Genomic DNA, 72,089 nt, shown 5'->3' on the forward strand with positions numbered 1-72,089 from the left:
ATTATTTTGCACGTAAGTACAATACTGGCTGTTTTTTCACATAGCACACAAATACTTGATGACTTTATTTTTACACTGAAATTTAAAGTTGATCTAGGACATGCCCTACCCCAACTATAAATCTGTCCCCACATTTTAAATTTACCTCCCCCTCCAATGCAACATGATTTTGCCCAGGTGCAAATTTACTCCTTTTTTTATGCTTTGCTCTCCTTAATGCCTTAGGCCCCGAAATCTGCAGTTGAACAAGGAATGTTTGTTTTGAGAGTATCTCTGTTTTACTTAGCAGACAAAACTGTTGTAAAAAAAAAAGTGATTATTTATTTTGCTTTTCCAATGAAAGGCGTGAGCAATACTCTCTCATTTGGGAGTTACGTGGTATTATATCCTGCTGAAAAATAATTGTCATATACAGTTTGATTGTCTACTTCTTTAGGTACCTAAAGATAAAATGTACTGCGGATTAAAACAAAAAGAACCCTGTATTTTAATCTCTGACGCCACTATTGTCTACATTTGTGCTAAGTGCTGTTATATAGAAAACAACAAACTTGAATGTACTACTTCTAATTTAGCAATGGGTGGCCTCGGTTCTATCAGTTTGTACTATGGCATTTTTTTGTCTCCATTGAACACTTTTTTTTTGTCATTCAGCTGCGTAATCACCTTCTTTTGTCGGATAATCACACATAATTAACTTTCCAACTGCTTTTGTCCTTTAGATTGTTAATTACCTGTCTGTGGATCTCATATCTCTACAGCTTCAAGAGAAAAAAAAAAAGGGAAGATAATCTGAACAATTCAAATGCATTCAGGACTGTAACTGATTATGATTGTCAATTGTTTTAAATGTATTACACATTTTTACACCTTTAGTTCATATTGTGTATGACCAGCTCACCGACTGCATCTAGTACACAAGCTTGAAACCCCCCCCCCCCCTTTGCATTTTAATTGTGTGATGAGTTTTTAATTAAGGATTTGAAAATGTGTGTTAAAATATATTTGTTTACTCTACAAATTTATAAAATCGATAACACAACTATTGGGTGTTAGGTCAGGAATTTTTCCATAATCATTTTTGGTTACACAAAGATTCCGGATACATTAATGAAATTAATCTCTTATAGGAGACTTTCATGTCTGAGAAAATGAATATTGTATAGTAAATGCTATAGGCTAAATCTACATGAGCAATTCAATTCATCATCAGCATCGTCATTTATTTCTATAGCGCCAGCAAATTCTGTAGCGCTTTACAATTGGGAACAAACACTGTAATAAAACAATTCTGGGTAATACAAACAGACAGAGAGGTTAGAAGGCTCTGTTCGCAAGCTTACAATCTATGGGACAATATGTGACTGTACGCAACTTTACAAACAAAAACAATGCTCCCTTTGTTCTCTATTTCAATAATCATTTCCTAGAATCGCCTAAATTCTCCTAATGATCGATTCATTGCTCATCCCAATAAACTCCATGGAAGAGATTCATCTCTTCATGTCAAGCTATTGAATTGCGGCATTGCACGAGTGAAGGAGATCATGGCACTATAAAGCAATTAAAATCACTTGTGCAGAAAAGCATAGAGCAAATGAGTTACAAAACGAGCAATCTCGGTGATGGGATTACTCTCTCCAGATTGTTCAATTACAAATTCCATGTGTAGCTTATGACTACGTGACTCTACCGTTTATTTTAAATAAAAATACCCAATGTCATCACCTGCTCTTAATTAATATGCAATTCCACACGTATTTGACTTCTGTAGTACATAGCTTATCTATGCAATGTATACACAGTATAATGCAAATCCTGCTAAACAATGAAACGTGTCATAAAATATGCACCCCCCCAAAAAATAACAAAAAATAAAATAAAATTGCAAACTCTAGAAGCTTACTTAATATTTACATATGAAAAAATTTAAACGGACTCACTGTACTCAAGCAGAGTAGCAATTAAAGTGTGTTTATTGCAAAAAATGCAACACACGAATCAGGGATCAGTGTCAGAGTCTATCTGGTACCCTCGCATGTTTCACATGTATGTCACTTATTCATAGTCAACATTTGCTATAAGTCATACTTGCCTACTTTTGAAGGCAGCTATCCGGGAGGGGGTTCGTTGAGGGGGGCGTGGCCACGCGTGGTGCGCCGTTAGGCTCCGCCCTGTCAATCATAGGCAATTTTAGCCAATCGCAGCAAGGGGTGGGGCCACAATGGCACGTTTAGCTCTGCCCCCACCATCTTCAACAACGGCGACAGCTGGATCTGTGATTTTTGCCTGCTCTCTCGGGAGTCCGGGGGAACTCCCAAAAATTTGTGAGTCTCCCGGACATTCCGGGAGAGTAGGCAACTATGCTATAAGTTGAATAATTGCACACTCCTTTTTCATACCTACATCCATACAGTACGTGAAAAGCAATGTGCCACATGGATTGGTATTATATCAGACAGGGCATGCATTTGTGCGGCAAGGTGGCCGTTCTTATGCAATGAGCAAATCTTGCGTCTGTTGATAGGTGGGGGGATAAACGTCCCACACTGGTATGGGCTACATGGATGATACACCTTAAGATTTCTTAGATAAGAAAAAAAATGTTGTTTTACCGAATTAGCTTTTTAAATAGATGGCTGTGGAGGAGATTCTAAATATGTGAATACATGCATGACTTGAGAATATGAGTGTATTTTTTGACAAAACAAAATTCCAAAATGAGCATAAAAAGTGTAGGTAATACAGCATCCACACTAAAAGCCACAAGCACACAATGAAGTAAAATACTTGCAGTACTTACTGGGCATGAGTCATTAGAGAGAGCAAAGAAAAAAAAAAAAGGAGTAACTTTGCACCTCGGCAAAACCATGTTGGGGGAGGGGAGGTAAATTTAAAATGTGGGGACAGATATATAGTTGGGATAGGGCATGTCCTAGATCAAATTTAAATTTCAGTGTAAAAACAAAATTATCAAGTATTTGTGTGTTACATGACAAAAAAAGTCAGTATTTTCTTTATGTGCAAAATACTAAAACTAATTTGCACCCCTTGCATTGTTACATGGTTTTGTCCAGGATCAAATTTACTTCATTTTTTGCCTTGCACTCCTTAATGACTCAGACCCCCTGTATCTGTCATATCAAATAAAGGCAGCCCTTATTTCCCCAGACTTTTATGAGGTAAATTATAAAAAAGGAGTGAAGTAGTTTATAAGGAAATCATAGCTGCAAAAAACTAGTGAGACGTGGACTTAATAGTGTTGATAGGCAGTACTGCTGGATATTTTCACTTCTGCAGACTAGTTGTAATTGGCCCTACAGCCTTTTTGATTACAGAAACTTTTTTTGTATTACACTGAGGTCCTCCCTTAGTCTGGATTCTGATATTTTGCCGGCCAAGTAGGTTGTTCTATGCATAACTGGCTACAAATTTAAGCTTGTATTGGCCCAAAAATATCACCAAAGATCCCATTCAGATGTTGAATGGGATCTTTCAGATGTTGATGGCGTTCGCTAAGCTATTCGGGCAACCACCGACCACCTCTGACCATTAACCCAGTTACACAGGTTCTGATTGTTGTACCTGAGTTCTGAATGGACAGATCTTCCTCATTTGGCCAAATATCAGTGTGACCTGATCAGACATAAATTCGGCCCCTCTGTGCTCGAGCGGAGTGCTTTGACTGTAACCTAAAATATAGCTATGTAGGCTCATCTTCTTAAATATGTAAGGACTTCATGTAAATAGCAGTGTTTTCTGAAGGTTTAATAGGCTACTAAGTTACTGCTGAGGATATTAAAGGTTATTAATTATAATTACATGTTCCTGCTGGAGTAAATCCCTTTTTATTAATAATGATTAGTAGTGGTTAGGTGAAACATGTTCTTTTATATATTTAATGTGTGTTCTGTACATTGCATTTTTGTGGTTAACTCTCAATTATTACAGCTTTTATGGTCACATCTAATGTATTGTATTTCAGCAGCTCATGTTCTGGGTGTTGGAAAAACTCTCAGCTGTATCCGTAATTTACTTATTTCATTATTTTCAATAAAATGTGCATTTTTCTAATTGTTTTAGTTGTGGACTAAATTTGATATCTCTTACCCGTGAGCTCTCTATGAATATTGGGTTTGATACACATAATAATAACCTGATATACATAATATATAAATGACAAGGTGATATATATATATATATATATATATATATATATATATATATATATATATCTATAGGGCTTTTTTGTCATAGAACGCTCGGAACAGCGTTCCGGCACCTTTTTTCCATGGGTTTTCAAAGTTTAATTAACTTTTTAACTTTTTCCTTTGCGGTATTGCTGCACTGCAGCAGCGAATCTTAGTGTGTGTCCTGCTTCTGGCTCCAGCAGCGTCATGACGTCACAACGCTGCCAGTGAGAGGAGCCACGTTTAAGCAAAGAAGCGAGAAAAGAAACATAGAAGGTAAGTACAGACTACAGAAAGCGGGGGAGGGGGTGCAGAAAGAGAGGGCTACAGAAAAACGAGGGGGGCAGAAAGGAAAGAGAGGGTTACAGAAAAACGAGGGGGGCAGAAAGAGGGCTACACAAAAATGAGGGGGCAGAATGAGAGGGCTACAGAAAAACGAGGGGGGCAGAAAGGAAAGAGAGGGTTACAGAAAAACGAGGGGGGGCAGAAAGAGAGCGCTACAAAAAGGAGGGGAGCAGAAAGGAAAGAGAGGGCTGCAGAAAAATGAGGGGGCAGAAAGAGGTGAATTCCGGGACCTTTTTTCTTTAAAAAAAAGCACTATCTATATATATATATATATATATATATATATATATATATATATAAATATATATATATGTAGTGCTATAAAAAAAGTGTTCAGCCTCTACTTCTTTCTTCACAGTTTAGATTCTCATAGCCTGAAATTATTATTGTTTTGATTGGGAATTTCTACTTTTGATTCAGACATTTATATGAAAAGAGCCCCCTCCTCCACAAAGATAGTGAACAGCAACATGTAAATATGATAATTTAATTATTAGTGCTAAGCTGAATCATTATATCAGCCACTACAGCCAGTAGTAGTTCTGGAAAAGTCTCTATTCATTTTGAATGCAGAGATGGAGTAATATTTGTCCATTGCACTTTGCACAATTTCTCCAGCTGGGTTAGTTAGGGAGCGGCGATAGACAAGTTTCAAGGTCTTGGCACAGATTTTTAAGGTCAGGACTTTAACTGAGCCACTCGAGGACATCTATTTTCTTTAACCCACTCCAGTGATGCTCTTGCATATTGGCATAACCTATTAGCAGATGTCTGTAACTGGTGTCAACAGAATGTGAGTGTGGGTGTTAGTCCACACGTTGTCAACTTAACCAGGTTGTTGGTTTATTGTATACACAGGATGCGGGTATTGCAGCGAACTGCAGGCAAACAGTCTTGTGGATACAGTCCCTTGTCACAGCAGTATATACCTATATATATATATATATATATATATATATATATATATATATATATATATAAATAAATATAGTCTCAGGAGACCGTCTGTGCAGTAACATTTTCTCACAGCGTACGCGGTACGTTACACAAAGAACAGAAGACATACACCTAGCACAGGGAGCAGAAGCCTCTACGCATGCGCTATAGGACCTGGCAACACCTCACTTCCGCCACACTGACCTCCAGACCACTGCAGATAGCCGCATTGCTGGTCTCCCAACATTGCAGAGGATAACAGAATTTTATCCAGAATTTGTTTGTAATGGGCCCCATTGATTTTCTGACAAGATTGCCGGTTCCTGCCACTGATAATCATCCCAAAACATGAGGCCACCTACTCATACTTAATGGTGGGGATGGTGTTGCCTGGCTGGTTTGTGGTGTTGGATCCCCTCTATGCCCTGCTTGGCGTTAATACCAAAAAGTTCCACTTTAGTCTCATCAGACCACACAACTCTATATCTTTGAGAGGGTGTTTTGCAAACTCTAAGGCGAGTATTTTCAGCCTGGTCTTCTTCTTGAAACTCTCCCATAAAGCCTCTATGACACATGTACATTATCTCCCATCACAGCCACCGACACCTGTAGATCATGCAATATCACAGCAGCTCCTCTGATAAATACCCTTTATGTCAGGAAGATAAGTGTAGAGGGGTAGTCCGATCGTGTGCAATATACTGCACTTAGCATCAAGGGGATGGTCAATGTCTTCACAATCATCTTGCACCTTTCTAAGCTTTGTGCCTCTATAATCACATTTCTGACTAGTTTGGAATACTGATTCATCTTCATTTATAATTATATCTTACTTTGGATGTTCCTACCGTGTTGTAGGACCTTACAGAGAGAAGGGAATTTATAGTTACAGAACAGGTGATCCACTCATTCCTTATGCAGGTGGAGTCAATTAACAAATTGGGTGACAAGAGTTATGAATACTGCTAAAATTAAATCATTTCTATTTTGAATTTGTAGAAAGGTGTCAGATTATTTATTTTAATATGACACTCAAAACTTTGTGGCTGAATGCCCAAAAAAAAAAAAAATCCCACTTCAATCTCTTTCAGATTCAAAATCTGTGTCAACAAGATGTGAATATTTTTTCAAGCCACTTTGTATGTTTAGATCTCAGTTTTGCATGAACACTGTCATTGCTGATATCGTTTTTAATGGATGTAAATCATGCAATTTGAACCCTGCAAAAATATTTCTTCCTTTGAACTTAAACCGCCATTATGATTGGCCACGAAATCAATAATCTGCAATCAAAGTATGTTCCCATAATCATATAAATAACCTATCACAAATGCAAATTTATGTTCAATATTTTCCAGTTCTCCCTGATATATTTTCTTTATATCCCAGAAGTGACTGATAAACCTCTCTTTGTATTGACTAACCGCTAAACCGTCCGGTGATTTATAATTTGAAGATAGCTAATTACAATGTTCAAATTGAGAAACACAGCATGTCAGAGGACACAATCTATATGAAGGTGTTGTGATTGATGATGTCCCGAATATACTGATCCCTCCTTGCAGGGAGCCAGGCGGTATTATTAAATTCATACAACGTATGGTACCTCCACTTTAGCAGAGTGCACCAAAACAGTTACATGGAAGGAAATTGACGACCATCTCTGATTGTATGATAATGCAATTAGACTCGGTCTCTCTTGAGCTTCTCATAATCCACAAAGCTCACTCCAGTCGGCAGGTCATAAATATATGATAATTTTTCACACTTGGAAATGTAATGATGCTCAAATACGAATCAATAAATCTTACTAAATTCATTTATGCTTTCTTCTTGCACTCTGCGTCATTCTCTAAACTCCTATATTAAATCTTATCTTCTCAATTTGTACAGGCAGCACAGTTAACAGAAAATAATGTGATTCTGCCATGGTGACAGAATGGGTAAAAGCTGCACAGCAAACCTTTCTCAAATAGAATTAGGATGTCGTATGAGAGGCTTTAGAGCATTTAATATAAGCTTGTAATAAGTGCACATAGCATACTGTATATAGTGAAGGTACAAAAATATATACTTTATCACTAAGAATTAGACTGTAAAAGGGCAGCAAAATATTTTAAGAACATTAAGCCCACAATTTATATTACTCAACACAACCATCATTACTTAACACAATCTGCAGAAAAGTAGAATGTGATTTGCATTTATTCAAGTAGGGGATAGCCCACGCCATGGTAAGAGGGTAGTTATATAGGTCAATCATAAAACAGGACAGTAGCACAGCGGCTGCTGTGTGGCTTTGCATTGAGGGGGTGACAGTGACACTAGTCTGCCACTCTGCACGTCTGAGCATGTGCGGGGGTCAACATGTGTGCAGTGTGTTGGCGCATGTCAGCAAGTTCTGTGTTATTTGCTTGCTCTGTTGTTATTGGTATGGTTCAGTGTTACCTACTTTGAATTTGCTACAAGCCGCTTTCGGATTGTATCATTGTTGCGCCATTTTTGGATTTTGTATACTTTGAGTTGCTATTTGTTATTTGCTTAGTCAAGATTAGGCTGTCGGATCCAGAACTCTCTGGAGAAGATGATAACATATTGATGGGTCCCCACAAATTTTGCTATGGAGTCTGCTGGTGAACCCTTACCCACTAAAACTGGATTACTTATTTCGGTTTAGAAATCAGTTTAAATATATTTTTGTCCCTTACTTAAATGCAGTTTAAAAGAACTGCTGTCTGTCTCATGCAGATCGTAAGGTGTGTTTACAAGTCAACTTACAGCCCTTCAGTCTTCAGCATTGACTGTAGGGGATCAACAATGAATGGGGATATTGCTATGAAAACCCATGAAAAGAGAGAGACTATTACTTCTTACTAACTAGAAATGAACATTGTCCAACTACCTAAATACTGTATATTAGCTGGACAGCGACTTGAGCAACAAAGACATTATTTAATATATTATTAAGTATTATTATTATATATAATTATATCATTATATAACTAATATATTAAATTACAGCTTCCTGCCGGGTCTTCCTTGTACAGAGAAAACCTAGAGAGGATGGTGGGGGTGAGGGGAGGGGGTTTGGGGCAGTGTAGTGAAATATTCTGCCCAAACTAACCGTATGCACATGACCCTTGGCACCCTGTGTACTAGCCCCACCGTTTACACAGAACATTAAATAGAATTTCATTTTCTGTATCAGAGCAGAATATAGTGACTCTATCCCCTCCCCAGATAGCACTACCTTAGTTTCCTTTTATCATCTCCCAAGTTGATTTTTATTTGCTGAAGACAAATAAAAGTTTCAGTCATGTCCTGTGTGGCGTCAGAGCCAGCTCTCAGCCTCTGGTCTTACTGAGCCTAATGCTACATCCAGCCTCAGAAATGTAGCATGTAGTGTATTCTGTAATCAACGGAACGCTATGCAGGTATAGTTAGTGTAATTAGTCCTATGGTAAAGTAGCATGACTTATAGGACCATAAATGGAGCGTTTTGAAAAGCCTATTGCTAAAATCTCTGGTGATCCTCACCTGTTAATCAGTAAAATTTTACTGGTTAACACGATATTACTTTCCATATTTCAGCCCAAGGGTTTCTAATGGATTCAAATTTAGCGTTTTACACTGATTACATATTTTAATTAGAGATGCTTACTGACCCCCGTGAACTGGTTTTGGTTGTGGATCTGGATTAGCTTTGTGTTTTGGTTTTGGTTTAGGCAAAAACACCCATGTGTGTTTTGGTTTTGGATTTTTTAGAAAAAATGCTAAAATATGCTAAAATCACATAATTTTGCTCTTTTTTTCCCTACATTATTATTAACCTCAATAACACTAATTTCAAGTCATTTGTAGTCAATTTTGACCACCTCACAGATCACAATATTATTTTCATACATTTTCGGACAAAAACTGCATCAACCTGGCTGGATGGTAAGCGCCAGAGCAATGACACAAACACACAGCAGTGGCAGAAATGAAAAATGTTGGTCTGCCCTCCCTCCCACCCACCATTATGTTGGATCTTAAAACGGAATCCAAAAATCGTGAGATCCGACGTTTTGCCTCGTTTTCAAATCTGAAAAAGTGCAAAGGTACCGAGCCGGCTGAGCTCAGTACTCGGATCTGCTAAGTTTGGGTATATTCGGTTCTCGGGAAAATGAGCCCGAGCATCTTTCATTTTAATGGGTATGAAATAAAACTTAATTTTTAAGTTAATATTTTTTTGTCTGGGTTGGTCACTTAATTTGTTGAACTGATTCAGTATATGATCACTGAACCTTACAATAAAAACCCTAGGAGTGCCCCACATAAAAGCTATTTTTCTTTTCTTTACTGTAGATATAAGATAAATTGTCAGATATTAGGCTGGGTACACACCATACAAAATTTCTCTCGGTGCGATATTAATTTTACTGACGATTAAAATAAAGAAAAAAATTCACATTCAGCATCTGGATTCCTGTGTACACACTAAACACATTTTACACAATTTACCTTCAGATCTGAAAATATGGTGAATCTGCACACTCCATAGAGATCTATGGACACTGTCGGTCCTGAGTGCATGCACACTGCAGAATTGGAACTACATTGTTCCATCGTTGAACGAGATTATTAGTCTGGTTTAAAAATCAAATGAAACGATACGATGTGCTTTGGAATGATAATCGTTTATTATTGCAGCCTACACACTAATGCGATATCAGGCCAAACGGTTGTTTATCGTGTGATTGACCTGATAATATGCTTAAAACCCTGTAATGTGTACCCAGCCTAACTCATACAAACAGCAGATTTCCTGTCAGAAAACCCGATACTACTACAGCCTCACCTCAAAGCATTTGGATAAAAGAGAACAACAGATCACACTCTCAACTGCATATATATATATATATATATATATATATATATATATATATATATATATATATATATATATATATCTGTCAATGTTAACAGCAGCTTCTTTACGTAGTTCAATTTGTCATTTAGTTTTAGTGTCCCTTTGAAAATATATTTGTGCACAACCACAGTTCATGTTACCTATAGATACTGTCTTCTTCACTCCATGAGACGTTTGGTTGCTGCGGACTGACATTTTCATAGAAGCTTACTCAAATTATCTCCGCCAGTCATGCAGCTTGCACCTGTCTCTTTCATTCCCTTTCGACTGTAAACTCTTATGATCATAGCAGTATTGGGACAATATTTCTCACTTTTCACAAGACAGTTGTTTTATTTCAGATTAATCCACAGATGTCATGCTCTTTGGGCTGTAAATCTATTTTCTGCAATAAATTGCCATTTCTGAAGTTCTTGCATGGTAGAATCCACAGATATACTGTACATTGTGATATGTTAGGTGTCTTCAAGCTTTCTTTCCACTGAGTTCCTTGTGTCTCAGTGGTAATTTAAACTGACGAAAAGGAAAAGTTTGTGGTGTGTTCTTCTGAAGTAACAGAACACTGTCTTCTAGGAGGTTATAACCGTTTAACTATCAAGTGTATCACTGATATTGGGGAGTAATAGTCAACAGCTTCACATGGTAGAAGATGCTTCTCCTTCACATCAGCGGCTGGAGCTCTGTGTGTGGACAGTGTGGGGACATGTCACTCATCCAGTGTTCTAAGCGATCCTATTCATAAGAGCATAACGGTGGCTTAGTGGTTAGCACTTCTGCCTCACAGCTCTGGGGTCATGAGTTTGATTCCCAACCATGGCCTTATCTGTGTGGAGTTTGCGTGGGTTTCCTCCAGGTGCTCCGGTTTCCTCCCACACTCCAAAAACCTACTAGTCGGTTAATTGGCAGCTACCAAATTGACCCTAATCAATTAATTAGAATCATCATCATCATTAGTTATAAATTAATGATGATGATGATTAATGATGATGATGAGGGATGACCGAGCCACAGAACAAAATGCTGTGAAAAGGTGCAGTTACAGGCTGCAAGAAATTTACTTCTTGACAGGAAAATATGTGGGGCTACATTTAGTGATAGGCTGGAAGAAAAGAATAACTTTTTTTTCAGTAAAACCACTTGTAAGAAAATGTTATGTCTGTCCAATTCCAAAAGCTCAATGCAATTTCAAAATTAAAATAGAGATTTAGGCTGACATACCTACTACTAGAGAAGAGCACAGCCAAACATGCTAAGGTCCTCCTTACCAGGAGGGGTCAGCTAACAAGCTGCAGAAATACCATTATACCACAAACTCTGCCACGTGCCGGAAATCATATATAGATAGCAGAACCAGATTAGTTAGGAGAAAGAGTGAAGACAGCTGCATAATAGAGGATGAATACTGATTTGTACCATTTTCTTCCTCAACATCCCAATTAGATTGTAAGCTCCTTTCAGTAGGGCCCTCATCAGGGAAGGGCTGGCAAATTTTAGCCCGGGGGGCAAGTCTCAAATCAGCAGCCTATTAGGAACATTTTATAGGGTAAAAAATGCAGGTGGCTCACTGACCCAGCCCAAGGTAGCCCCCCGACCCCCCAGCCTACTCTGCCCCTGGCTCTGAATACCTTTATTCATTAGTACATAGTTAGATATTAGACATCTATTGTATAGGTGATACCATTTTGTTGTAGCCCTGCGGTGGCGGGAGTGTAACGTATGTGAATCCTTTGTTTTGACCAGGGTGTCTTGGTGTAGTGTACATCTGACTATAGATGTAGAAAGGCTATAGGTCTCAGGGTGTCTGGATGCATTCCACTGCAAATGATAGAGTATTTTAAAAGAACTGGACACCACTCAAAATGTTCTGTTTGAGACAGTAGAGAACATCTCAGTGAGTTTGTGCTCCAATGTAGTGGCACTGTCTATCAGCTGATATCACTGTGTATCAGTTGATATCAGGAGGCTGTTTCTGGTGGGAGAAGATGATGAGCTCTCTAGCAATCTCAAAGCTGGTGTGGATGCTTCCCTGGATCTCATCCAGGGGCTCCAGGGGCAGCAGGTTACAGAGCAACTAGTCAGGTCTTCATCACACTCCCCTAGCAGAACAGCAGACCGGCTATTTATGGCATTTGCTCAGTGCCAACCTCTCTTTAGCACCACTGCACAGGATTGGATGAACAGACTTCAGTCAACAATATGAACAAACAGGATATATACAGCTCCTACCAATCAGAGCCCTGGACTGCCTCATGGTCAAAGCACAAAATATGACACTTTCTGGCTATGACAGATGCTTCCTTCTCAAGGAAATATCTGCCCACAAACAAGCACAAAATAAACATGTATTTAGGTTAAGCAGTTGCATATTATAATATAAAAGAATAGACAGGTATTACTCACTCCCATCACAATTAAAATACAACAATGATAAATAGTAATGGTAAGGACTTGGAAATATGAGTGTCATACACAATATCTGAACCAGAGTGACCCAGTGTGATTGGCAGCCTCTGAGTGCATAATACATTGCTTTCTCTATGTATCAAGTTGCTAATTTACACCTCAGTAAAAGCTTTGAAAAAGAATGAGTCACACAACACCAGCAAATTATATAATCAATGTTTTACTTAGGTTTGTGTATAAAAATTAGCATACAGGATTTGTAGCCAGTAGTATCAGAGCCAGGGAAAATCCCTTAGCTGAACAAGATTTCCTACAGAACCAGGCACATAGACCAAGTCATATTTTTAATGGACATAGACGTACACAAACGTAGCAGTTAGCAAACAGATAAAATTTAGATTTTTACCAAAATAGTGTGGAGAAGGTTAACCAGGTCCAATGTCACAGTTACTTATTTTGAGAACCTCTTTTTCAACAGGCTTTGTGATGATGGTGAAACGCGTAGTGGAGACACTGGATATAGCTATTTTTTATGTGGACTCTTTTGATAGCACAAAATAACACTATTATCAAAATGAAAATGTTATCAGCACAAAAGTATTGGACATTTCAATATTTAAAGCTTAAAGACAATGCTAAGGTTCTAACTAGATAGTGACACCAGATAGAGAGGGGAAGATGGTTGTTGCAGTGGAGAAAACTAGCTGAATAAGTACTCCTGTACTTTAATTAACGATTAGCAAATTTCCCAATTTTTCGCTCAAATTCGGCCAATGAGTTGTGATTTTTAATTTGAAAGATTGGCTCATCTCTGTTAATTAACTATATATGGTAGACATGATGCTATATATGCCATCCACATATTTATATATTTATTAAATGTGTCTATATTTTCTTTATATACACTTCCAATAACATTTGTGAAAATCTTTATTACTAGTAATTTGTTTTATCCTTCAATCTCAATTAATGATCCTTGAAATGACAAGCTCATCTGCAAGAAGCTCATGATAATCTTGGGTGTGGGCATTAATACTCCTCTGTTCAGACAGTCTCATACCCCCAAAATGATGTTCATTATCATTAAAAAGTAGTTAATGCAGGATCAGCTGTTCAACTCTAAATAGATCCCTGTGGACCCATTTTCTGAAGTGACCAATCTTTATATGGACTTTCTATTCTATTTTATGTATGGCGTGGCAATTACTTTAATGGAAGATGTTTATATTACTTCTCCTGAACACAATACATGTTTAGATTAATTTGTTTCATGTACAACATATTTAAACGTAAAGTAGATTATTGAAAAGAATTATAAATCTTATTTTTAAAACCATATGCAGTATATGAAAAGTTAGAATGCCTCAGGATGTCTCACAAAGTTAGTAGTAAATACAGCTAACAAAATACTATGCTAGTGGAAATAATGGGCCTGATTCATTAAGGATAGTAAGGGAAAAAAAAAGTTTTCTCTTGGACAAAACCATGTTACAATGCAAGGGGTGCAAATTAGTTTATTATTTTGCACATAAGATAAATACTGGCTGTTTTTTCATGTAGCACACAAATACTTGATAGGTTTATTTGTACACTGAAATGTAAAGTTGATCTAGGACATGCCTTACTCCAACTATAAATGTGCCATCACATTTTACATTTGCCTTCCCCTCCAATGCAACATGGTTTTGCCCAGGTGCAAAGTTACTCATTTTTTTCCTTAATGAATCAGGACCACTATGTTTACCAATTGTTCACTTTGATTTAGCGTTAGGAGCAAATCCAGGTAAAGCGTGCCCATTCGTACATGGACAAACCATTTTGTGATGCAAATACATGCTTTTTGCATGTAGCATTTGTGCAGTTTCAATTTAACACTCCAATTTACAGCTGCTCTCCATGCAAACTCTAAATGTGTCCACACAATTTTAATTTGCTACTTTGCAATGGAACATGGGTATTCCAGGTGTAAATTTGCACTTTAGCTGGATTTGCCACTAATCGGCTGTAAAATACATTGCTGCCAATAGTACAATGTATTTTTGATGCAGATCAGTGTCTAGGAATGTGGAATGGGCATTCAAATAATTATTGCAGCTTGTATAAACAAGTTCTGATTTATTTCCTAAGTAAATACAATTATTCTGGAATTCTATGTAAAGCCATGCAATACAGTTTATTCTACTGTACAACATAACAAAATACTTCCCCATGTTTATTTTCTCATTATTACAAGACCTGACATATGTTCACAACATATATAAGAAAAGACAGCATTCACAATTGAACATTAGAGTTACAAATCTTTATAAAGCTGAGCAGAGATGAACTTACCATAGAGGCCAACTTGGCTCTTGTCTAGGGCAGTAGTGTTCATGGGGCAGCATAGAAATGGTTTGTTTATTTTTCTCCATTTTACTTTTATTTTTTCCGCTTTTCTTTATTTTTCCATATAAATTTCTGCTTTTACAAGTTGGTCTTTACAAACCACTAGACATGAGCAACTAAATATTCCTCTTGTTTTACATTCAAATGCATAATTTCCCACATTTCACCAGCCAGAATTTGCTCTTAAATGTTCCTAGTCCTTCAACAACCCCAGCACAACATGCATAGTAACAGTTGATGAGGTTGAAAAAAACCACCAGTCCATCAAGTTCAACCTATTTTGGATCTCCTGCGTCCCCTCTCTCTTTTATTTGTAATTGATCCAGATAAAGCAACTGCCAATCTGTTTCAATCGGAAAAAATCCCTACTGACTCAATAGTTCAGTCCTATTTCTCCCTGGATCCACGACTGTCCTTCATTTTAATTAACGGTCATAACCCTGGATACCCTTTTCTGCTAATAATTTGTCTAATCCTTTCTTAAACATATCAATTGAATCTGCCATCGCAACCTTCCCTGGCAATGAATTCCATATCTTGACTGCCCTTACTGTAAAGAACCCTTTCCTTTGCTGGTTTTGAAACTTCCTCTCCTCTAACCTTAGGGAGTGACTGCATGTCCTGTGTACAGTCCTTGGGGTAAAAAGTTTCCATGAAAGTTCTCTGTATTGACCCTTAATATATTTGTACATAGTAATCATATCCCCTTTTAGAGGCCTCTTTTTTAAAGTAAACATGCCTAAACTGGCTAACCTTTTTTCATAACTTAATGACTCCATACCCTTTATCAATTTTGTTGCCTTTCTCTGAACACTTTCTGGTTCTGAAATGTCATTTTTATAGAGTGATACCCAGAACTGTACTGCATATTGAAGATGAGGTCTTACCAATGATTTATATAGTAGCAAAATTACACTGTCTTCCCTTGCATCGATGCCCCCTTTTATTCATGCCAATACATTATTGGCCCTTGCAGCTGCTACTTGACATTGAGCACTATTGCTAAGTCTGCTCTCTATGAGCACTCCCAAATTCTTTTCCATTTTAGGTTCCCCTATATTTAGTCCATTAAATTTATAGATTGCGTACTTGCTTTTCTAAGAGTCCTAAGTGCATAACCTTACATTTATCTATGTTAAACTTCAACTTCTATTTGGGTGCCCAATCCTCCAGTTTATTCAAGTCCGTCTGCAGAGAAACTACATCTTGCTCTGATTTCATTATCTTAAAAATTTTAGTGTCATCTGCAAAAGTGGAAACTTTGCTTTCGAAACAGTCACCGAGGTCATTAATAAATATATTAAAAAGGAGTGGCCCCAGCACGGAACCTTGAGGTACTCCACTTAAAACTTTTGACCAATTAGAAAATGTTCCATTTATCACAACTCTCTGTTCCCTATTCTCCAACCAGGTTGCGACCCAAGTACAAATGTTGTTTCCTAGACCCAGTTCCCTTATTTTGTAAACCAACCTCTTGTGTGGCACTGTATCAAAGGCCTTTGCAAAATCTAAGTAGACCACATCCACAGAGCTGCCCTGGTCTAAGTTCTCACTAACTCCTTGTAGAAACTAATTAGATTAGTTTTACATGACCTATCCCTCACAAATACATGTTGATTCCAAATAATAATCTTATTGCGTACCAAGTAATCCTGAATACTATCCCTTAATATACCTTCCAGTAGTTTCCCTACTATTTATGTCAGGATTACAGGTCAATAATTCCCTGGTTGTGATCTCATTCCCTTTGTAAACAACGGAACCACATCAGCTATTCACCAATCTCTCGGTACTGAGACAGATGAAATTGAATTTATGAAAGTTAAGAATAGCGGTCTAGCTATTTCTGAATTTAGCTCCATAAGAACCCTTGGGTGTTTACCATCTGGACCGGAAGCTTTATTTATCTTAATTTTATTCAGTCGCCTTTGGACTTCAAGAGACTAAACTGACTGTCATTGTCCCAGGTCTATTTATTGACTCATGCAGTGCAATATGAAATTACACACACAGGATTCATGTTTGGACATACATCTGTTTATGTAGCATATTCTGCATTAAAGATCTCTGTGCATGCTCAGAAACAGACATTATACTATAAAGAGTATTGCCATATAGTTTCCAAGATTTTTTGAGACACCTTCATTCTGGACACCCTAGATGCAGCTAATGCATACCGAAAGCAGCTGGTTGATTTCTCATTCTGTCCAACATTGCTGACCAGGGATGGATTCAGAATCCTCAGAAATGTAAGTTTGGTGGCTTTCAGATTACAGCACCCACTCTGGACAAACTTAGAGGAGTGGTGTTTGGAGCTCTACTGCCCAGAGAATATGCCATCATTTCTGCAGAAATAGATCTATTACAGCAGTATTGTGAAGCAGTTGCCACAGCTCAGTCCATATCTGAAGACCTTAAGAAGTACATGGAGACATTGAACTCTTTGGATATCCGGGAGAAGTCGAGAGGTTGAGACAAAACTGGCTACAACTCCAGATAGAGGAGTGGAAGATGTGTTCATTGATCATAAAGTATCTGACTGTCCTGTTCCATCTAAATGTACAAAAAAGAGACAACACAAAGAGAACATCCACAAGATTCAAAGTGGAGAAACTGGTATAAGGAAAAGACAGATGTCCCACCTCACAGGACAATGGAAGAACATCAAAATAAATCCTGGGTTGTTTTCAATATCACTTCCATTGCTTCTATGTTTCTGTATTATATTATCTAATGGAACAGCCTAGAATTCAGTAATGGATCACTTTACAAACTTATTTTTTTGGTAATGTAAATATGAGGGGTATTTTGTAATTACACATCCTGGTACAGTAACATCCGCACCAGTTATTTTAAACAAGTTAGTGTCAGGCAGATACAACTTAGGCATTGGGTTGATTACATGTAATTAAATAAAAAAACAAGTCCACAAAGGTAGTCTAATCCTTTAAACTCAACTAAAAATACACCCACATGTTATTATAGACATCATCTTGCAGGAGGGTTGTAAAACACTTGAAAGTTTCTTTTATCCTGTATAATGAACACACCAATTCATTGTAGAATTGTTTTAACTAAGAGTTAATTGTTGATTCCAGTACTTAATACTGTTCTGTTAAGAATGCTCACATTTTGTTCACAATCATTATGGTGTCTGGAATACTCTGCATTATACTGAAAGCTGTTTCTCAGCAGGTAACATATTGGTAAATATGTGCTATTTCATACAAATGTTACTTAGTCTTTGTATAATAATAAATATCCAGGTACAGAAAAATTAGTAAAATAAAAACAATGGTTGTTATTAATGACGGTTCACCCGGAGGTGAGTTACTTCTAATATGGACATCTTTGGCTGTTTAAAATGTTGTAAGATGTGTAGTGGAGACAGTAATGCCTCTGCCCCCTGCCCATGTGTGCCTCTGTCCTCCTTCCATGTGTGCCTCTGTCCTCCTTCCATGTGTGCCTCTGTCCTCCTTCCATGTGTGCCTCTGTCCTCCTTCCATGTGTGCCTCTGCCCCCTGCCCATGTGTGCCTCTGCCCCCTGCCCATGCGTGCCTCTGTCCTCCTTCCATATGTGCCTCTGTCGCCTGCCCATGTGTGCCTCTGTCCTCTTTCCATGTGTGCCTCTGTCCTCTTTCCATGTGTGCCTCTGTCCTCCTTCCATGTGTGCCTCTGCCCCCTGCCCATGTGTGCCTCTGTCCTCCTTCCATGTGTGCCTCTGTCCTCTTTCCATGTGTGCCTCTGTCCTCTTTCCATGTCTGCCTCTGCCCCCTGCCCATGTGTGCCTCTGTCCTCCTTACATATGTGCCTCTGTCGCCTGCCCATGTGTGCCTCAGTCCTCCTTTCATGTGTGCCTCTACCCCCCTTGGCCATGTGTGCCTCTGCCCCCTGCCCATGTTTGCCTCTGTCCTCTTCCATGTGTGCCCCTGCCCCCTGCACATGTGTGCCTCTGTCCTCCTTCCATGTGTGCCTCTACCCCCCTTGGCCATGTGTGCCTCTGCCCCCTGCCCATGTGTGCCTCTGTCCTCTTCCATGTATGCCTCTGCCCCCTGCCCATGTGTGCCTCTGTACTCTTCCATGTGTGCCTTTGCCCCCTGCCCATGTGTGCCTCTGTCCTCTTCCATGTGTGTCTCTGCCCCCTGCCCATGTGTGCCTCTGTCCTCTTCCATGTGTGCCTCTGCCCCCTGCCCATGTGTGTCTCTGTCCTCCTTCCATGTGTGCCTCTGCTCCCAGCCCATGTGTGCCTTTGCTCCCCTTCCATGTGAGCCTCTGCCCACTGCCCATGTGTGCCCCTGCCCCCTGCTCATGATTGTTATTACTGACGATTCAACTGGAGGTGAGTTATTTCTAATATGGACCTCTGTGGCTGTTTAAAATGTTGTAGGATGTGCAGTGGAGACAGTAATTTTGGAGGCTGAACCAATATTTAGGTTATCTGTTTACTAGGGATTTCTGTAATGTGTAATCAGGAGGGGAAGCTGCAATCCCCTTTTCTTCCAGCACACTGAAGACATTGGGGGTTATAATACCGTGTGTCAAAATTGAAACTGGGCCCTCAATAAAGGGTCCTGTAAGTTTCTATGTTCCTAACTTCAGTTGAATGAAAACATAATTTTAGGGTTCTAATTACTTTCAAAAACTTTCCCTCTCTCAGCAACATCTTCACTCCCCAATTTCTACCTTCTCTGCCCCTGATCTAACAGTACCACGCCTTAACCATACCCTAGCAACAACACTCGATCAAAGCTACCATGATCTCAGTCAAGTAAAGAAACAAGTTGCCTACAAGAACTTTCTCACAAAGTAAACTGACATTGGCGAAAGTCTTGTACGTCTAAGAACCTCCTCCATATACTGCTATCTACCACTCCTATAAAAATGCTTTGAATACTACCAAACAAACATACTTCTAATGTCTTATCGCCACTCAGGATTCATACCCCAAATGCCCGATTAATACATTTAAATCTCTTCTCAACCCTCCCAAACCAACCACTTCGACCACCATTACTGCCCAAGATATTGTGTTTCCTACTTCAAGGAGAAAATTAACAAGATTTGATATGAAATCAAATGGCGTCCTCTTCACTGGGCAGCATTATCTTCATTTGATCACACAAATAAAGATGAAGTATCTTCTTCTTCTACCACTCTATTGCCTGTCTACTTGACATCCCCTATCCCTATCCCCTCACAAATCATTCAATCACTGCATTCTGTGCTCATTCCATTATTATTTAGTCATGCAGTTATTACTGCTTCCAATCTTTCAACTCCTTGCCCTGCCAAGCTTTAGAGAGGTTCATCTACACTTGTCCTACATGCATTCTTTCCTTACTTTATCTATTGGACCCTCTTTAGTCAGGCTTTTGTTCACAACCTTCTACGGAGACTGCACTTAATAAGGTGGTCAATAATTTCATCAATGCTAAATCTAAGGTCAACACATATTTCTAATTCTGTGATGCATTTGACACTGTTGATCACTCTCATACAAAAGCAACATTTCCAGGGTCTTCGGAACACCGTCCTATCATGGTCCTCATCCTAAATATCATCATTATCATCACCATTTATTTATATAGCGTCACTCTTTCTGCAGCGCTGTACAGAGAACTCACGTACATCAGTCCCTGCCCCATTGGAGCTTACAGTCTAAATTCCCTAACACACACACACACAGACAGACACAGACACAGACTAGGGTCAATTTGTTAGCAGCCAATTAACCTACTAGTATGTTTTTGGAGTGTGGGAGGAAACCGGAGCACCCGGAGAAGACCCACGCAAACACAGGGAGAACATACAAACTACTCACAGATAAGGCCATGGTTGAAAATTGAACTCATGACCCCAGTACTGTAAGGCAGAAGTGCTAACCACTTAACCACCGTACTGCCCATACTTATCAACTAGCTCCATCAGTGTTCCACCTCCTATCTGCTTCTTCTATCAGTTGGAGTACCACCAGGCTCGTTCACAAGCTCTCTGCTCTTCTCTATCTATACCACTTCTCTTGGAGACTAATAAGCACCTTTGAATTTCAATAGCATTTCTATGCAGATGGTACCCAAATTTATCTATCCTCTTCTGATCTGTCACCATCTGCATTGGCTTGCATTACAGAATATCTTTCTGTCATTTCATTATGGATATCACCTCGCAACCTCAGACTCAATCTTTCAAAAACTAAACTAATAATATTCCCACCAGCTAGTAGAACTGCCTCAATTTCTGTCACAACAAGTTTGTCCACCCCTCAGGCTCACTGTCTGCAGTGAGTAGACTAATTTTCCTTGCTAAACGTCCTTCTATTGCCGCTCAGTCCCAACATTGGTTGCCTGTACTTCAATACAGAGCCATTAGCAGAACTGCACCAACATATCTCTTTACTTGTCTCAAATTACCTCCCAACTTCATTCATCAACAAATGTTATGACATATTGGAATGTGGAAATACTTCACTAACTGATTGATGGACTTGTAAACTAAAGTGCTGCTACTATTTCCCCACTCTCTGTTCTCTGTTCCAAGAAGCCTCCTTCCTCCTTATTGATAGAATAATCGCTAGTTGCTACATAGGGTCCTCACTTTCCTTGCCGTCTCACCTACATACATTTGACTTTTAAGGGCATAGACTACATTTTTGGAGGAACAATTGAACCAAAAATGTAATCTTACATCTCTTTCCCGAATAGTGGCACTTTTGACCAGAATAATAGCATTGTGCGCAGTGTCTATATGAAGACATACCCTCTGGTTGGTAGGAATCAAGTAACCATGTTGTACCTGTGTTTATTTTATTCAGTTTGCTGTCAAGTAGAGAAGAAACTAATTAATTATTCAAAGTTTTTGTTCAAAGTCGTAAGGGGGGGGGGGGGGGGGGGGAATACTTAAATATTGTGGAAAGAGCTGTGCCACTATTCAAACCCAGCTAATATTTTCTAACATTTTTGCACCTCTTGTTATTTGGAACAAAAAGTTAGGGGAACAAAAAAAAGTAGAAATAATTAGCGTGCTGGGATTAGAGACTCTAGGCTTACATCTATTGTATGTGGAGCATTTCTACAGGCCAGTAGTAGCAGAGGATGCTTATTGACTTCCCCAGGTCCACGAGATTTGCACATTTGTCTCAACACGTAATCCATGCATGGTATCTTACATCCATACGTAGGCCAGTAATTGCTGTTGGCTTCACCATATTTGTTTTATGTCTATATATAGCTTTATGTCTGAGCTTTATATACATTTATAAAGGTCAGACATACTGGGTTCATTTATAAACCATTTTTATATTTGCTTTTCTAATAGTCCTTGAACAGCAATAGTCATACATCAAGTTCTATACTGTGTCTTGCATAGTGCAATATTAAATTTATATCACACCCTTTCTTTCTGTGATGCACTTGCAAGGTATTTGTTTTTTACATATAACATAGTATTATGATATTTTAGTTAAAGTGCCGCTCATCTGTCAATGGGATTGAGACAATAGATCAGAGGAAATACCTGATTGTGGCTGTTGGACTGGCATGAGGGAATCACTGGTTGGCATTGTCACTTTCCCCATTCATCAAGCGATGGCAGACTTCCCGAATCATGTACCAGATGGGGCAGCCTGTCAGTTCAAACACCTGATATGAAGCCATTCGTCATCTGATAACATGATGGTTCAGCAGCAGCTGGCTCACAGCTCTGCAGCCTAAGTACACATGTGATGGACTGAAGCCAGCAAAACAAGCCACCCTGCAGTCCTTTGATACCATACACAGTCCTCTCCTGGACCAAAGAACAGGTGGGAGCTGATAGAATGAAAAAATGCCATGTGTTGCAAGGATCAGAAAAGAGATGGCACAAAAAGCATCACTTTATATAGTAACTGAACAAATAACATCACTTTATACAGTAACTGAACATGTCAAATATTGAAAAAGTAAATTTGTGTCCTGCTACAGTGGGGCTTATTTAATACCATGGTCCACCCATGTGCTGCAGCCAGTTAGATTACAAAGCCTGTGTTTAGAACAGTTGACAAAATGAAAGCACATGTCTGATTGGTTGCTAAGAGTCACATTATATTTTTATGTCCCAGGGACAAGTGCAGGGGGTTGTAGCAACACAATTTGCATAATCACTGCATCGCCATTGATCCAAAACACAATGTTGTACAGTGGGGGCGGTGCCATGATGGCGCGACTCGCTTCGAATTACGTTGTGAAGGCCCTGCCCACTCCCGTAGTGAGGTAGGTAGGATCCGTCAGGGTGGCCTAGTCTTCTGGTAGTTTGAGAGAATACCCCAAAATTCTGGATTTTTCCGGACATTCCTGGAAGGTACGTTTGGTTTTTGTGTTATGTGAATATATAATTATTCTGTGTACAATTTTACAACATTTATCATCACCACCATCTATTTATATAGCGCCACTGATTCCGCAGCGCTGTACAGAGAACTCATTCACATCAATCCCTGCCCCATTGGAGCTTGCAGTCTAAATTCCCTAACATAAACAGACAGACAGACAGAGAGAGAGACTAGGGTAAATTTTGATAGCAGCCAATTAATCTACTAGTATGTTACATTGTGTAATATGTTGGGTCTATATAAAGAATAATTCCAATAATATATGCACATAGCCCCATTTTATTTAATAAATCCCAATGTTTCACTAACACATAAAATTAATATTATTCGTCAGTCTAATATGGCAATATTACTTACATGCTTACGCCTGCTGCAAACATAACTTCTATTATTATGACTAAATAAATGCAGATAGTTGCATAAAATGAACATGTCATAATGCTGTACTTGTGCTTGATTTTCCCTGTGCCTGGGTGGTCCTAAATAATACTCACTACATGGCCTCTTAATACACAAACACCCTGGACTTTAACATGTGTTCATGACACTGTCCAGGCACTATTCTCTCTTGACACTTTCATTACATACTTATATTGTGCAGAAATGAGGTAATGCAACTTGTACATCTACAGGTACCACTGTCACGTCACATCACTCTACGCTACACTTGTTGCTCCTGTCATAAACCTGGTTCATGCACCGGTGTTGTAGAGCTGGACGCATGGTGAGATGAGTATATGCATGTAATTGCGCACAGTTGGGAGGTATGAAATAGAGCCCACAGATCGCTGAGTGGATACTCTGAGAAGTCTTGCAGAGAGTACCCTGAGAGCAAAAGCTATTAAATAATATTGTGTGGCCACATTCTGTAGTTCCATACCTCACTGTGCATCCACATGGAGTGGTGGCAGCTACAACGGAATATTGTTTGTCATTTGATTTGTTTTGCAGTGACGCTGCAGTGCTCCACTTTCCTGCTGTTGTCATTTTATCAATCTAATGAGCAGGAGCATCTCAGAACTAGTAAAAGTCTTATAAGAAGAAAGTCTCAGAGAGGGCCCTGTATAAAACGCTTGCTGATCTCTCCCAGAACAACAGCTCTTTCAAGCGTTAAGAGAAAACAAATAAGAAAAATGATTATGATGCATTTCGTAAAAAAAAACCTCACACACCTCAACTTTATCATGATGACGATGACTGCTGTATCTCTTGTGCGTTGTAAAACAATGATAAATGATAATTAATAATAAATAAACAAATTTGTGTGCCCTCCTTTAAAACAAGTAACCAGTATATACCCTGTGCTGCTTGAAGCAGGGGCGACAACAATTGTGAGACCACCTTCAAAAGTGATAACCAGTTCCAGGCTCTGCCAGGCTGAGCTGGGCAAACTATATAAAGGAGACCCACAGTGTGGGGTCCCCCTGTGACTCTAGGGCAGTGATAGGCAAACAGATATAGTTCCGGGGACGCATGGGCGGCCCTCTCACCTTCAACAGGGCCGCACGTTGCCCCTAATGCCCATCACTGCTCTACAGACAACCAGACTGCTTGTCCCCAGGAACAAGCACATTTGCTTTGTTATTGTTTTTATTTTAAATTTTGGATTAGAATAAAAAGGTAAATGATGAGTTTGGGGGGAGTTAATTAAAATGATTTTAAAGTTGGGGTTTGTGGTTTACTTTTATCGTGGAACTACAGGTTCCAGTGGGTTCTCTCTGCCAGTGCATGTAGTTCCACAAGCATCAGCATGGAGATACAGTCAATGGCCACCAGGCCTTGCTGGGATTTGTAGTTCTAATTTTGGTGCCAGGATGAGCCACAGTGCTATTCGGCACAGGACCAGCTGTCCCCGGTAGAAGTATGTCTATGGGGCATGATTTTCACAGGGATTTCAGACCTGTGCTGACCCATAACTCTCAACTGTCCTGATTTTGGCTGGACAGTCCCAAATTGCAGACCTCAAAAGGGATGGACCTTCTGCAGAAAAGGGGCGGACTTTCATGTAAAAGTGGGCGTTTTGGGGGTTATCTGGCCGGGGATTGGGTGGGCTTATTGTGACCTCAGTGTTGAGGGGTATGCTGACCGGGCTAGAGCTCATTTCACATAATGATGTTGGGGCCCCACACTGTTGGTCTAAGTGTTATATTGTGTGCCCATGTTTGTTGTGCCCCAGCGGAAGGTGGGCATTCATTTCATTCTGTGGTCTGGTTGGGTTGGGAGTCGGGAATTCAACATGGAAAACTTTAATACAAATGCAGTGTGAAATTAGACAAATAGTTTGTGCGAGACTTTTAAAAATCTGCTGGGCTCTACATTGGAAGTCATGTACTAGCATCGCGTAACAATGCCAACCTGCTGTTAATCCACAGCCACTAATTGACGATTCGCATTTATGCATCAATAGAAAGTTACAAAATGAAGGCAAATGTCTGATTGGCTCCTACCATTTTATTGCAGGTTTGCACCTTTGAACAACATTAGTAATGTCTTAGAGATGATTTGTTATAAAATAATTGCTTGGCTGGAAGTGTTATGGTAATGTGGGCACTGTGTCATTGGAGTTCATGGCGGCTATATCATTTACTCATTCCAACTAAGCAGTAGGGCTGATATAATTATTAGTAATAAACACAGATGTACAAAGAAATAAGATTACATAACGTATCACTATGTGTGTTACATACCTTCCAACTGTCACTTTACAGCGCTAGGCAGCCCTCTGGGGTGGGGACCTCCTCATGCACCGTGGTCACGCCCCTTTGTGATGTGACCACACCCCTTGTCCCACTGTCGTGAACAGACATGTTGGGAGGTAGGGTGTTAATACATTGTTAGGGTCTCATTTTATGTTCCGGTGCAAGTAGTAGCACATGGACAAATCCTCTGTAGAGCATGTAAAGAAGTGCCATATTTTCATACCGCACGGTGCTAAGTATATTTGTATGTTATTCCCGTGGTCATATGGATGTCCTCTGGGATCTCCAGTTTCCTTCCATGGTTCAAAGACATATTGGTCGATTAATTGGTTTCTGGCTCAATTAACCCTAATGTTCCTGTGTGTATTTGTACCTGTGGAAGGGAGTTAGATTGTGATTTCCACTGAGGCAGGGACCGATGTGAAGTAATAAATGTCCTCTGTTTGCAAAGGGCTGCACAATATATTGGTGCTGTGTAAAGGATAATCCTAATAATAATACTAAAAGTACTAATATATCGAGTATTACGTATTTATTACTTGCCTACTTCTATTCACTCCTCTCCTGGAGATCCTGGGGCACCGTGAATCTTGGCCTCACCCCACAACACAATTGCACCATTTCGTTACATTTCAGGACCAAAGTGACGCGATTCACCAGGAAGTGGGCTGGATGCAAAAGAATGACCTGCGCTCCACGAACCTACCTGGAATTCAGGAGACCCCCCCCCCCCCCCCAGGTGAGTGGGCAGGTATGGCCAAAGCTGGTGTTATAGCAAGAGTGGCAGCCATAAAGAGTGTGAAATATAATGGGCTGTATACATTTTAATGCACCTTTGTACAGAACAAATGCCTAAATACCTGCTGGTAGGTGAGTGTGCCATTATAAATGGGGCGTCATAAAGAGCAAGCATCTTCATAGGGGTCAGCACTTCTGCCTCACAGCACTGGGGTCATGAGTTTGATTCGCAACCATGGCCTTATCTGTGCGGAGTTTGTATGTTCTCCCCGTGTTTGCGTGGGTTTCCTCCAGGTGCTCCGGTTTCCTCCCACACTCCAAAAACATAGTAGTAGGTTAATTGGCTGCTATTAAATTAACCCTAGTCAGTCTGTGTGTCTGTGTGTGTGTGTTATGGAATTTAGACTGTAAGTTCCAATGGGGCAGGGACTGATGTTAGTGATTTCTCTGTACAGCGCTACGGAATCAGTGGCGCTATATAAATAGCTGCTGCTGCTGATGATTTTCCTCCAAAACAAAAATAATGTACATATTATATATACTTTTTTTTAATTTTGGCAGACAGTGAAGATTTAAAAGCTGACTCATGTTGTATCCTGTGGCCTAATATTTTGAAGCGCTGTATAATACCAGATGTAGAAATGAAAATATCATGGCTGGCTGCAGTACATCTCACTTGGCTCCACTGAATCCTGACAATAGCTGAGAACGCTCAGAGGGGAGGCAATAGCAACAACCTTAAAAATTATTCAAGCATTTTCCTAGGCTTACTGCTGGGATGATATGTCTGCACCATACAGGCTATTCAGGGACTGTCATATCCATTGTAGCCATTCTGAGTTATTTATAAATAACTGCGTTGTTGAGAAAGAAAATTCAGTTTGCCAGACTCCACAGAAACAGCAAATCCCCAGCAGAAACGTTATTTCCAAGCAGCAAATAAATATTTACAGGATTGCTTCAGTGCGTGACACAACACTAACGGAATCCTACAAGGTCTGTGGTGCTGGCTTCATTGCTCCTCATTACTATCTGTAGTCAATGGATTCCGTCTTCACGCATCATTCAAAAATGTACCCCTTGATGTTTGTTTGCAATATACTTTAATTACAGACACAAAAACATCCCAGAATGTTCCCATTCTGTGCCATTGAAGCTTGCATGCATTATAAACATGGGTATTGGGGCACTTAGGATGATTGATACATATGGTCAGATTAAGAATTGGTGTGGGGCACTTTCCCACCAAGCAAAAGCCGTCTGTGCGTTCTGTTATGCTTGGCAGACAAAGGACAGACATCTCAGCGGTGCCCACTGGCATTCTCCCATGCACAACTCATTCAAAGAAACATTAGAGCTGTATAACATTGTGATAATCATTGGATTTTGAACCGCACTCCATTGTCTCAATAGTAAAAATCTATGTTTATGTAGAATTGTGTTTTTTTAATATATATTACCATCATATTATGTAGTGCTGGCCAGATAATATTGTTAATCAGTCCCTGTCCCATTGGAGCTTGCAGTCTAAATTAACTACCGCACACACACATTAGGGTCCATTTTTATCAGTAGCACATTAAGCTACTAGTATGTTTTCGGACTGTCGGAGGAAACCCACAGATTCACAGGGAGATCATACAAACTTGATACAGATGGTGCCGTGGTTGGAATTGAACCCACAACACCAGTGCTGTGAAGCAGCAATGCTGACAGTATTATCCTGTACTTACTCTGTAAAGGCGATGTATGGTGTGGAGAAATAGGGCGGTGCTACAAGTTCTATACAGCATTTTGTGTTAACACAATGCATTGTTTTCTGGGGCCTGATTCATTAAGGATCTTAACTTAAGAAACTTCTTATTTCAGTCTCCTGGACAAAACCATGTTACAACGCAAGGGGTGCAAATTAGTTTTCTGATTTGCACATAAGTTAAATACTGACTGTTTTTACATGTGGCACACAGCAAGTCATTGAACGCAGGCTCAACTGACTTTATCATTGGTCTTCAGGGCTTTGAGTACAAAGGATCTGATTTGCAGGTTACATGTTACACTGGGTTGCAGTTGTGGGATAAACATCAGTCAGGGGAGGAGTTACTTTTGCTTTTCATTACATAAAATACGGTTTGCTTACAGAAGTCATTGCAGATTTGCCTCTCCGTAGTGCCAGGCTGTCTGATGTGCTCCGTAGTATTGTGGAGGGAGTATTAGTCTTAAATTTAATACAGCAAGTAGAAGAGCTGTTCTCATGCTGGTTCTTGACAGACACCTGAAGCCTCATCCCAAATCTTTAGGATGCTGACTTAATGGATTTGATACAGGACAAACAAGGTGCACTCTAGAGCACAGCATGTCAGTTAGTCAGTTAGTACTAACCTTCCCCCTATTTAATAATACACCAATCTATAGCCTGAATATAGTATTTCTGTTACCTTAGAAACTAATCACTGGTACAGACTCTAAAATCCACCCTTCCAAAATGAGATAAGAAAAAGAAGTTCAACCCTCAAGAAATGTTGATTCACAAGAACCATAAGTACACAATTAAAAAAAAAAATACTGGTCCAGAATAAGGGAAACAGTACATTAATTGTTGTGAATTTACAGAAATGTTGATTCACAAGAACCATAAGTACACAATTTAAAAAAAAAAATATTACTGGACCAGAATAAGGGAAACACTACATTAATTTGGAACAAAGAAATATTCTGAGGCAAGTAGATTCCATAAGAAATTTAACTGTAAACATTTTTTTCCTCAAACTATTTCATTTTTCAGCAGAACCCTCTTGAGATATGTTGACTTGAGAACTTAGGAGGTCAGCACAGTGTCTTAGTGGTTAGGACTTCTGCCTCACAGCACTGGGGTCATGAGTTTGATTCCTGACCATGGCCTTATCTGTGTGGAGTTTTTATGTTATCCCTGTGTTTGCATGAGTTTCCTCTGAGTGCTCTGGTTTCCTCCCACACTCCAAAAAACATACTAGTAGGTCAATTGGCTGCTATCAAATTGACCGTATTATGTGTGCTTGTGGTTGTTAGGGAATTTAGACTGTAAGCTCCAATGGGACAGTCACTGATATGAGTGTGTTCACTGTACAGCGCTTTGGGATTAGTGGTGCTATATAAATAAATAGATGATAATGATTTACAAGCTTTATGGGGATGTCACACTTCTTGTTTTAAACTGGTGCATCTAATTCTCTTCCAAGTGCATGGGTTTGCTGGCCAACTGAAGACGTTTGTACTAGCTAAGTTTTGTGGACCCATTCATGAAGAGTACGAAAATGAGATAAAGGGTTGAAGAGTACACATATTTAAGTGCATTCCTTGCATTGCAGAAGGGTGCACAGTCATTTAAATTCTTCAAAAACACTTTCATGTTTAAGACTGGACAAGGTGATTTGCGGCAGTTTTGAACCAGCAAACTACCAGTGAAAACCGTAAGTGGATAAATTCTGCACAATTTTCGAATTTAAGTCCAACTTGAAAAAGAAATTGCATGTTGTTGTTATAAAATGACTTAACTGCACTCATGTTGTAATGTAGAAAATTCCGACTAACAGTACGAAAAGCTTCAGCAAGTACGAAACCAATTTTGCATTGAATAAGCAGAGGGGAATTTAACAAACTATTACTATTACTTAAATAACATCTTAATATACAATGCTAGACATTCTGCTAGGTCACATTCAACGGAACATCTATAATTATACCTCTGTTGCTAATCTTATTGATTATACACAGAAGACTATTGTTAAGGACTGATACATATTCTTTAAGATGCCTTAGTTGGAAACGATTGAATGTAGTTTTAAATTAACAGAAAATCTGATTACATGCCAAGTGGTATCTTCCACTCAAGCTTGAAATGGGAGAATTTGTTTCCCTCCCTTTAAAATCTGTCTGTCTGCGTGGAGACTTATAGCCAAAATTATTTTTCTCAGAAGCCTGGAACATTTTTTTTTTTAAGTACGTTCATAAAAGTACGTTCATAAAGCAAAATGGAAGAACTGAGTCTTAATTCTATGTCAATAACACCAGAGATAGATTCACAGAATTCTGGAGCCTTTGTATAGATCCTTTTCTGTCTAGACTTAGTATTTACCAATGTTAAATCATTATTAATGTAGTTGTAGGTGGTGGGAGACCTCTCTCTTTTTTTTCTTCTTACTAGTTCATATTGATACTGGGTTCTATTCAAAGGCAGTTTAGAGTGCAGGGATTTCTTTCAAGCAAGTCGTTCAGTCAAGTGAATTTGCAGAAAGAAACTGGGATTCTCATTATTTCACCCAAGCTGCACATTCGTCTCTACATTAAGACCCAGCTTTCCGCACGCTAGCTTGTACTAGCTTGCACACCACTTGCATAAACATTCAAGAACAATGATCCTTTTCATAACAAGAATCGCCTGATGTAATTATTAAACAGAATAACGATATATTAATGTGGATAAGTCACAAATGTAGAAAACTCAAACCATACATGATTTAAATTTGCATATTTAAAGGCTCGACCTTCTCTGCAGCCTTACAATAAAGATATAGGCCAATTGAGCTCCGTGTAAGTGGAAAAATATCTTAGTTAGCTAGTAATGTTTTCTATGTGTGTTTTTTTTATATGTAAAGTCTTTAGATCTATGCATAATATAAATATGTTTTTATTTGAAAGAGAAATCATTCAGCAAACATTTCAACTTCAGAGAGTTACTTGGAAGCTTAATACAGGCTTAGAGGATGCAGATTACAATCACTTACCTAACAAGTTCAAATACAAGTCTATGGTATTTGTTTTGGGAATTTTCACAAATAAGCGCACTGTCTTTATAAAGCCAGCTTAAATCCAGTTTATAGAGAGGGTGGTATTTAGAAATAAGTGAAATTTCCAAAACTGTCCCTTAAAATATCTCATGCACCGCCAGTAAAATTTGACCTCTATATTGTTCTAAAAGATCTTAATATGTATAGTTTGGAGCAGAGAAGGGAAAGAGGGGACATGATAGAAATGCTCAACTATATCAAGGGTTTTAACAAGGTACAGAAGGGAAACATTTTTCAAAGGAAGAGAAGTATTAGAACACGACATGCACTGAGACTGGAGGGAAGTAGGTTCAGAGGAAAAATACTTCACAGAAATTATAGTGGATAAGTGGAATAGCCTCCCATCAGAGGTGGTAGAGGCTAATACAGTAGAGCAAGTTAAACATGTTTGAGATAGACATAGGAATATCCTTACAAAGAACTAAGGATCAAATAGGTTATGAGGTTACCATGGGTTAAAAAAAGGTCAGACTAGATGGGCCAAGTGGTTGTTATCTGCCGTCAAATGTTTCTATGGTTCTATGTTTCCCGGTCCTACCACAACCGCACCACACATCAGAATGAATTGACCGTTGGATGATGAAACTCAAGGGTCGTAATCTGAATGGCGCATGTGCAGTGGGCCCAACTGAGAGAGAGGCTTGGATCTACCCAGGAAGTGTGCTACGGCTGGGAAATACAGATGAGGGGGCTCTAGCTACATTCATTCTCCCCCTTCTTTCTCTACAGGAAGCATGGAACAGCTGGGAACCCTGTGACATCACAAGGTAGTATAAAGGGTTAATTTCAGGAGGGGCTGACTGATATCTTAGATCTGTAGGCGGGGAAGGTCAATTATTATCCATTTTCCTCAACATGACTAGTCCAGACATTTTATCTGCAACCCAGTAGGGGAGATTCTGTGGAAGCACAGCTCATCTCCACTCCCCCCTCCAACCCACTGATCCAACACCCACCAATGTTTAAGAGGGAGAGAGCCAGGGGTTTGCCCAGGTAGGGGAAAGCACTGGAAATTTGACCCTGGATATATAAGGAGCCACTCCAGGGGGGGAGATAGGGTTCATTCTGAGATTTGATGGCTGGTAGTTGGAGGGTGGAGAGTTTTGAGTTGCCGTTCTCTACTAGTGGACTACATCTGCAGATCCATGGGTCTTCAAGTTAGAACAGCCAGGTGACTGTAACTCCTTAAACTAGTGGGCTAAGGGACAGATAATGTGGTAAACCTGCCTGGTATATATTTACTGTTTATATATAGTATTCTAGTGTTGCTTTTATTCCACTGTTGTACTTTTCTAACTGCATTTGTGTGACTATATTGCAAGTGACTATAAGAACACTAGAAGGTACTGGATAGGCTTCTCTGGCATAGTAAGGCACCCCTGGGTGTCAAGCCAGTGTGAAGTGGGTAGGTTTGGGCCAGAAAACCTAGTATCTTCACACTTGTTATAAACGGTATATTTATATTTGAGCATTAAATCATTCTTACATGGACAGTAACATATTTGGGCACGCGTGTGAAATTTGCGTAATCGTACTCAATGGCGAATTCAGTGGAGGCGATTGGGGCAATCCCCCCCCCCCTGGCAGCAGTGAAATTCCAGCAGTAGCTCACTATGTTCATATGTTCATGTTACCTGTGGCTGACAGGCAGCAGGGAATCCTGTCCGGCTGCTCTGATCGTGTTTTAGCACAATCAGCGTCGTCGAGCAGCATTATCTTCTTGCCAGTAAGCCCTCGGGAACATGAATATAGTGAGGTGCCACTGGAAGCCCACTGCTTCTGTTAGCAAAAAAGGGGGTGGGGCAAAAATCGCACCCACCCCCTAAAAAAATCTAGGTCGTTATCAGATTAGTCATTTAAAATTGGACACATGGAATACACGTGATCATATAGTACTGCCGTATTGGACATTTAATAGTGGTCATATATGGAATACACGTTCTGCATGGTTCCATTGCAGTCAGTTGAATGAGCGCAGCAGCACAGTGGTTAGCATTGCTGTCATGAGTTTGATTCTAGCCATGGGCCTATCGGTGTGGAGTTTGCATGGGTTTAATCCCATAGTCTAAAAACATACTGATGGGTTAAATGGCTGCTGGCAAAAGTGGAACCTAGTGTTGTGTGTGGGACTGAATGATAATTGTTCTCTGTACAGTGCTGCAAAGAATAAGACGCTCTATAAATACATGGAAACAGTAATGCATGCAGTTCTTACTATGCAGCATGCATGTGAACTAACTGCAGTGGAACTATGTAGTATGTGCTTTTCATATGACTAACATTACAGGCAGTGGGGGTGTATACAGTGGTATGTCATACAGCCACTTCTCCTACTGCCTTCATTGTAAAACTACCAAATTCCATTCACTTACATTACCATTATATTTTCCATACCGCAACCTCTAATTGTCCACTTTGACCGCTGACTACATGGCTGATGAAATGGGTAAGTTACTGACTGTAAGTGGTTCCCAAAACTGTCCTCAACAGGCTATATATTTCTGATCTCTTTTCAGTAGACTCCGTGTATTAAAGAGACTGTAGTCCCCAAAGCGGTATCTGTTTAATAGTGCCTGGCACACAGGACTGTATGTGCTACACATACCTTAATATTATCACACTATGAGCAAATTCTGCAGATTGTCTCTGCCGCCCCTCGTCCTGCTCTATGTAATGTGAGAGGATTATCACACATCCATAATGGCTGACCACAGAGCTATGGGAAGAGATAACTTGATTAAGGGAAAAGAAGCAATGGTATCTCTACTAAACTGTTAGCTCTGCAGGCAGATTTGCTAGAACCATCATGGAAATTAAGTATAGAATGATAACAATAATTTTATGCATTCCTAGCTGTATATTCACATTAGACAATTATAAAGGAAAAATAACAAATAAAAATTTTGGTTACAGTACCTTATTATTACTAGAGGACTCATTGTAAAATATCATTATGAGCCGTGTATGAATTCACCTTCAATTCTGTTGGCTGATTAAAAAACCTGTAACAACAGATGTGAGAAACACTAGATAGACATATACTGGTCGAATCCTCCATCAAATAAGATTTGTCAGCTTTTCTACAGACTGTATAAACACTATTTATTCAGAACTGTATTAACACTATATGTTGTTTATTAACAGTTTTTTTAAATAGAGCTTACATATTACACAGTGCTTGACATAGAATATGTAATCATTCACATCAGTCCCTACCCCACAGAAGCTTACAATCTACTATCCCTATCACATGCACACACCTCAGGGGCAAACACAGGATTTGTAGAGGGGGGTTTTCACACCACGCCACCAGTGGGCGTGACCAGCATGCATGGGGGCGTGGCTTTAATATTAGACAGTGCATGGCTGCTCTCCAACTCTTCCTATCCCTGTAATATACATGGGCAATGCTGTATGCACTACTGTTAGGTGCACGCAGCTCTCTCTTTTCAAGCAGAGCCGTGTGAAGCGGGAGCAGGGCCCAGCCATCTCAATTATACTGTGCCCCAGGCGTGGAGGGGGGTTTCCAGGCACTATGACCCCCCCCCTCTCGGTTTGCCTGTGCACCTACATCCACACACCAGTGTTAAACTTGTAAGAAGCCATTTAACCTACCATGTATGTTTTTGGTGTGCGGGAAGAAATATAAGCACCTGGAAGGTGGCCGAGAGGCAGGCAGAGGATCTCGCCCAGCCACTCTGATTGTTTTTAAAACACAATTGGAGCGGACAGGCAGCATCTTCTGCCCACTTCTCAGCCGCCAGCTGCAGCCGCACAGTTACTAGATACAGGATATAAGCTCTTTATGGGTCTCTTTTAATGGCATCAATTTTGTACCTCCTTGCTGCACAAAGGAGTATATTTACACACTGGGTGGAGCATCCAGACGCACAAGTGCAAAACTGCGCTCCGATTGTGCTTTGTAAATTACCGTCATTGAACAAAACTTTATCTTTCAGACCCTCGTTCAAAATCATGAACACATGACACAAAAAGTGTTGATTGTTATTGCAATATACAACTTTCATATACCAGTCATTTTAATCTGCATTTACATATTTCACGACACCACATCACGGTGTATATTTTAAAGATAAAGCAATGCCTGATTCATTTTAATTCTTTATTTAATTCTAAAACTGAGTTCCTTGCAAGCAAGAAGCCTCTCGTAGCCGCCGATGGAAGCTGAGCTAACTAAATCTGTCTTGGACCTTACTGCTTTACATGGACACACAATGCCTGCCATAGCAGTCTTAAGGATCTTTACTCACCAGAAAGTTGTTCTCTAGACAAGTGTCTCAGTAATAATAGAGAAGATGCAATGCCTTCTTGTCTCAGAGCGTGATTAATAGTTTCGCCTTGTTGTCTCAATTAGCTCTGCCAAGTGTTGGCCAACTCGGAATTAAGACAAAGTTGTCACTGAATGAATCCTTCAGAAAAAAGGCTAAAAATAATTTGAGCTAAATGGTTGAACCCTTTGTAATCTTACTAAAGAGTCGGTGTTAAGTGGAAAGCTCTCTACAGATGCTTCAAGTCACCGTCCACACTCTCGCCATGTATTATCCAGCTTTGTAATAAAAAGGGCACGCAGAAGACCACAAGATGCTCATTAGATCCATTGAACCATGCCCTTCCCTGCTGCATGACTAACCGAGAAGTGACTATAATTTGCTGATGAATACAATTAGAAGAGAATGATACGACACATTAGCTTTAATGAGTTGCAGAAGGTCACTTGGTTATAGAGGCACTACGCAAAGGTCACAGTTCAACGGGAATCAAACTCTTTGACAGACATTCCCAAAGACTTTCTGTGACTTTTGTAACCATGGGAAACTGAGAAACTCTCACTTACCTTTTTTTTCTCTCTCTCTCTCTCCTGCACAGTAATTACTCTGTTTTGTATCCTACAGAACCTGCACAATTCCCACTCCAGTCTCTTGTTCTACGTTTCACACCTGTGTGTTTTTCTTGGTCATGATCCATAGTTCTCTCTTTCTGAAAAAAAATAATTTACTTTGGTTTGTCTAACACTGAGCATAATGTTTTCAAATAAAAACACAGGGATAACATTTTAGGATGTTTCCTCTCCCTTGGTGGATAATAGAGGATATTAGTTCTGCAAAAAAGAAGGAATGTTCCATGTTAATCAGTATACATACAGAGGATGGAGTGGCTTGCGTTTCATTTTATCACGTTATAAAGAAATCCTGCGTTAGATATTCAAAATACATATCTAGAAATTCAATAACTAACATATTGGTTTAAATGTAAATCCAGCAGCTTGTAGCAGAGATGAGCAGAAGGATTGGGTAAAGTTTGAGATTCTCTGAATTTTAGAGAGCTGACAATCACTTTGTGAAGGGCGTACTGAACGGAAATCTATAAAATAAGATGAAGTTGAGCACGTTTTCATTACAAGGAGCTATTTAAAATCTTCTTAAATTAAAATGTTCTTTTTTCTGACTCTAAAAATGTATATTAATTTATTCATTTACAAAAAAATAGGACTGTTCACTTAACTTTGAGCTTGACATTCCTGTACTATTGAGGAAAGACGTTCTATACTAGCTGAAGTACCCGGCATTGCCCGGGTTTAAATCTTCAGGCTATTAAGTTATCAATGAGTTCGATGTAACTGTCAACCGTTTAAAAATAATTAGCAGCTTAGCAGCTCTTCCAACACACCCAGGAGGTGGCTGCCCAGTGTCGTTTTTTGTTTTATATTAAATGTCATCCAGATCCATCTAGTGGAAGGCAAAGGACAGGCTCCCTGGGTCAATGTTCTGCACAGCATACACCTACGGGAGGTCCGATCGGGACCATAACCCCCCAAGTATATCTTCTGGGATCCAATGTTACCAGTCTGCAACGTTTTGGTCCAAATCCAACCAGTGGAAGGCTCAGAACAGGCTCCCCGGGCCAAAGTTCTGCCCAGCGTACACCAAAGGGAGGTCCGACCAGAACCCTAACCTCCCTAAAACCTGGCCAGGATCCAACTGAACCACCTCGCATTGGTTTCATCCCAATTGGTGCAGAGGTGTCCAAATGCATAACTGGACAGACAAACAAACAGACCAGTGATTTTTATACATAAGATATAGACTGAAAAATGGCCAGAAAAGTGTTTCCCATGCATGTGTGCAGCATGCAAGAGTATATAAAATGTGTCCTACATGGAACACAATGACGGTCATGTAGAATTGGATGCAATTTCTGTGTAAAATAGAGGTGTGAATAGCGTCCATTTCTACATTGATTGCTTTTACTTGGACACTCCATTACTGTACTTTGCCAAAGTTTATCTGCCCCTTGCTTCCCCTGATCTGCTTCTATAAGAGTAAGGTGTTGTATGCGCAAGACGCGTATGACTCCGCATACAGACACAAGCGTAAGTCTCTTTGTATTCACGCGCAGTCGTGAAATTTGTATTTTACGCTACACAAATTGAATGTCGGCCAACTCTACATGAGGCCCAGTGTTTGCTTTTGCACCCTTTACAGTGCAACATAATTTGCTAGACTGAAAATTCTGCATCTTGGTAAAATTTGTACCAAACTCATATTCAGCCCCTGGATGTACACCATAAAATGCCTCAGTTCTGAACCAAGTCATGCCAACTCTCCTGTCTCAGGAGACACCTTCACGATCGAGAATTGCGCCTCGGTATATGGATGGGTAGAAAAATCTGAACAGACGTATTGTGCAAAAGTGTAGCGGTACTTTTTCCTACCAGTGCATTACAAACTCTTTCAACAAATTAGAATTATTATTATTTCTCGTAAAGTAGTGATTGACTTCGACTCATACAGGGCCGTAATTAGGACTGTGCGACAGGGGGCGACCGCCCAGGGCGCAACTCTGAAGGGGGGCGCAATTTAGGAATATTTTAGGTTAATTTGGTTAAAATGTAGGGCATTTGTCTTTCTCTCCCCGGGCGCTAGAATTCTACGTTACGGCTCTGGGCTCATATATCACTTAAATTAATTAAGAGAGTGTTGGGGTCAATAATTACATTTGTCAATTGTGTTTGAAGCTATAGTGACAAACATGTAGTGCAACAAAATGTGTCTTATGGAAAGAAAGGACGAAGCTGCCAGCTGTGGGCTGTGGCAAAATGCAAGTTGTGTTGTAGAGGAAAAATGGACATAAATAAATTAGCCATCTCCATTACTAGTTTATCCTTGTTTTCTTAATTGGCTTAGCAAAGTGTTTGCCAACTGTGAATTAAGACAAGAGGGTAGATGTATCAAACCTTCAAAAACGGAACAGTGGCGGTGTTGCCCATAGCAACCAATCAGATTCTAGCTTTCATTTATTTAGTACATTCTAGACACACCTCCACTTTTCCTTATTAGAAGATTTGACACATCTTCCCCAAGGTATTTAGTAAATGAATCCTTCAGCAAAAGGCTAAAAATAATTTGAACTAAATTACTGAACCCTAAACCTTTGTAATCTTAGGGGGAAGTCATGGTTGCAAAAAGAAAATGGCTTTGAGCTTTCCCAGAGAGCAATGAATGGCGCTAAAAATTAGCCCTCTCCCCCACTATACCTCACTCTGCAAAATAAAATCCTGTTTTTGCACTTCTCTGCAAAAGTAAGCGACTGCTATAACCTACTCTACTCAGCAGTGAAAGTCCTCAACCCATCCATCCCTCGGCCTGTGGCCACATTTGCTCCTCAGCAAATGCTGCTATCATGCTCAGTAAACCCATAAGTTTTGGTGGAAATCCAGATGCAGTAGCGCAAAAATGAGATGCATGGTGGGACCAAAGGTAATTTTGTGCTGTAGCTTGACCGTTATGGGCTTTGTATGCTTTTTAATGTAATTAAATTATTATATTCTAAACACTGTCACATTTTTTTTCAGCACTATTCATCAATGTGTAGGGAGCAGTGTAGTGTCTTCCAGCACTTCTCCTAGAGATAAATATGGCACAAAGCTGCCAGGATGTTATCCAGATTGAGGTAGGATTACTATATCGGAACACAGGAGTTTTGGCATCTGCATTGTATAGTTGTCTCCCTGACCTGATCTGCACTATATAGTAGTCACTAGAACACACTATTGCTTGCATTAGGATGCCCTCTGTATTGTATAATGCTTTCTACAATTCATAGTTTATAATACCACTGTAGTCTATAAGGACACTAGGTCTACCTCCTGTTTCCATCACTTTTAACTTCGCTCTCCAGCTACTCAGCTCACCTCCTCCCGGTCCTTCTGCCCTCTGACTCCTCTCGCTTGTCTCCGCTCCCCTCAGTGGCTCTTAACCTGTCATCTGCGCCCACCCTTTTGGACTCAAGTTACCAACCTGTACTGACTATCCACCACCCTCTCTTTCTAGCTGTGCTTTGAGCTCCCAGAGTTATAGTGCTTACTGTTATCTGTACTGTGCTGTTTCACCTTGTACTGTGCCATTGTTTGTCCTTGTACGGCGCTACGGATACTTTTGTGGCGCCCTATAAATAAAAATTAATAATAATAATAATAATAATAGAAGAAACGGCACAGAGGTCACTGGAAAAAGCTTTGTTCAGATTTGGCTTCATTGCATTCAATTTACTGCTTTAAACTAGAGGATCTTGATAGATTTAATAATGATTCCAAAATTGCATTTAATAATTATTTGAATCAATCTATATCAGAATGTAACAATATGCGAATTATTGAGAAACGCGTATATATATATATACGCTTGTTAGGAGGTGTATCTTTTGCACCTGCGATAGGACAGGTGCAAAAACAAACTGATGATGAGGAATTGCAATAAACCAGGGGCACATGCTGCTGATGCAGATACGTATTGCTCTGAAAATTATATTTGCTGTGCTCTTTTTTTAAAGGAAAAATTTGCTCCAATTTTTTAGCCAATTCTGCATTGTTTATGGCTAATATTGAGTGATGGTCAACTGGTTAATGCTACCAATATCATTAGGTCTTTCAAGCAGACAGTAGGCCCTTCTAGTCTCTTGCCCTGGTTCTTTCCTTTATTCCCGAGTCCTGACCATTTTCATACACTGTAATTTGCCTAATTTTCCTAATATAATAGTATGATTAGCTAGCACAAGGAACAATGTGTTTACTAGAACGGCAAAGTTGCCAAGGGGAAGACACAATTATTGTAATCTGAAACCATGTGATGTTTTCTTGCTTTCCAATTGGTCCTTTTCACTTCCTTTAAACTGAAAATTTGCTGAATTTTTTCATTCAGCATTAGTAAATATATTTGATTGTGCTTAGCTATATTACAATATACAAATGTTAATTCTTGCTTTGCTAATTCAACATGAGTACGCTGACTGCTTGCAAAGCCAACTAATTTAGCCAAAGTTTGAACACAGTTTGTGTTTTTGGCGTTTAATTAGGTTTTTTACTTCTGTACAAGCACACAAAGCGCTAGCTCAGAAACTAATGGCTTGTGCGCATGCTCAGAAGAACCTAGTAGAGTAACGTCTCCTCCTGTTCTATGGATGCCCTCCCACACAGAGGTCCATATCCTATGTGCCAGGATGAAAATGTTGTAACTCCACATTTAAGACATTCCCAATAATTTCTATTTCCCATCTTTTCCCGATTGATTCCCATTTTCCATAGATTCAACGGTTTTAAGACCAATAAACAATAAACATCAAATCATGATTACGAACTGTGAACATCAGTTTGACGTCCGCCAGCAGGCCACTCAAACCAGATTTAAGTCCCTTGAATTATCCAAATTTTAAACCAGTTTAAGTTATTCAAGCATCTCTAACAGCCAGCAATTATTTTTTTTAAAGTGATTCCATTAATATCCCTACTAGTTTTGTGAAACTCACAGCTTTCATAGTATTTACCTTCTGCCTTACTGGTTAGTGGAACTACATTTGCCATTCTGCATTCTCCAGTGATTGGATATAAAGTCTGGATATTGGGGCTACAAGCGCTACTCTTAGTTTTCTGACTACGACTGGATGTATATGATCTCCACAGTGACTTAACTTGTTTTCATTTTGAGTTCAAGTAACACCCTTTCTGTAGACAATTTTTTTATGCCTATAGTACAGTAGGGTATATCTTTATCATCTAGTGTAGGCAGTGGCGAAACTACCATTGGTGCAACAGGTGCCGTACACCGGGGCCCATGAAGACAATGGGGCCCACTGCATGGCAAATGAAGAGGAGAGGGGGTCCCGATTCCCTCCTCCCCACCCAGGGGACGGCTGGCAAATGTTAGCCCAGGGGACAGACTCGACTTTTAAAGGAAAAAAAATGCAGATGGCCCAATGAACCAGCAGAAGGTAGCCCTCTATGGGACCGGCCTGGGGTGCAGATGCCCCCCTGCCCCCCAGCCCAGCCTGCTCCTGTCCCCGTCTCCCTGCATGGGGGCCCACAGATCGCTAATTCTGCCTCTGAGCACAGGTGAATTGGTATTTGGTCAGTCTGCATTTTCTTTCTCTCTATCAACATACTCCTTTACTGTTCACCTTACTGTTCCTTGCTTTGTTTTTTTTCTATCACTAATGTATTTAAAGGACATTTTGTTATCCATTTTTTGCTGACTGTACAATCTTTCTTTCTCTTTATTATGTAGATTTGTCTTTTAGATTTCCTTTATATGCTTTGTTATGTTTTATCCTCATTATGTTGTACTTTAGATCTGTCTATATTTCTTGCATGCAGTGATCTTAGTAATTAGAATTTCCGCTGTTCTTTCTCTCCACCTGTCAATTCCCAGTCTGTCAGAGATTCACATTAATGATTTTTCATTTGACTAAAGTCAGCCTTTCTGGAATCTAAAACCTTTGTTATTGGTGCTGTTCTGCTTTACTACTGCCAGTATAGTAAGCTAAACTGACCAATGGCCACTTGACCCCAAGTTCTCTCCTAAAGGCACAATTCATACTACGTCTTCATTTGTGAGACCTGCATCTAGGATTGTTGTTTACCTGATTAATTGTTTGAAAGATGCCCCACACAAGCGATCCAGAATGTCAGAATTACTGGCTGATTTAGCAGATTTACCAGTCGGAAGATTTCCTCCACTTATCATTGACATCTCAGTGATTTCATCAGTTGTCCTCGTGGTCTATCTATTGTTCCAGTGGGGAATGATTATTCTTTCTCTGTACAGTGATACGTAATATTATTAACACTATACAAGCAAACAAAGTTAATAAATATCATTCTTAAGTCTTTAAGGGTTAGAGTTAGTTATATTAGCCACCACTAGTGAAATGTTTGAACTCCTTACTAGGATCCTCTGTCCCCCTAGTACCAGGATGCAAGCAGACTCTTTTGAACAATGTCTTAACCTTCTAAGCTCCATGATCATGATTGACAAGTCCAAACTCTTCCTGCCTACACCTTTTTCTTTAACCAAGTGTTAAGTTGCCTGATGTGAAGTCTATCTCCCTTCGGAAAACTTCTTAGAAGGACGCTGCCTGTTCAGGCTTCTTTCTGAACAGGAAAAAAATTTCTTTGCACCATTCTGAAATCAGAGATAGATAAATCACTAGTACATTTATATATAACATCTACTTCTCCATCTTGACTCACTAATCCACCAATCTTTACCATATGCCTTCTATGTCTCCGAGCAGTAGCTCCTGGCAAACACCTACGCTCTCTGTTTCCTTCATGACCAACTGTAAGATCAATATTTTACAATAGAATCTCCTATGTCATGTTCCCTACATTCAATGTACTCGTCTGTGGGTACATCACGGCTTCTAGAACCATAAAGCTCCTGGCAGCTCGTACAATGTCTTCTCTGCCACAATTTCAGTATCATTTTTATGCTTTATGCTTTGTGAAACCAGAAAAAGAGTTATGTAATGGATGTGCTGCTAGGACATGTCTATGGTGCAAGATCTAACTTTCCAGATTAAATAGAGAACCCAGATCTTCTCCTAATGACCTAGTGGTCAGCACTTCTGCCTCACAGCACTGGGGTCATGAGTTCGTTTCCCGACCATTGCCTTTATCTGTGTGGAGTTTGTATGTTCTCCATGGGTTTCCTCCGGGTGCTCCGGTTTCCTCCCACACTCCAAAAACATATACTAGTAGGTTAATTGGCTGCTATCAAAATTGACCTTAGTCTCTCTCTCTCTCTCTCTCTCTCTCTCTGTGTATGTTAGGGAATTTAGACTGTAAGCTCCAATGGGGCAGGGACTGATGTGAATGAGTTCTCTGTACAGCGCTGCGGAATTAGTGGCTCTATATAAATAGATGATGATGATGATGATAACCTAATGATCTCATTCAGCATATGTGGTGGCAACATTGACAGATTGTCCAGTCCTAACACTTCCAAGATGTTCCACAATATACAAATGCCAAACAGCCAAGTCACTGCTCTAACCTAGATAATAAATAATTACTCCAGCTACCCCAACCCAGGGGAACCCCAGCCCAGAAGAACCCCAGCTCCCCAACCCACGTAGCACCAGCACTTTGCAGAACCAGGCTGATAGACTCTGTTAGGGAGAAACATTAACAAACTTGAAAAACATAATTTTGTAAAGCTATCATTTTTACTAAGTGTGTATTTAAACTGAGTGCTCAAGCATTTTTCAGCTATACTTTTTCCTATGTCTAAGTGATGGTTGGTGGTGATAGCTGTCACAGGTTTGGGATTTCCCTGTTAAATTACTATAATCCTTAACTGGAGATGACTGAGAACTTAGAGCTAGCATGTCAGAATTACAGCATCTTCAGCCACATGATGATCAACATGGACATCATCATCGTCAGCAAAGACAACAGCACTAAATGTACAATTGACATGTACACTTCTTTATTGTTTGCTATCTAGTTTTTCAGATCTAGCACTTTTCTCCCAACGGTTAATGATGCTTTTCATATGTTGTGTCAGAATTGACTCTAGGGGGTAAATGTATGGAGCTCCGATTTCTGCAAGTCGCCGGAAATCATTGACTTTGCAGGGGAAATTTAAAGCAGCGATGGCTTGTAAAGGCAAACTGGCCCCCAGGAGTGTTGTTCCTTGGTTACTTCGACTGACCATTTGGCTAATAAAATGGTTTCCATATCCCTCTAAAATAATCGCAAAAAAAACATTTCCACTTACGATCAAGGTTGGCCTTTTATATGAACTGTGGCTTGTATTTATAAGATTGGAAATTTTGTTGGTGTTTGTAATAAAGTTGTTGGTGATGGAGAATTGGTAGCAATAGTACTGTTAAATTATTGTTTTTAAAGAACTGTAAAGTTTGCATTGTTGTGGTTCTCAGAAGTGGTTGGTGTTGCAGGAACATTTTTGTAGCTTATTTACAGCTGATTTGCAGCTGCATCTATTTGCATGATTGTTCTCTCTTCATCATCAATACTTAACACAACATCACACTTTATGAATATTGTTTTTCTAATTTAATTTCATTTTGTGAGGCCAGTATTTACATACACAGATTAATGTGTACTGAGTAAACCTGACAAATATTCTGGATATGTTGAGTGAGAATGCATCAGCTGTACTTTTCTTTGCTTCGTTGCCACTGACACAAGCATTGTTTCATTTATTGTACAACGTATGAAGCAAGATCAGATTGTGTGAGGATTTGTTAGGTATTGATTTATGACATACTGCTAAATTTTCATCCACAGATTGAGATCACAAAATATATGTAAATATATTGGTATCTGCACCTATATATTTACTAATGGCGCTAATAAGAAGTACCGAAACACAAATTAATTGCCCATATCAGTGTGATGTAAAAATCACACAGATAATATCACAAAGAGTTGTTTCTGTATTTCTGCATTTACATATGTAAAATCCCTAATGACAAGTACAGAAAAATCGTGTTATGAGCCAGTTTACTATAAATGATACACCTGTTAACATTACAATGTATCTGAACACAACTATTGTATAGTTAAAAATTAAGATAAATATTACATAAGTATGATTATCCAAAAAATCTAATTTTATTGCTCCTTGTCAGATGTGAGCCCATTAGCAAAAATATTTCACTTTATTGGAGACATTTCTCTTGGTCAGGCAGCTGCAGGGCTACATGCGTGATTACCCACACTACCCTATGCAAAATATAATAAATGAAAAAATAATTGACATATGTGCTCATTATTTACACCCATTTATCAGAAGTCACATGAATAAGATAAGCAAAGTAAATTAACAACCAGGCTCATTTGTTCAATAGCTGTCTCAGAGGCCAAAGCTATATACAGTTCAATTTACTGCAGTATTTAACGTATATCTGTCTTCAATGATGTATAAATATGGTCTTAGCGCTTAAACTGTGCGCCTACATATGTATTTTGAAATATGTATTGTACTTTCAGACATAGCAGTATAGCACCTTTAATACACTTGGAAATTAGATTGTGTGGACATATACATATATACATATACATATATACATATATACACACATACACATATATATAATATATATATATATATATATACACACACACATACACATACATATATATATATATACGTATATATATATATATATATACATATACGTGTATATAAATAAACATATATATATATTTATATATATTTATATATACACAATGTAAGTCCCAGCTCTCTTGCTCCCTAATTAGTTCTTTACATTAATTACAACTTGTGTCAGGTGAGCCTCAGGTGTCTCATGGCTTCATATGTTTTTTAGAGGTTTGTCTTAAAAAGCTGAGTGTAGGTAAGCCTTTAGCCCAGATAAAAAAAAGCATAGTATTTGGTCATGTTAGGACTGGTAAGAATGGACTTTGGCGTGAGTTGGTCAGCTTAACATATATTGCAATATGTGGAACTAACATTCCCAGTTTTTAATCTAGAAAAGTAGTTAGGACAGCATTAACTGTGTATTTGGTGAGTGCAGAGTATCAATGTTTGTTATTTATACAATGCTAGCCAACCCCCTCTTGCACCACAGTTTGCCTTTAATATATTTATATATATATATATATATATATATATATATATAAATATATATACATACATACAGTATATATATATATATATATATATATATATACATACACACTGTATGTATGTATAAATATATATATAAATATATATATATATACTGTATATCCAATGAAAATTATAGATTTTTTTAATGCTAATAATCACGATATGCACAAATTTAATCAATTAGAAATTATATCATCTTCATTTTTAATATACAAATAAATTAAATATAAAATTAAATAAACTGCCCTAATCAAGGCGAGCTTAAATATAAATATAAAGATATATCTTAATTTTGAAAATAAAATATAATTTTTTTTAGCTTTCCATTTTAAATATTCTTTCTGCAATCATGTTATTTTTCAATTTCTTAGCACATCTCTGAATGAAATAACTCATGCTGAGAATAATTCACATTTACAGCACAGATGAAAGACAACATTAAATTTTTCTTTTTTATAAAACTAAAATAATATGAAAATGATTATCCACATAGTGTATAACTGAAATTAACTATATTCATCTATTTGTAGTGAATGTAAATAAAATAACATTATATTTATTTATATAAGTATTTTTTATATTTAGGCTGTAAAGATATTTTATGCAAATATGTTTGTTCAGAACATGTAATTCTCATTACAAATAAAATAAAAATATTAATGTGAGCTAAATTCTGCATAGCATAATCAGTATAACTTAATTATTGCTATTCAGAAACATTTAAAAGCCTGAAAATATACCTGGTTCTAGAAAGAATAGATATTTTTGCACACTGTGTATAGTTTTGTTGTGAGACTATAGTCTGTTTTATAGTCTATTTTATAGAATTCAATAATAAATTGGTTGAAATGATGATATAAAAATAGCAAACATTATAAACATACTTAACGCGTGTACTATGCTTCCTACTCACCCTTTAAAATCGTCACTTGTTAGCTGTCATCGTTAAAATTAATTGCTAAAAAAACCCTCAAGGATATGGAACCATGTAAAATTAGTTTTTTGTTTTTTTTATAATACACCGTCTACTGTTTTTTTTTATTTTAAAAAGCTGTAATTTAGTCTATTTCATGAAGTGTCTTAAAATATGAATAGTATCATGGCGACAAAAGTGTAAATAATTATACATTTACAAAGATACAATAAAGCTTAAAATGTGAGATTGTGGGTATCAAATAAAGATCAACACTTTCAAAGGGAAAAATTATACATCTGCAATCATCTGTCAATCATGGGATAGCACACACCAAACGTCTGGCCTCTATGGAACTTTTTTTCTTTATTTTTTTTTCTTTTAAACATTTTGTCTTCCCTGACAGGCAATACATAACAATTAACATGTGACAACAGTGCTCCACTTCTCAACATTGCATATCAGATTTACCTGAGAGGGAATAATGCTTGTCACGCTATTGATATAATAGCATATTACAACCCACAATAAAGGTAGCATACTAAAATTATAATAGAGGACAGTTTACAGGTTTCTTTGTAAATTATTTAAGTATTTAAAAATATAGAAATAGAATTTGATGTCTGTCTAGTCTATTGACATTAGTTCCTAGGTGTATAGGTGTCTACTTTGTGCTTTTTGTTTTCTTATGTAATTTATATGGAGTGTGTGTTGGGGAGTATTGGATTATTTTTATTATAAATCCTTATAACAGCCTTAAGTTTGCTCCATGAATTTTAATTATTTAACTGGTTGAGTCCCCACTGCCTCTGTTTTTCTTTTTTGTTAAAACACTTCCAGTCTCATCCAGAATTTGAGACATGATTTTTTTTTTCCAGTAAAGCAAAGAAGACGGAAAAGAAGAGAGAGAAAAAAAAACAATTGTCCCTCTCAGACACGCTATTGATTCTCAATCTGTAATTTACTCTCCATCAAGATGTTCAGCGCAGACTAACTAAATGAGGGTGGGTCGAGAAGGGATCGTTAGGTGAAGAGACGGAAGGTGGGGGGAAGGCAGGAGCAGACGGGTTCTTCTCATCTCCAATCTGCATAAAATTTAGTATTCAGTAAGTTACAGCACACAATGAAAAGAAAATGTCAGCGCAATCTAGGAGATATAAAGAAACGAGTGGAAAAAAAAAAAACTGTATGCTAATAATCCACTCAGTAATTAAATGAAGATCACTGCCAAGCGCCTCTGCCACTTTCAAAGGGTAATTTGTACAGGAAATCATAGAGTCATTGTCAAATCAATTCAAGATAAAAGGAAAGTCATCAACTGAGATAAGATAAATGTAGGGTGTCTGGCAGCATTTGCCCTAGGAAATGCCGTTGCTTTTTTTGTAAACCCTAACAAATGCAGGGCTACACTATCTTGACAGGTTGAAATATGTGTGCTCTATTAAGAGAAAGGCCTGTACGGTATGCACAGATGCATTAGATAACAATCAGGAAAATGGTCAAACAAAATCAGTTAATGGCAACTTAATGTTTAACCATCAAAAATGATATTGCTGGTTAATAAAAGCTGTTAAACTGCTGTGAGCACGAACCATAGTCTATGAACTTTGTTTTCTATCATGATAAGTGCTACAGAGGGGAAGCACCTTATACCTCTCACTGAATGTGGGTTATGTCTAATTATATTCCACATGTATTGTATTGTATTACACAGTATTGTATCTAACACATTTTTATTATTAGAATCTTTAATATTGTATTGAGGGACTTATTATCATAAATATCATTATTGAGTCGCTCTCTTTGTTGCGGTAATAGGAATAACATCAATGAGCAGTGGTGGGGGGGGGGAGGGGTGAGCCGCAATAACGTGAATCGCGACAGGATGCTCCTGCACTTGCCATTAAGACCTTCCCTCTGCAATCTCCCAGGTGGGTTAAATAAATAGGCAAGCGGTTACTGTATATTCTATAGAAGTGTGTTCCTGCTATATAGTATCCCCTAGACCACTGGCGGATCCAGAGGGGGACAATTGCTCCCCCTAACAGCAATCTTCGTACCTTAAAATTGCTGCTGAGCGGTCCGAGCATCCGCAATAAAGAGGGTGGGTCAACTGGGGTCAACCAATCAGAGTGAATGAGGGGCGTGGCTATGTGAAATATCCCCACTAAAAAAAATTCTAGGTCCGCCCCTACCCTAGACTGTGTTACTGTGAGAGGCAGTGTTAACAGTGAATGAGGGAATTAGCAAAATGCCTCAAGTACAATAAATTACATTTAGAATGGACACCTGGCTTTACCAGCTCTGGCCCTGGTATCTTCAACTGTTTAAATGATTAAGCAATTCTAAAACTTGAAATGCATTGTCAATGTCAAAGGGCCGACATTATGTTGAACACTAAACGGCAAATGCCTTAAAACTCAATAAGATCACTTCTCTCTCCCCAAATGTTCAGCCATGCCTTCAGTTTCCTTTATGCTTTGCAGAAACATTACCATTGAAAGTTCATATTTTCACCACTGGGGCTGATGGGTATTTGTTGTAGTCCCATCCGTCCTCAAGGGTGGGCCATTAATACAGACTAAAGTAACAACTTACCTCTCATCCCTTACATATAGAGCCATAAATATACATGTCATGTACATAATAAAGTTTATTTATTGATGTGCTACCAACAAGCATTTAATTAAGAACTAACAAAAGCTTTGATAATGAACTATCAATTCCAAATAAAAAGTGTATCTGTAATGTGGTATGGGCTAGACCCGTTAGTGAACAGTAGTGGTTGGTGAGGAGCGTATGTGTTGCTACCCTAAAACATTATCATCCACTAATATTAAAGCAGGAGGCAGCCATTTTTTTCCAGCTTCCGGCGGTGTAGTATGGTTGCAACAGACATTTAATTTCTGCTGCCTCATGGAATTTGCAGAGATCACCAAAGGTGTAGCGATATTAGGCCGATCCAGGGTTGGATTGAAAATGAATGTAAATGACTAAATTAGTAGTTAGTAAATGAAAAAGTTGCATGTAAAAATAATGTGTTTTTACCCATATGCAGAGCCAATCACATCTCAAGATGTGTCTGGCTCTGCATTGGCAGTATGTGCTCCTGGTTGAGGCCACGTCATCGTCATCAGTGTGTATTTGCACCTACCCTCTAGCAGATACATAACCTAACAGGTGTGTATCCGTACTTCTGCAAGTCTGAACACACCCTTATCCCCCCCCCCCCTTGTGCCACCTCTCCAGATGTGAGAAAGTGCAAGTCCTAGATACGCGAAAGTCTGTGTTGATGCATTTGTGTCCGTCCTCTTGGTGCAAATGTGCAGTTGTAATTTACGCTGTGCAAACTGGCATAAGTTAAATGCAGCATCAGGCCCTATATGAGAACAAATAAAAGCAAAATTTCACAAACATAGGGAACAGAAAGGGAATGATACAATGTGGTAAGTAATTTGCCTCTATGGTCTTTTTGGATGTAAACAATGTATTCAATGTAAGTTTTCCTCAATTTGCTACACACAGACACAATTATAATGCTATTTGCAATTGGTAGGAAATTTGAATCGATATCTGTTAAAGCAGCAGTAGGCAACCTGTGGTGAATCAGCTGTTGTTGGACTGTAAGTCCCAGAATGCCTTGCAAGTCTTTGTCTGGCTGGGATTGCTGGTACTTACAGTTCCACAACCACTGGCGAGCCACATCTTGCCTATCGCTGTGTTAGGTTTTCAATAACAGCTAAATGTTTCCATCAGTCTTTTTTATAGGAAATACTACATTCATAGTTGAACCTGAAACCATCTCAAAATTGAGAACCTCTATTTGTAGACAATGAATCTTTATGTACTTTTCTTTTATTCAATTCTGTTCTTCACTTGAATTTTGACCCAATAAAATGTTTTATGTCTTTCTGGTGATATTGTTGTACTGTAAAGCCAATGGGGCAAGTACACAGCACATTCAGTACGGCTTGTTGAAATGATGAACACAATAATATGTCTCCTGAATGATTATCACATTCCACACTTCTCCATGAAATGGAATATTTATACAGGAGGACTGTAGAGAGAATCTATTAACAGACTCCCTGCCGAAGTGCCCTCACTTAGTCATGAGGGTTCCCTGTCACCGCTGTAATATATGTCACATGCTTTGGCTACTCCTCAACGATAAATGACTGTTGTTACTCTAGTAATCAGTCTATGTCAGAGCGATTATTTAAAATCATCCATCCTAGTTGTTTGCAGCATCCACATCACACTGAGAGGAACAATGCATCTGACAATCCGAACACTTCAGATGGAGTCACTATAGCTTACATATTGTCTGAGTGACATGTCTGCAGGAAGCCAACTTGTAGCAAACAAGTTGTGTAGAGGAGGCCGAGAGGAAGAATTGGTCATGTTTTTCTTCAGTCATTTCTTACAAACGGGTAGATTATGAAAAGCATCTACGACTAAGGCTGTGTAAGCACTGGTATATGAAATGTGTGTTTACCGAGTTTCGGTTGTGTATGGTTGACATAAGTTTGATGTGTGTACAAGTGCATGCGATCTGTGCTTTTTAAATATGCATCTGTGACAAAACAGGAAGTTATCTTGTTCAAGCCAAACATATATGGAGGCGCAAATGTAAACGCTTTTTATCTGCTTCTCTGCCTATACAATTCTTACCGTTGAGATGATGATAAGTTTTCCGCTGCATTGATGTGTCGGAAGGACTTAAATAGAACCAGAATCGTTCAAAATAAAGTAACGCAGCACAATGCAGATAACAGTATGAAAAACAGCAAATATGTATGGTCTCAATGATTTTCACGTCCGTTTACATGCGTATTAAAAGTGCATCTTTTTAACACCAGTGGGTACATAGCCTAGCAGTCTCTGGCTTTAATTATAACTTCTTTTTGCATCGTTGAATTTTTAGAGATTGTTCTTTTAGATGTACTGTATATTCATAAAATAAGTTTCATTTATTGACAAATAACCTATAGTTATAGCCAGAGGCTCAAGTGGAAATTTAGAAGTGGTGGTATGGAGAATGTAAGTGAATGGAATTTGATAGTTTTACAATGAAGTCAACAGAAGCAGTAACGGTATGGCATACCCCCGTATACACCCCAACTTCCACCACTGACTATAACTTAGAACAAGTTATGGCAGTGGTTAGATAGGACACTCTGAGCAATAAGACAACATTGAATAAACTTCATACACTAATTGCTGATGGTATGATATACAGGTTATGTGTTTTCCAGAGTTAAGATTTGTGGTGACTAAATAAATTCTGTGTATAGTGTAAGTGTAAGAGGAGTATATTGGTTACTTAGCCCAGTTACACAAAATAACTCGACAATTTCGTTTCAGAATTCATTCGATTTTATCTCATCCAGTATTCTACAATTAATTTACAGAATGAAATGTTTGATGATGATTCATAGAGGACATCAAAGAGATGATTTCTGGGGTGTTGCAAACAGATACGTTTTGTCAAATATGTGGGAAGTGTTTTTAATGTGTGTCAGAAAAGTCTAGGACTGGCTAAATGGCAAGTTAAAGGAACCTCATTGGTTAAAGCATTTTAACACAAAAACTAAATATGTGAATGACCCCCCAAAAAATAAATATATATGTACATATATATACCGTAACTAGAGGACTGAAGGCCCAAATTTAATTATTTTCATCACTCACTGGCCATTCAAGGTTTGCAGTATAGATCATGTCTTAAAAGACTAATGTTTATTATCAGAAAGTTACAAATGTAAAAATTAAACATTTACATTTATTTACAAATTTACAGAAGTGGGACAGACTTTCCCAGCGTTAAGGCAACGTGCAAATAGAATGGTTAGAGAACATTATGGAATTATTTAAAGATTGACAAAATGTATTAATGACTATAACATCAATGCATTTTCAGTGTATGACATACATTATGAAAGAAACCAAAGTGCATTTTAAGGTAAAATCATTTTCTTAGCCGCGTGGGAGAAAAACATCATTAAAATATACTGTAGTTTCAAAGCAGTTGATAAGCTTTTTTATTTTTGGTGTGTTAGAAGTAAATGTTTAATAAACAACTCACACACAGAGATGTCGGCTAACTCCCTAAGTGTTAATTTTCAAAGACCTTGCAAATGCCATTTGCGCTAACAGTAGCGAAACTCACAGCAACACGTTGCTAGCGGATAACACACTGCTAAAATTAGACATGCAAAAGACTATAACTTAGGAAAGCTGTTGTAAGACCGAGAGAACCTGAAATCAATCCAAATAAATGCATAGAATCTGCAGCGAGCTATTTAAGTCTTTTGCTAGCTATGGAGTATTTATAAACCATAGAAAGCTGTTTTATATTCCTATGTCTCCGGCATATACGGTCTCATTAATCACTATTTGGGGCTGCCTGCAGAATATTTATACTGTAACATAAGATCATCAACAAGCTTCAACTCTCCTCCAATAGTTCAAATATATAAATGTATAACAGGTATTTCTATTTATAGATGTTCTATATTGACATTATTTATGCGAACCAAATGTTTGTATTTTTACCTCTGCTGGCTCCATTAAACAAAGTCAAAATACGATAGCTATCCATATATGCAATAATAACCATGCATAGGCTTATGTACACATTTCCATACATAAGAGATTATGGTCTAACTTTCATGTCATAACAGATTCAGTCATCCTTGGTAAGTTCCTAAAAACAACATACAAACAAGGGTTTTTGAGGCTACCAGGGGTCACTGGATTTCAAAAGGTTTGCATAGTCTTTACTGGTCCATTATTTTAACTAAAAACTCATATTGAAGGAGAACTCCACCCAAAACCAAAAAAGTAGGTGGAGTTCAAGTGGGTTAAAATATTTTAAAAAGTTATGGCACATTCAGCTGCTAAACCAATGTCTTGGTAAAATTGTCATTGTAACAAGGGCAAAGTATGAAGTGGGAGGGTGTTTCCAATTCATGGAGGCAGGATGTGATTGGAGCAGAGTTCTCACAACCCAGCCATGTAATGACTTATCCTAGATTTGGAACCCCCCTAAGTTTTACATAGCTCAACTGCTGTCATATACAATAATAAGGTATTATGGTAGGACGGTGGAGGAAGACTAATATCAGGATTTCTCCCAAACAGTAATAATGCAACACTGTAATCCAAGACGGTCGCTTTTTCAGAGCGACATTTCATTTGTTATGGATGATGACTAGTATGGGTTGCTTTGTATGTGATCTAGCCACAAACGCTCAGCAGGGGCAGATTTAATCTGTACATTCATGTTCCCTAACCTATCAGTTACAAGCGGGATAACTTGCAGGCGCTCTACTTTGCATCCTGACGCAGACCAAGGTGGTGTTCAAAAATAATTTCAATGCGGTACTGTTTGCACGTCCTCAGCCACAACTTATGTCCGGTAGCCACATGGCACACAGAGAGCAATGTATTTAAAGGGGTCGGCCACGTTTAATAACACACCCTCTTCATGTGGGACCTTCATGCCGATAATAGTTGGACCCCACTATTACCAGTACATGGGAGCGGAACAACACTGTTTATGTGCAGGAAACTGTTGTAACGCACAGAACCAGCGAATTCTTCTCTTATTTTCTGTTGAATAAGACAGGATGGATTAACTCCTTCAGTGTTAAGGATGAGTGGGACTTGTCCTTGGCATATACTTAAAAAGGGCTAAGGATGACCCCTGCACTGCAGGAGTAAAACTAATATAAAAACTTACCTAGAAGTGCTTGCAATGCACTAAATGGCGATGGGAACCGGGGAAGAAGCGGAGCTTGAGGGCCTGGCTGTACAAAGCTATATGGGCATATTTATACATGGTAAGAACCTTTTTTTATTCACTTGTTTTGCATGTACTGTGGAATTGTCACTTAAAGAACATGTATAGGCCATCCAGTGGCTATTATCTGTGATATGTTATCCCTATAAGGCAACCTTTAATCTAAGTATGCTGAAATAGGATAAGCAAGAGATAGTGGTTGTAGTGGACAATGACTTTCATGACCATTTCCTTGGCACAGACTTATATTTGTATCTGTAGACTACCAATTCCAGATGTCACATATGTAAGAGAAAAGCCACATATTGAGCAGTCTGCAGTGCATTCTGGCCTCTTTTGATTGTAGCCATTATTATCTGATCACTTCTGGCTCTGGGTTCAGTGAGCTTTAATACATGTCCACGGCTATGAAGTCTTCAGTTCCTAGCCCAGAGTGAGCTTTGGGAGTGAAAGGACGACCTCATGGCCATCGAATCTCTTCATGGGTCAGTCAGCGCGGCACCAGTGTGCAGATTTACACTACTGAAAGTGTAAAACACTGCGGGAGGGCAGAGATTTCCATTTTGCGGACATGATTTTATGTTATACTTTGGTACACACCCAGATTCCTCTTTTGGGAGCTGCCAGGGGAGATCAATCTGCGGCTACTTTTGTGGGTCCAACGAAAAATGTTCATGGTGGAAAGGATGAAAAAGCTACTTCATAGTCCACCCTAATACCAAATTGACAACACCCCCTGCCTTCATTGTCCATTTTTAATTTGTATCCTAAAATACTGCTCACATTAATCTCATTAAATTAATCATGAGTGTTTGGGGACATTGGGACTGTCTTTAGTTGTGACAATTTGTGTGTTTGAAAGTTTAGTTAACACCGGCTGAGTTCATAATAAGATATACTCAGATGCCTAGGACGAACTCACCAGTGAATCCCGCAATCTGCTTTGCTTCTACCATCAGAGGGTCCACCATCCCCCCCAATTTCTCCTATTATGCTTTCGCATAAACATGGACATATTGCTGTTCAAACAGGATCGTATGACAGAAGCACTGATAGAGGCCCATGTTTCATGTTTTACACTTTCACAAATGACCCTTATTTTTCTAAACTATCAAAGGATGGAATGATTTAGTGTAATCTTATTTTTATGATTTTACATGCCTAGGCTTTGGTTGATTTCAAAGCTCACACGTGTGTAAAATGAAACACGTGGGATTTATGAACTGTACACACTTTATAGTTGGCATTTGTGTTGCACTGTGTCTTGAAACAATGGATGTTGCTAACAATCTTTACTTGCAGAAACATGGATACTAACTTTGCATGCTCCATGATGTCTACTTTCATAAAATATATGGTGGTGGTTTTGGGGGGGGGGGGGAGGGGGGGCAAGCGACTGCAATTATTTTTAAAGTCTGTATTTCAGGTTTTATTGATGTATGCACAAATTTCTCAGCCATCTGAGGTGTAAAAAAGACAATAGACATCTGGCAGCCAAAGGGTTAAACTCCATTCAGTTATCAGACTTTCATTAGCGTTACTAGACGTGGAGTTATATGGGTGAGGATCAGGTATTATAATATATACTTCTGTTATGCTTTTTGTTTCTCTTGGAGCACTCGAGCTGTAGTTGAATTGCTAGTCCAATTATCCCCTGTCCATATATATTAAGTAACAATAAAAGGTAAGATTATCACTAGGCTAATCGTGAACTGGTAAACTCACTTGTTTATGCTAAAATTAGAAAAAAACATTGTGTGTCTGTCTTATATGCAGCTATAAGTTTAAGTAATTGAATAATTATTTTCAAATGAGTTATTTAAGATTTTCTCTAATGAGCACCTGAACTGGGGCGATGCGTTTATTTATCCATAAAAATAACCAGCATCTTTGCAGTAATTTAACCAATCGGGACAGGAGCAGTAGGTTGACTGGACTAGCATGGGGAAGACCAATAAACGTGAATAACTATTATTACATTCATATTATTTGTATGAGTTACAGGGATGTCTGTGGGTTGCTGAATATGTGTAATTTTGCAGCACAAATGATTGATTTTAGTTAATGAGAGTACACTTCTTCTATGTAGCAGATTGGTACAGTGTGTAGTGGTTGTATTATAGTGTGTAGTAGGCTTGTGCACTGTGTAGTGGTTGTATTATTGTGTGTAGTAGGCTTGTGCACTGTGTAGTGGTTGTATTATAGTGTGTAGTAGGCTTGTGCACTGTGTAGTGGTTGTATTATAGTGTGTAGTAGGCTTGTGCACTGTGTAGTGGTTGTATTATAGTGTGTTGTAGGCTTGTGCACTGTGTAGTGGTTGTATTATAGTTTGTAGTAGGCTTGTGCACTGTGTAGTGGTTGTATTATAGTGTGTAGTAGGCTTGTGCACTGTGTAGTGGTTGTATTATAGTGTGTTGTAGGTTTGTGCATTGTGTAGTGGTTGTATTATAGTGTGTAGTAGGCTTGTGCACTGTGTAGTGGTTGTATTATAGTGTGTAGTAGGCTTTTGCATTGTGTAGTGGTTGTATTATAGTGTGTACTAGGCTTGTGCACTGTGTAGTGGTTGTATTATAGTGTGTTGTAGGCTTGTGCACTGTGTAGTGGTTGTGTTATAGTGTGTAGTAGGTTTGTGCACTGTGTAGTGGTTGTATTATAGTGTGTAGTAGGTTTGTGCACTGTGTAGTGGTTGTATTATAGTGTGTAGTAGGCTTGTGCACTGTGTAGTGGTTGTATTATAGTGTGTAGTAGGCTTGTGCACTGTGTAGTGGTTGTATTATAGTGTGTAGTAGGCTTGTGCACTGTGTAGTGGTTGTATTATAGTGTGTAGTAGGCTTGTGCACTGTGTAGTGGTTGTATTATAGTGTGTAGTAGGCTTGTGCACTGTGTAGTGGTTGTATTATAGTGTGTAGTAGGCTTGTGCACTGTGTAGTGGTTGTATTATAGTGTGTTGTAGGCTTGTGCACTGTGTAGTGGTTGTATTATAGTTTGTAGTAGGCTTGTGCACTGTGTAGTGGTTGTATTATAGTGTGTAGTAGGCTTGTGCACTGTGTAGTGGTTGTATTATAGTGTGTTGTAGGTTTGTGCATTTTTGTGTAGTGGTTGTATTATAGTGTGTAGTAGGCTTGTGCACTGTGTAGTGGTTGTATTATAGTGTGTAGTAGGCTTTTGCATTGTGTAGTGGTTGTATTATAGTGTGTACTAGGCTTGTGCACTGTGTAGTGGTTGTATTATAGTGTGTTGTAGGCTTGTGCACTGTGTAGTGGTTGTGTTATAGTGTGTAGTAGGTTTGTGCACTGTGTAGTGGTTGTATTATAGTGTGTAGTAGGTTTGTGCACTGTGTAGTGGTTGTATTATAGTGTGTAGTAGGCTTGTGCACTGTGTAGTGGTTGTATTATAGTGTGTAGTAGGTTTGTGCACTGTGTAGTGGTTGTATTATAGTGTGTAGTAGGCTTGTGCACTGTGTAGTGGTTGTATTATAGTGTGTAGCAGGCTTGTGCACTGTGTAGTGGTTGTATTATAGTGTGTTGAGGATGTGGTTCAATGTGTAGTGGTTGTGTTATAGAGTGTTGGGGATTTGGTACAGTGTCTTGTGGTTGTATTGCAGTGTATTGGGGATTTGCTGTAGTACATAGAGGATGTGTTCTATAATGTTGGGGATTTTGTGCAATATATAATGGTTGTGTTGTAGTGTGTAGTAGATTGGTACAGTGTGTAGTGGTTGTGTTATATACTGCTGAGGATTTGACAATAGTTGGGTTGTGTTGGTAATTTGATGCAATGTGTGATGTTGTGTTGTAGTGTGTAATAGATTGATGTAGTGTATATTGGTTTTGTTACAGTGTATAAAAGATTGATGTAGTGTGTAGTAATTGTGGTATATTGTGTAGGGGATTTGGTGTAAGTAGCAGATGTGATATAATGTAATGGCTTGATGTAGTGTGTAGGGACTGGGTTATAGTGTGTAGGGGACTTGGTGTGAGTAGTGGATGTGATATAATGTAAGTAATGGTTTGATGTAGTGTGTAGGGACTGGGTTATAGTGCAGGGAATTTGGTGTGAGTAGCAGATTTGATATAATGTAAGTAATGTCTTGATGTAGTGTGTAGGGACTGGGCTATATTGTGCAGGGGATTTGGTGTGAGTAGCAGATGTGATATAATGTAAGTAATGGCTTGATATAGTGTGTAGGGACTGGGCTATATTGTGTAGGGGATTTGGTGTGAGTAGCGGATGTGATATAATGAAAGTAATGGCTTGATGTGGTATGTAGGGACTGGGTTATATTGTGCATGGGATTTGGTGTGAGTAGCATATTTGATATAATGTAAGTAATGGCTTGATGTAGTGTGTAGGGACTGGGTTATAGTGTATAGGGGATTTGGTGTGGGTAGCAGATGTGATATAATGTAATGGCTTGATGAAGTGTGTAGGGATTCCAGAGGGGAGAAAGTGTGTGTTGCAATTTATACATTTTGGCGCAACTTAAGTCTGCGGTTTATAAATCGCAACCATCTTCACATGACCCCCTTTATCTCTTTTGGTCTAGGATGTCTTCAAAATGCCAGTAATGTTTAGTAGAGGACCTGAATATAAAACATATTATAGTTCTAAAATATGAATATAGATATGTGTCTATCCATACAAAGTGTGATTAGCCATTTAGCATAATGAAGTATAATATTATACAGTATTATAATTAGAGATGGGCGGGTCCGGTTCTCCGAGAACCGAACCCACCCGAACTTTGGGTATCCGAGTACCGAGCTGAGCAGCTCGGTACTCTCCCGCCAATTCCGAATCCAAATCGAGGCCGAACGTCATTGTGACGTCGTCGGATCTCGGGACTCGGTTCTCGCGATACTTCAACTTTATAAATACACGCCTCCACAGCAATCCATCGCCATTTGACAGAGGGAGAGAGCAGGGTGTAGTCATAGGCTAATTAGAGCAGGGACAGAGAAAGAATACAATATTGTTCTTGCAATTGCTCTAACCAAAATCGCTAGTGCAGAGAGGAGGATAGAGGTTTATTATTTTTTCTTCATATTTGGCACTCCCCAGCGCTTTTGGGTTGTCCCCCATAATTGTGCATTAATATTTCTGGCTGTCAAAAGTCATATCTGTCAGCAGTATCTACTCAATAAATGTTAGCACTCCTCAGTGTTTTTGGGGTGTCCTCTCTAATTGTGCATTAATATTTCTGGCTGTCAAAAGTCATATCTGTCAGCAGTATCTACTCAATAATTTTAAGCACTCCTCAGTGTTTTTGGGGTGTCCTCTCTAATTGTGCATTAATATTTCTGGCTGTCAAAAGTCATATCTGTCAGCAGTATCTACTCAATAATTTTAAGCACTCCTCAGTGTTTTTGGGGTGTCCTCTCTAATTGTGCATTAATATTTCTGGCTGTCAAAAGTCATATCTGTCAGCAGTATCTACTCAATAAATTTTAGCACTCCTCTGTGTTTTTGGGGTGTCCTCCCTAATTGTGCATTAATATTTCTGGCTGTCAAAAGTCATATCTGTCAGCAGTATCTACTCAATAAATGTTAGCACTCCTCAGTGTTTTTGGGGTGTCCTCTCTAATTGTGCATTAATATTTCTGGCTGTCAAAAGTCATATCTGTCAGCAGTATCTACTCAATAAATGTTAGCACTCCTCAGTGTTTTTGGGGTGTCCTCTCTAATTGTGCATTAATATTTCTGGCTGTCAAAAGTCATATCTGTCAGCAGTATCTACTCAATAAATTTTAGCACTCCTCTGTGTTTTTGGGGTGTCCTCCCTAATTGTGCATTAATATTTCTGGCTGTCAAAAGTCATATCTGTCAGCAGTATCTACTCAATAAATGTTAGCACTCCTCAGTGTTTTTGGGGTGTCCTCTCTAATTGTGCATTAATATTTCTGGCTGTCAAAAGTCATATCTGTCAGCAGTATCTACTCAATAAATGTTAGCACTCCTCAGTGTTTTTGGGGTGTCCTCTCTAATTGTGCATTAATATTTCTGGCTGTCAAAAGTCATATCTGTCAGCAGTATCTACTCAATAATTTTAAGCACTCCTCAGTGTTTTTGGGGTGTCCTCTCTAATTGTGCATTAATATTTCTGGCTGTCAAAAGTCATATCTGTCAGCAGTATCTACTCAATAATTTTAAGCACTCCTCAGTGTTTTTGGGGTGTCCTCTCTAATTGTGCATTAATATTTCTGGCTGTCAAAAGTCATATCTGTCAGCAGTATCTACTCAATAAATTTTAGCACTCCTCTGTGTTTTTGGGGTGTCCTCCCTAATTGTGCATTAATATTTCTGGCTGTCAAAAGTCATATCTGTCAGCAGTATCTACTCAATAAATGTTAGCACTCCTCAGTGTTTTTGGGGTGTCCTCTCTAATTGTGCATTAATATTTCTGGCTGTCAAAAGTCATATCTGTCAGCAGTATCTACTCAATAAATGTTAGCACTCCTCAGTGTTTTTGGGGTGTCCTCTCTAATTGTGCATTAATATTTCTGGCTGTCAAAAGTCATATCTGTCAGCAGTATCTACTCAATAATTTTAAGCACTCCTCAGTGTTTTTGGGGTGTCCTCTCTAATTGTGCATTAATATTTCTGGCTGTCAAAAGTCATATCTGTCAGCAGTATCTACTCAATAATTTTAAGCACTCCTCAGTGTTTTTGGGGTGTCCTCTCTAATTGTGCATTAATATTTCTGGCTGTCAAAAGTCATATCTGTCAGCAGTATCTACTCAATAAATTTTAGCACTCCTCAGTGTTTTTGGGGTGTCCTCCCTAATTGTGCATTAATATTTCTGGCTGTCAAAAGTCATATCTGTCAGCAGTATCTACGCAATGGATTCAAAGCAGTCCACATATGATCTAAATGAGCAACCAGGTTCTGTCACCAGTCCTGATGTTAGTGTTCCCAGTACGTCATCTGGCCAAGGCGATGTCAAACAACAGAGTGTTTTCAAATTAGTGCAAAAAACAAAAACCAAAAAAAAATTTACTGTATTGAAGCGAAAACGAAGTGTAACTGAGCAAAAGTTAAGTGACGATAAAAAAAAAATTGCAAGCATGCCATTCTACACACGCAGTGGCAAAGAGAGAATGAGGCCTTCACCTTTGGCTATTAGTGGCAGATCCCAAAAAGTTACCCAGCCTACAATTGGTGCACAACTACTGTTACGCGTCAAAGCTGAGCTGCAAGATACCAGTGAGGCATTACAGGAGAATATTTGCTCTGATTCACAAATGACAACAATCCCTGTGGAGAGTCCATCCAACAGTGGGATGTCTAATCGTGAGCATTCTGCTGATGTGTGCCTTAATAGCCCGAGTGTAGCCGGTGATACCCAAATTGAGGATGCCACTTTGGAATTAGAAGAGGATGAGGGGGAGATTTGTGTAGGCGACGAGGGCGCTAATGAGGATGTTGATGAGGATGAGGTTGTTTGTGTAAGTCCTGCACCAGTGGCAGCAGTTCTGGCACGTGACAAGAAAAAGGCCATTGTCATGCCTGGGCATAAAACAAAAAAATCCACTTCTTATGTGTGGAATTATTTCTACCCAAATCCAGACAACAATTGTATAGCCATTTGTAGTGTATGTGAAGCCACAGTCAGTCGAGGGAGGGACCTTAACCATCTTGGAACCTCGTCTATGTTACGCCATTTAACGAGAGTTCATGGCAAAGTGTTGGGAAAAGCTGAAAGTTCTTCCCAAAAGAATACAAGCACTCCCTCATCAGCTAAGACCCTCCGCTCACCGACATACCGACGGCCACAAAATACACCCACCACACCATCCTCATCAATATCCTCAGTAGCGCTCGGAGTTAGCCCGGCATCCCACTTAAGGCTGGATGACTCCGGCACTATTATTGATTCCTCTGAAGAAAGCGTTAGTCCTGCTGCTGCTGTTGCTGCTGCTGGGGGTGAATCGTCATCCCAGAGGCAGGTGAATAAAATGAGCAGTCCTACATTTCAGCAATTAACTGTGAAACAATCCTTTGCGAGGGGAAGCAAATATGACAGCAGTCACCCAGTCGCCAAGCGAATCACAGACGCCATGGCTGCAATGTTAGTGTTAGATCTGCGTCCAATCTCCACCATAAACGCAGCTGGTTTTTCACAGTTAATTGAGGTTTTGTGTCCGCGTTACAGAATTCCATCGCGACACCATTTCTCCCGTAAAGCTATTCCACAACTATACCAAAAAGTGTGTAAAAATGTAGAGATTGCGCTGAAAAATGCCATTCTGCCCACTGTTCACTTAACCACAGATATGTGGACAAGTGGAAGTGGCCAAACCAAAGACTATATGACTGTGACAGCCCACTGGGTTGGTCATTCACCTTCACCAGCAGGAACAGCAGCAGCATGTACACCACTACGTAACATTTGTCACAGGCAGGCCACTCTTTGTATCACCGGCTTCACTAACAGGCATACGGCTGACAATTTGTTACGCAAACTGAGAGATGTGATTGATGCATGGCTTATACCACTCGGACTCTCCCCAGGGTATGTCATTTCAGATAACGCCAACAATATAGTGCGAGCATTACAGCTGGGTGATTTCCAACATATTCCCTGTTTTGCTCACACCATCAACTTGGTGGTGCAGAGCTTCCTACGAAACAACCGTGAGGTGCAGGAGATGCTTTCGGTGGCCCGTAAAATTTCAGGCCATTTCAGGCATTCAGCCACAGCATGTAGGAGATTACAGCAGCTCCAAGAGCAGTTTAACTTGCCCTGCCACCAACTTAAGCAAGAGGTGGTAACTCGGTGGAATTCCACCCTGTACATGCTTCAGAGGATGGAGGAACAGCGCAAAGCCATCCAAGCATATTGCACAAGTCATGACATTGGGAAAGGAGGGGGGATGTATTTCACTCTTGCACAGTGGGGAATCCTTTCAGTGCTGTGCAAGGTGCTGAAACCATTTGAAGTTGTGACATGTGAGGTCAGTGCAGACTCTGCTAGTTTGAGCCAAGTCATTCCTTTAATTAGACTATTGGAAAAGCAGCTTGAGAAAATGAAGGAGGAGCTGAAAGCAAGCAATTCAGCAAAGTATGTTGGCCTTGTCGATCAAGTACTTAATTCGCTTCACAATGATCCTCGAGTTATTAAGATCTTGAACTCGGATCAGTACGTTTTGGCCACTGTGCTTGATCCAAGGTTTAAAACCTACATTGAGTCTTTACTTGTAAATGAGCGAGATGTGAACTTTTGCAAGGAGCTATTGCTCAGCAAGTTGGCCGCTGAACTGGGCCTCGGCTTGACGACGTGTCCTCCTTCACTTTCTCAAGCTGTTGCTCGTAAAAAATTAAATTTCCAAAAAAGAAGCAGGGAAGACACAGGGGGCAGACGAGAACAATTTAACATCTGGGCTGGTTTGAAGGATTTTTCAAAAAAAAGTGTCACTTTGCCCATAAGTCCATCCAATATGAGTATAAACATGCAAAGGATGGTGGAGGATTACTTTCAAGAGGTAGTTGATATGGAAATGTCAGACAGTCCCTTTCCTTACTGGGAAGAAAAGCAAGCTATTTGGAAACCCATGTACAAACTTGCTTTGCAATACCTAAGCTGCCCACCCTCCAGTGTGTACTCTGAACGAGTGTTCAGCACAGCAGGGAACTTAGTCAGTGATCGCCGTAGAAGGTTACTTCCCAAAAATGTGGAGAAAATGATGTTTATAAAAATGAACTACATCTTCCACGAGGAAGGCCTTCACCATCCAAGACATGCAAGCACTGACTGTTCTCTAATGGCGGATTCAAGCGGCGATGAATTGATAGTCTGTGATGATGACGATAACACTGATGAGGGTGAGGATGAAGCTGAAGATGATGCCGATAACATCTTTTTAAAACTTTCTATGTAAGTGTAGGGTGCAATCTACCCCCAAAGAGGAAAGGGACTTGTGGCATTTCCATATCACATACCATCTTGAAAGGCTGCTGTTAGGGCAATTTATCCTTAAGGGTAGGGTGTCATAGACAGAGTGACCCTAAACTGGCTTTGTCCATTTTTCATAATATTGTACAGTCTATAATGGCTGAATTTTTTAGTATTTTATACAAGTGGAGGGGGGCCTAGAGAGACAGAAACCAAACTGGCTTTCTCCATGTCAATTAATATTGTACAGTCTATAATGGCTGAATTTTTTAGTATTTTATACAAGTGGAGGGGGGCCTAGAGAGACAGAAACCAAACTGGCTTTCTCCATGTCAATTAATATTGTACAGTCTATAATGGCTGAATTTTTTAGTATTTTATACAAGTGGAGGGGGGCCTAGAGAGACAGAAACCAAACTGGCTTTCTCCATGTCAATTAATATTGTACAGTCTATAATGGCTGAATTTTTGGGTATTTTATACAAGTGGAGGGGGGCCTTGAGAGACAGAAACCAAACTGGCTTTCTCCATGTCAATTAATATTGTACAGTCTATAATGGCTGAATTTTTTGGTATTTTATACAAGTGGAGGGGGGCCTTGAGAGACAGAAACCAAACTGGCTTTTTCCATTTCTTTACATATTTAACTATAAGTGTAGGGTGTAATATACATTCAAAGACGATGGCTGCATTGCCAATATGCATAGATGGAGAGGAAGACAATCTGTTTTGTGTGTAGAATAGGCCTACCAACGAAGAATTAAACTGTTTTTTGGGATGATTTATTACCTCAACAATTAGATTACTTGTCTCTAAAACAGTTGGAGCACTAAATTGGGTTAATTTAGGCCCAAAAACATGGATTTTCCCAAAAAATAGCAAAACAAAACCAAACAAAACCAAAACCAAAACCAAAACACGCAATGGAGGTTTTGCAAAACCAAAACCAAAACCAAAACACGACGGTAATCCAGATCCAAAACCGAATCCAAAACCAAAACACGGGGGTCAGTGACCATCTCTAATTATAATACTAGTTGCTCATAGTATTTTATTTTCAGTTAGGAGAGTGATATTTATGGGATAATGTACAGCCATATAAAGGTCACTAGGACACACGCTGAGCGCTTTTACACAGGTCACTGATATCTGAGATGACATTTATTATTTCTAATAATTTACAGTAGGGGTGGCATTATTTCTCATAATATGCTAGTTTTCATAATAATTCTGAAGCGATGACATCCGAACTCGCCAAAATCAATACATATATTAGTAGAATTTGTGTACTATATTAATAATATGTGCCAGACACACAAAGGCATAAAAAAGTATATTTATATGAATACAATATGAGAAATAAAAATGTATTTAGAAAATAAAAGATTAGAAATAAAAAACGTTCTACATTCATTTCTTTAACAAATTATAATATTCACATAGACAAGTAGAGGATAGATAAGTTAAGACCATTCCTATAAATCTGGGTTCTAATCCCGATGTCATCATCATGATGATCATCATCGGCATCTATATATATAGCACCAGCAAATTCCATAGCGCTTTACAACTGGGAACAAACACAGCCATTAAACAATACTGGGGAATACAGACAGAGAGGTAAGAAGGCCCTGCCCCCGCATGCTTACAACATTAGCAGCCAAGGCAAAAAGTGAATAAACAATCTAATAAGTAAAATAGACTAAGGTTAACATTGTAGTCTGAGTAATCAAGTATATATCTCTGTTTAAATTTGTATCTGCTTACTGACAAAAAAAAGTTGAAGCTATCACATACAGAACTGAATTTAAATTGACCAATAGTATCATTAAAAATTATAAAACAACAACAATATATATATAAACAACAATTTAAAAACGGTTTAAAGGTGTGCAAATATTGAACACAAATATAAACTAAGGCTATTATTCATTTTTCTTAAACGGCTAATATGTGTGGACATTTTGTTTTCAAGTGGCCTACATTCCTTGTGATAGCGAGAAGCAGCCACAATATCCCACCAGCTTCTGCTGAACAAAAAAAAAAGAATTTGGTGTTCTGTACATCAACTTGGGAGGCATGAAAGTGTCACAGACGTGCTGTGTTGGGATTTCCCCAGACAATGCACAGTGATAAATCAAGTTTGAGTGCCTCAAAAGCGATTTTTACATTACCCTTCTGAGAACACTTCTGAAAATATATGATATGTCACTTCAAAGAAACATCAGACAAACAAAAGGAGATGTTCCCTGTGCCCTTTTATCAACCAAATATAACTGTGACAGCGCAGATTGTAAAAAAAACCAAAAGGTACAAAAAATCAAAATAAAAAAAACAAAGAATCAATAAAGACTCAAGTGACATTCAGTAAAAATAAAATAACATTTTAGAAATAAATTGAAGATTTTTAAATCAGACTAAAAAATACACAATTCAGAGCAAATAGTTCAACTCATGATGATGAATTGTTAAATTTAAGACTTTTGTGATATTATAGAAGAATTGTAATCAAAAACTTGTGGAAGATTGATAGTTCTAGTTGGAACGGGGAAAGAAAATCATTCATATATATAATGAATCTTCACTAGTGTGACCATCCTCATCTAGTTAATGTTTGTATCACAGAACCATACTGTGCAGCTAGACAACGGGAGACCTCAATGTAACGGTTTGCCGAGCAGAGTAAAGGGCTGACGGTATAATTAGGCACAGAAGGCAAATGCCTATAGGTGCCTGGAGGATAAAGGAGCCTAAGCCGTGTTAATCCAATCCACTTCATCATTCTATCTAAATTCATTCATTTTGCCTACAGCATATTGTATATATAACTATGCTTACATACAATGGTGGGACAAGGTGTTTTGGCAACCAAGGCAAAAATGCTCAACTACAACCTCCCTTTTAGGCCTCCAGTAGGAACATGGCGCGAAGCATGGTCACCGCATAGCAACACAGTGAAGCTTATATTTTATTGTTCTATTCTTATGGCCTTAAATGAATATTACTATCCTAACTGGTGCAGACTACACACAGTACAGACTAAGACACAGTACTTGGTATAAAAGAAAAAAAATGTTGTAATCAGAGTTTGCCTTTCATCGCCAAACCTAGCTGTGCCACAGACAGCTGTTCTCTTCTGCCCAGCCTTCAACCTGACCCTGGTCACATACTATAGACCATGATTTTTTTCTGAAAACTGTATCTAATTGTGGGCACATGGTGAAGAGCTCCACCGGTAACTTGCCTATAAGCACATATTGGGGCATATTCAATTGTCGGCGGGATTGCCGAAAAAAACGTTAATGCGGTAATTTACTCGCTGGATTTCAGCTCGCAGCTCAGGGAGCTGTGAGCTGAAATCCAGCAAAAGATTATTGTATTAACCCGTGGACAATTGAATACCCCCCATTGTGTAAGAACAATATAGCACACTTGTTATATCTACATGACACACATGTCGATGGAACAAACCTAACTGATGTGTTATAGTATATCAGGGGCAAACGCAGGATTTGTAGAGTGTGGTTTCCACACCACACCGCCAGTGGGCATGACCAGCATGCATTGGGGGGGTGGCTACAGTTTTAGGCAGTGCTTGGCTGCTCTTTAACTCTTCCTATCCCCATAATATACATGGACAATGCTGCGTGCACTACTGTTAGGTGCATGCAGCTCTCCCTTTTCAAGCAGAGCTGTGTGAAGCAGGAGCTGGGTCCAGCCACCTCATGTATACAGTGCCCAAGGCTTGAAGGGGTTTCCAGGCAATAGGAAACCCCCCACCCCCTTGGTTTGCCTATGTATATTCCACTCATGATCTGTATCTAATCCTGGGTGACAGGATTTGCAAATATAGAAAATATGATCAGATGTAGTTCATATATCCCAGCATCTCCAACAAAAGCCTAAAGCGATGACCTCTGTATTCACATCTCTTCATCACACATGTTTGTAGATTTTATAACTTCTTACAATCGGTGAAACGCTATATTTTCTATTATTTAGTACAACTTTAAACTCTTTCACTTTTTATTTATTATAATATTAAGGCGCGCAGTCTGTTTTCTCAATGATTGATCCAAAGGTTGGACAGTTCCTTTAGAACTTGATCAGTTTTAATATTCATTAGAGTTAAAAAATAATAAAAAAACATCAATCAAATGAATGAACCATGAGAACATAGACCTATAAAATGCATAACTAATTTGTTTTTTTATATATTGCTACAGATCATGGCTGAAATTTCATATATAAAATACTGCATTGGTTCTTGGTTTCAATAATTCTGACAGAAGAAATGAATTTAGTCTTAAAGGATCTGCCATCGATTCATCTCTTCCAACCGTTGCATTTTTTATTGTTTGCATTAAAGATGGAAAAGCATGAAAAATGCATCCTCATGTTTTATAGATGCACCGGGCCGCTTCTGAAACATCACAATGTGTTTAATCTGCTGATATTTCAAATACAAGAATAGTCAACAAATGAAAGCTCTCAGAATTAACTGTCCAAGGTGTAGAATAAAATGGATAATTCAAATTGCTTTTTAAGATATCATCATCATCAGCTATTTATATTGCGCCAATAATTCCGCAGCACTGTACAGAGAACTCACTTACATCAGTCCCTGCCCCATTGGAGATTACAGTCTAAATTCCCTAACACACACACACACACACACACACACACACACACACACACACACACACACACACACACGCAGACTAGGGTCAATTTGATAGCAGCCAATTAACCTACCAGTATGTTTTTGGAGTGTGAGAGGAAACCGGAACGCCCGAAGGTAACCCATGCAAACACGGGGAGAACATACAAACTCCACAAAGTGTTATGGCTTACGGTAAGTGTCATAAACTTGTAGAACAGGTCACAGAGGTCTTCGCCTATAGCAGCTGCCTTTCCCGTAGAGCTGAACATGCTCACAGGTACTCGAATGCCCCCAGGTCTTAAGCTCAAAGTAGTACAAGTTTATAACCCTACCGCAGCGCAGGCGAGGGCCAGGTGGAAGAATAGCAAAGTCCAAATGGGCCGAGGTCAAGGGGTACAGCGGGCAGCGGTGGTGTAGTCCAGGCAAAAGGTCAGGGCTGGCAGCAAACAATGAATCCAGGTAACACTCAGAGATCAAAGTCACAGGCAATACAGCAGAGTCCAGTACACAGTCCAAGGTCATACACAGCAAGATCAATCCCAAGCCAGAGAAGGGGAACAGAGCAGGGAGCAGGTAAGTATGCACAGAGCATAAACTAAAACCGGCGGTCACTGCCTTAAATACTATGATGGACAAATAGAATCATGCGAGAGCTCCCCCTGGAGTTGGAGGATGTCCCTACACCCTCCACAAATATAACAGTGCTTTGAAACTAATGCACGTGCTCGGCTGCTACCTCACGCCAGGATGCGGTGTACCGCAGCGGCTCGTAACACACAGATAGGGCCATGGTCAGGAATTAAACTCATGACCCCAGTGCTGTGAGGCAGAAGTGCTAACCACTAAGCCATCTATTTTATCACCCACCTGATTCATTTCCTAGTTCCTAATGCCCTGGTGTGGACCCTCAGATGCAAGGAAATTGCAAAACCGTTCCAGGAGTGTCGGCACCTCACAATATTCCAGATAAGATATAAGATATTTACATGGGGAAAAATTATTAAACAGGCAACTTTGGTGATCCCTCTATCACTAGCACAGGGGAGGTCCACTTGTGGACTGAGTATAAGTGTATAGATATATATGTGGATTTAGATTCGGTTTGTGTGAGATATTCAGCCACAACATTTTTCTTTTAAAATCCTCTTTTATACCTCAAAATTAAGCACTATATGTTAAAGAAGTTGTCACATTCCATAGTTAAACAGTAGGGGGTAAATGTATCAAGCTGCAAATTTCCGTTGGGTTTGAAAAAGTGGAGGTGTTGCCTATAGCAACCAATCAGATTCTAGTTATTGTTTAATTAGTACATTCTACAATGATGGCTAACGCTGCCATCAATCTCTTCTCTGATATGTCCTGCAGTCAGGGCGGAATAAGAAATTGTAGGTCCCTGGACTCCGGGAACTGTGAGGACCCATCCGATATTACTGGTCTCCCTCCTAATAATGACATGTCCTCTCCCGCCCCTCTGCCCCAATGTGTCAACTCCGGGCTCCGCTCTTCCTCTCCCCCCCTTATATATAGAAAACAGTACTTACCTGCTTGCTGTCTTCTTCTGGTCCTCTCCTCTTCGCTGCAGCAGTCTCTGGGCGGTACCTCTTCTTCTTGCCCTGTCAGTGCAAGCGCAGTGCGCTGCTTACTGAGGAGGTTTCATTAGACATTAGACATCTCATTGACATAGAGATGTCATAGTCTCACTAGACCACCTCACTAGGCAGCGCACTGCGCACACCGCCCGCACTGTTAGAGACTGCAGGACACCTAACAGCATCATATTTGCTGTAGGCTGCCTAACTGGTAGGCTGCCTAATTGTATGCGACCTAAATGGTCGCATACAATCACAGTCAGGTCAGGGAGCAAAAAAGACAACATTATGAAAAAAGAATCCATAAAAATCTTTCTAAGAGCCCCCCAACTGCCCGAGGCCTCTGGAAAGCCCATTGAGTTAATCCGGCTCTGCCTACAGTCTGGAAGCAAGCAGACAATATACTGCAGAGAAGAAGAGCCGCAGGCCATCTACAGTCCACAATAACGTCAAGCACTATCCAGCATAAGGGGT

General features: G+C 39.2%; 1 long non-coding RNA gene across 1 annotated transcript; it reads left to right on the forward strand.

The window, feature by feature from the left end:
* Positions 1-39,511: 39,511 nt before the first annotated feature.
* Positions 39,512-49,254, forward strand: LOC142157875 (uncharacterized). Its single transcript, XR_012692669.1, has 2 exons — positions 39,512-39,767; positions 48,542-49,254. It is a non-coding gene; the product is annotated as an uncharacterized LOC142157875 (long non-coding RNA).
* The last annotated feature ends 22,835 nt before the right edge of the window (positions 49,255-72,089 follow it).

This window comes from Mixophyes fleayi, chromosome 5, assembly GCF_038048845.1.
Source record: "Mixophyes fleayi isolate aMixFle1 chromosome 5, aMixFle1.hap1, whole genome shotgun sequence".
In the NCBI taxonomy this organism is placed as follows: domain Eukaryota; kingdom Metazoa; phylum Chordata; class Amphibia; order Anura; family Limnodynastidae; genus Mixophyes; species Mixophyes fleayi.